This window comes from Nuphar pumila, chromosome 5 (assembly GCF_984573655.1).
Source record: "Nuphar pumila chromosome 5, dmNupPumi1.hap1.1, whole genome shotgun sequence".
Taxonomy (NCBI): Eukaryota; Viridiplantae; Streptophyta; class Magnoliopsida; order Nymphaeales; family Nymphaeaceae; genus Nuphar; species Nuphar pumila.
Window position 1 is genome coordinate 134,511,148 of NC_143253.1, and position 57,926 is coordinate 134,569,073.

The 57,926-nt window shown below is 37.0% G+C and overlaps 2 protein-coding genes across 2 annotated transcripts; one reads left to right on the forward strand and one right to left on the reverse strand.

The window, feature by feature from the left end:
• Positions 1–493: 493 nt before the first annotated feature.
• Positions 494–36,058, reverse strand: LOC149838858 (dynamin-related protein 3A-like). Its single transcript, XM_090006846.1, has 20 exons — positions 35,534–36,058; positions 22,372–22,654; positions 22,246–22,274; positions 22,033–22,134; positions 11,167–11,235; positions 11,025–11,084; positions 10,608–10,721; positions 9,541–9,589; positions 8,877–8,986; positions 8,490–8,582; positions 8,309–8,401; positions 8,048–8,185; positions 5,821–5,934; positions 5,609–5,701; positions 5,458–5,509; positions 4,833–4,981; positions 4,601–4,747; positions 2,223–2,275; positions 1,409–1,508; positions 494–1,290 (listed from the first exon to the last, which is right to left on the reverse strand). Exons 1-20 carry the CDS (start codon positions 35,909–35,911, stop codon positions 1,159–1,161), a joined length of 2,358 nt encoding a protein of 785 aa, XP_089862972.1. The 5' UTR covers positions 35,912–36,058; the 3' UTR covers positions 494–1,158.
• A 17,171-nt stretch (positions 36,059–53,229) lies between these two features.
• On the forward strand, positions 53,230–55,962 carry LOC149838859 (uncharacterized). The gene is made up of 5 exons (XM_090006847.1): positions 53,230–53,425; positions 54,728–54,787; positions 55,239–55,319; positions 55,441–55,607; positions 55,702–55,962. Exons 1-5 carry the CDS (start codon positions 53,404–53,406, stop codon positions 55,795–55,797), a joined length of 426 nt encoding a protein of 141 aa, XP_089862973.1. The 5' UTR covers positions 53,230–53,403; the 3' UTR covers positions 55,798–55,962.
• Positions 55,963–57,926: the final 1,964 nt, after the last annotated feature.

Genomic DNA, 57,926 nt, shown 5'->3' on the forward strand with positions numbered 1-57,926 from the left:
AAATTGTGGAGATTGATATGTATTTGCATATCTCTTGAAAGGAAATTAGCATATTTGAGAAAAAATTGAGTAACTTCACATATTTGTTAAAAATTTTGCATATTTGAAAAATTTTCACATGTTAAGAGAATATATGTGAACTTAGGTATTTATGAAGTTTCAAGGTTTGGGTTTAAAAGGATGTTAATAACTATTATTATGCAAACCTCTCCGCAAAAAAAAATGTGTGAAACTCTTTTTAAGTAGGAGCTTGAGATACTCAATGAGTGGAGTGATATATCGCATAAACATTGTGAGTTTCACACATGAAAAGAATACAAAAGTCCTAATGAAGTTGGTTATTTGCAGTTTTGGTCATCAGGCCGTTTTTGCAATTGTGGATTTTAGGGAAACACGTTATTTTTACCACAGTACAGTCATTTTCCGTAAAAAAAATTTGTATTATACCAAAACTGAATCTAAATAACAAAAAATACAAGATGATTCAATAATTTAGAAACTCAGTGCCCCAAATTTTTATATGATAATAATGGTTGTTCCATGCCAAGACTGACATGAATTATACATATTTTCTTACATGAGTTACTATAAGAAAAAGGGAAAACTCAGATTCGCTGTACACAAGGGTTCATGCATCCCATGAATTCTCCGGACTTTGGCTCCGTGAAATATTATATACGGGACTTAATTCATTTAATCAAATGATAAATGATAAGTTTAAGACCAACTTCAGGGAAGCCAAAAACTGCTTCGGAGAACAGAAGAGGCCATCTCAGGACATGGAAGAATCCTGGAATCAATGTCAAACTTGCAGTTCCACGGTCAGGTTTCCGCAGAAGACAACTCAAAGGATAGATCATGAACTGGAAAACATAGTGCCCTGGATAACATCACCCCCGATGTCCAAGGCTAGGAAAGTAGAGACCGTGAAGAATATTTGGTTAGTACACGGTCTTGCACATCATCTAAAATGGGGAACCTAAAGTCATCACAAATACAACCACAAACAATGCGTGAATGGTGATAAATTCTCAATTTCCTGTCTAGCAATTGCAGATCCGTCACAATGGAGGTGGCTCCAAGCTGAGAATTCACAACCTCTCAAGCTCCAAATTCAAAGTCAGCAACAGGATGTTGGATCCTCAGGAAAGCTGTATATTATGCATCACCATTTGATGTTGAATAAAAAGATTGAGGAAGCCCATGGACCCTTGGCAAACCAGTGGAATCGGAAACCAGAGTAGAACCCACCATAGTTACTTCAGAATTAAGTGGTAGTTCATCCAAAGTCTAGTAAAAAAATGAAAGTCATCTTAGGTAAAAATGCTTATCCCAAGGAAAATGGTCGAATAGTTCAAAATGGGTTTTTATGATAAGACCAATAAACTTTGGCTGGAGGAATACTTACTCGGAAAGCTTGCTGCAAAACCCGGAACATCTCTCGACTTTGTTTTCTTTTTGTAGCAATTTCTTCAGGCTCCTGTAACATCTCTTCAAAAAGATTTTCTCTGCAAACAAAGAAAAAGAAAAACCTTCTCACATATAAAGCAATGTTCATACAACGTGTGAAACTGCCCTTTCTCCAGCCCTTATTGCCCAACCAAGGAGAGTACAGGTAATGTGTTCCGCTTGTTGAGCAGGACATATGGTCGGTCTATGACCCCTGGAAGCTTAAGGCATCCTTGAGGTGATCTCGTAGTTCATATGGGGTTGGTGAACGGATCTTCCTTTCTTTTGCGGCATTTAGCTCAAGGGTTGAAGGAATATAATGAATCAAGTTGTTTGCAAGAGCCAACTTGATCCTTTTCCACATCAATCCCGAATGAGGTAATCTTAGGAGAGCCACAGCTGTAACTATTATCCATGTACAATACATAATGCATTTGGCCTCCTCCAATTCACTCAAATAACTGATGGAATAAAAGGGTACTAAAAATTCCATGAAATCAGATTTGTGGCCAAGGAATATTTGAAACTAATAAACAAGCATGTCTAATTAGATTTGCTACCAAGGTGGCCTCCTCAACTGTCAATGCCTATGCATGCAGTTTTTGCACCTAGACAACCTTCATTCCTTTTTGTTCCCCAGACTTTCCACTTGTACATAAAGCATGTGCCAACACAATCTACTCAAGGTAAACTGCAGCGTAGTCCAGTATATGCTTCTCACTTGAACACCTAAGATTGGCTAAACATGTTTGCAAGTCTATTAGCCACATTACCTGTATAATTTTCTAATAAAGACATTGTGCAGCTCTCGTTTAGCATAGTTAACCTGCATGAGAACAAAATGGAATTATTACCCTTTGACGAAATCAATGGAACTTGAAAAGCACATAAAAAACAAAAATCCACAAAAATTAAGCATCTTAATTGTGTCAGGTCGGCCCTAAGGTTCTTTGCCAGATTATTCAGAAGTTGCAGTTGTTTGTACTTTGTACAACTCATTGGTTGTCTAAAAAGTTACTACAATGTGATGTTTTCATGCTCTAACAGTGCAACATGCAACCTGATGGGTTCAACCTGTGATTGTATCATGTCCAACCCATGTTACCTAGAACTCCTAGAAGTCCAACTTATTACTCTCCAGCCATGTCTGACACAATACCAACATTCCTAAACATAGCTTGGACACTACCATTTTCAGAATTCAAAGTGTCCAAAAATGTGATGACAGTTTGGACATGGCATGTCAACTATTGGACACTTCCTGTATGGTATATGGACACTTCAAAATAGTGAAGTGCCAAACGTTATAAGCAACCTTTTGATGTTCTAGTATTGACTAAATAGTGAACAATAATAACCACGAACACCAAATAGCCTCTTGAGTGTTATTTTCCAAAAGAGCCTCATAACTTTTCCACTTAACTTCAAGAATTTTACAATTGATCTATTTCCTTCTCTCTCACTCTCTTTTATATATATATATATATATATATATATATATATATATATATATATATATATATATATATATGTGCTGAATTATAGGTATAACTGAATGTGCTTGTCATAATTTTTTTAATATTTTGTTATTTGGTAAATCCAACCCTAGATATGTGATCTACAGGGTCCCTTTTACTGAGGGATAGACATTTGGATCACTGAACTCCAACCTTGTGAGCAGGATTTCTGACAATTCAAAAATCAATGGTCGTAAAGGCACCAAAAATCTTGATTTAAAAAACATACTTTTTGTTGAAAACACCATACAAAGGGTCAACCCCTAGCAAATCGACCATGTTAATGTTATACATGTGTGTGTGTGTGTATATACATATATATATATATATATATATATATATATATATATATATGTCACACAGACTCTTCTTAGAGGCTGCCGCACTCGCATCGACGCGATGCGACACAGGTGCAGCAACCGGTGCGGTCAACCTATACTCAGGATTACATTTGTCCAAAATGGACTCTGTCAATTTTGACCGAGTCCATTTTGGTCCAAAAAAAAAGAAAAAGTGTGGGGGTATTAGGGCACGACTACGCCCCCCCCCCCCCCGACTCCTCCTCCCCTCTCTGACTCCTCTCCATCCTCGACTCCTCCTCCCGTCTTTCAACGACCACGACGATAACCAGAGGTACCTCTCTCTCTCTCTCTCTCTCTCTCTCTCTCTCTCTCTCTCTCTCTCTCTCTCTCTCTCTCTCTCTTCTTCCTTTTCCTTCTCCTCCTCCCTCTATCGTCGCTGCCTCCTCCTCCTCTCTTTGTTCCTCTTCCTTCTCCTCCTTCCTCCTCTCCTCGTTGACACAAGGGTCGAACCTTCAGAACCGAACCCAAGCGTGTTGGGTTCGGCTCTGATGAACTCTGACCTGTTGGATTCGGTTCTGGTGAATCCAGAGGTCCAGAGCCAAACCCAGGCATACTGGTGAACTCAGGCATGGGTTCACCAAAACCGAACCCAGGTATAACATTGTGTATGATATATTTTTGGCATGCAATTATGCATTCTTTGTTTGTTTTTATTAGTATAATTTACTTCTTTTCTGCTTGACTTGTTTGATTGTTTCTTGTTTTCTTAATTCACTTACCGTAGTCATAACATATTTAGGTTGATTTAATTGTGGTGTTATTTTTTATTAATGAGGAATAACAATTGTAAATTGTTAAATTGATTTATTGCATGAATTTATGCATGATGAATGAATTGATGATAAGATAATTGTTTTTATTTCATTAGTAATAACTTAAAATGTCAAAATTTATATATATACCCTCCCCATACCTAAGTTTTTTTAAAGTGCTGCATCGTCGCACCTGCACCCGTATCCGCACCCGCACCTATATGACACACACATATATATATATATATATATATATATATATATATATATATATATAATAGGTTTTTCCTTCTAGGGGCACTTTGGTCTTTTTGTATGGTTGTAATAGGTTATGCCCATTAGGGGCAGATTTGTCATTTTTTTAGAAACACCATTTTAAATGTTCTATAATTCCGAAGAAAATCAACTTATGAACAATTAGATTTGGCTTTATTTTTATTTTGAGTCTTCAACATGCCTTATGAAAGGAGTGTAAGCATGTGGCAATTAACTTTGTCCACCTTATAACTAAACAACTTACCAAGAAGTGCATAATTGTTTTAGGCACATAGTCTTCAATATTTTTTCTGACAATGTTGAAATATGACCTCAAAAGCAATTTTGTGACTTCTATTTCAACAGTCTCTTGCTCTGTGGGGGTTGCTGATGGCCTCAGTATGGCGAGTGGCTGAAATGATGAATATGTAAAAGTACAAAAAAAGCAAAAGTAAACAATTATGAAAGCAGAAAATATATTACAGATGTGCAGCTACCTCTTTCAATTGGATTATAGAGGGAGTATGCTCAGTATTGTAAAGGGAATCACTATTTGAATTGTAGATTGAGCTTTCGCTCATAGATGAACGGGAATCACTGCCTCCAAATATTGATGATATACGCCAGCTTCCTCCATGGGCGCCCCCTGTTTAGTTCTTTCAATCAGTAGATAAACTGACATGAGTTTGTTCAGAACTTGGGACTTGACTCAGGGTTGAAGGCACCTTAGGTCAAGTTGCTTAAGTTGATCTGGTGTGAAATTTAAACAAAAATTAAAACAAAATAGCCTCGGACTATGAAGGCCACGTTGGATTCAGTCCAAGTGCACTACTGCAAATATGGTCTTGAGGTGGGCCATTGACCCTCAGACCGGGTCGACAGAGTCCTGAGGCAGAGCACAAGCTAGCCCTGGATAACTTGTTTTACACTGTTTTACAGAATCATGAGTCAATTCACCGCATCACAAATTTCCAACTTTCAAAAGCAGATCCGTTCACCGTTAGAAGCATTATGAGACATGATAATGACTTTCAAAATAGTCAAATCTTCAAATATCCAACCATAATAAAACATGAGTGGTTTTGCGTCTATATCACAGAGATGCTTTAAGAATCACATTACCAGATGACCTGGGTCGTTCATTGTTTATGACTGGTTGAACATCCTGGGATGCCTATAAGAAAAGTAAAGGGAAACTTAAAATTACTGACCACAAAAATATTTGACAAAATCCCTTTGACGGTACGAAACATGACATAAACATCTCAAGTACCTGGTCAGCTATAATTCCATTAGAACCCGATCTAGCAAAAAATGATCGAGGCTTCTTATTCTTATCTACTAGTTTCTCTGAATCTACAGCATCCTGTACCCGTCACGCACAAATGCCAATTGCAAGGATCAATAACCATCTACATACTCATGGGTGAATGCACTAAAATGGAATAACATCAAATGATTGTTCACAAAAAATGGGAAGAATACCTTTGGTTTTGGCACTGAAGAAGGCAATGCAGAAGACTTCAACTGCTGTACTGCAATTTCTACTGCTTTACTACCACCAATAAAATTTGGGTGTGAAGTATTTATGTAATCCATCTGTACCAGTAAATCAACCATTCAGTGGCTATCCACAATTTTCATGTGTGGAAAACTTTGGCAAAGCCAATCAAGCTAATGTTCACTTGGCTAATAGAGTAACTAAAAACATGAAACCTCAAAATGATGAATAATCCTTATATTTCCATTAAAATTGGCCTGTGGAATTTTATATAATCGGAGTACAAATAATAATAAATGATATAAATTAGTTCACCAATTACACAGGCCATTCCAAGGTATCCATAAAATCAAAGGGAAACGTGGATGTTAACAAATTCCTTTTTGTTGCATGTAGGGCTGACAAACAAGATGAGACTGAGCACCCCTTTTTTCCAAGCTCAGCTTATGTAACCTTCACGAGCAGCTCCTGGCTTCACTCACCAAGCTTCATTTAAGAGCCTCAACGAGCTTTTGATTGGAGTCATGAGCTGCTCATCTCAGTTCCCAGCCCTAGTAGAATGACACTAAGCAGACAGAGCTTAGAGGTTGATCAACAAATACCAACTCTGATTTTCAAGAAAAATCCATATTCTCTTTGACAAATTATTTCATGACAGGGAAAGTTTGAATGGTGAGCAGATCTAATCTAGAATTTCCATTCGAGAGAAAAGAAAACCCAGTGTGACAAATTACCAATGGCCAACATACAGACCATTGGATAAATTTCTATAAACATCATGGACAATTTTAAGCCACACTGACCAGAAGAAAACCATTGGTAAACTGATAATTGCAGCTTCCCAATGTCATATTACCATAACAGAAGGGCAGTCTCACCAATCTTTGTTATGCGTTATGTGATGTTGCCAGTAAAATAGGCATCACTAGCAGAAACATCGGACAATATACAGACCATTAGATGCATTGATATAAACATCATGGATGATTTTGAATGCCACCTACCATAAGAAACCATGATTAAAAATAACAATTTATAGATTCCCACTGTCATATGACCTAACAGAAGGGTGGTTCATAAATTACCAATGGCCAACATACAGACCATTGGATAAATTTCTATAAACATCATGGACAATTTTAAGCCACACTGACCAGAAGAAAACCATTGGTAAACTGATAATTGCAGCTTCCCAATGTCATATTACCATAACAGAAGGGCAGTCTCACCAATCTTTGTTATGTGTTATGTGATGTTGCCAGTAAAATAGGCATCACTAGCAGAAACATCGGACAATATACAGACCATTAGATGCATTGATATAAACATCATGGATGATTTTGAATGCCACCTACCATAAGAAACCATGATTAAAAATAACAATTTATAGATTCCCACTGTCATATGACCTAACAGAAGGGTGGTTCATAAATCTTTTGTTACATCTTATGTGATATTACCAGCAGATAATGGGGTATCCTGGCAGACACATTGGAGTTCATGAACTTGTTAATGCCTCATTGATCATAAATGCACTTTAGGTCTATTAGACTGAGTAACTTTTAAGCAACCAGTCATTGATTGTACAATCCAAGGAATATTTCTCATTGTACTAGAAATGTACAAGTTAATGAACTTGATCGCACCACTAATCTGATGGTAAAGCCAACCTTCATGTTTATTAATTATTAAGTCGGTAGAATTTTACAACCAGTTTTCAGACTATTGTACTAAAAAAGAGAAATACTAAATGGTAAATATTTTCCATCATAAATATTCACAGGCCCTTTTTCCTTTTTTAGTGGATCTTGATCACCTACTTGCACCAAAGATTAGGATATGCATACAAGAAAAACTGTTATGTACTACAATCTATGCAGCCCCCTAGCCAGTGCCTCTCTTTCTAACTAGGCAGACATTCAGTTGAATCAATCCACTGGTTAAGATTAGAATTGCAAATTGTACATTTGTGTCAAAGACACAAACACAAGGACCATCCTAAGCTGATTTTTGTCAAAATTTTGATGGTTGCTATAAAGGTGAACACCAAGAATCTATGAGCAATAATGAAATTCTGCTAGGGCCAGATCGTCTATAGTTGAACCTAGAAAGAGCTAAATATTGAATATCCATACACCATTAAACTGTAAAATATCGAGACTAACAGCCTTGAAAATGATAGCATATGGAAACAGTTTGCATCATATCCACCTCCATCTCTATGATGTGTCCAATCATCATTTCTGCAGGCCCCAAACCTTCCCGTAAAAAGTTTCCAACAACTTCATAGAGCCGTTTCCGAAGAACTGGGAAACGCTGTAACTTACAAGTTTGGCAAAGGTGGCTAATCTGCAGAAGCAGAGAGTTTTTTCATGACAAGCAAAAGTCAAAATGAGGGATCATTGGATAGTTTATAGTCTGAAAAAGCATCCAGAAATACAAATTAATATAGGATACAAGAGATTACCATACCTTAATCAACTCATCATAAATGAACCGAGCACATTGAAGGCTGGGGTCTAAGAGCCGAGATATTTGCCTCCTAACCAACACTTCGAATGGTACCTGTGCATGATGAAGTTAAGATCATGCTCACAACAAGGGAGCATGTCATGTGCTCCAGACCATAAACATTAATAATCAAAGTACACACCTCAGGTACAAACAATGCATTCTTAGGACCAGTGGCATTTTGGATAGCTGTTCTAATGTCTTCATCACTCAAATCATCACAAGGGTCTACTTCCTGAGAAAGGTTTCAAGCATATCAGAATCAAGAATCACCTACATTACTAAAGTTTCTACATGGTGTGCCTTCTTGTATGGATTCCTAAGATGATCATGAAATCAGTTAACAAATGTTCTTAACATTTACTCACTCCCACCAAAAACAAGGTGAGGTTGATTCAAATATATTAAAAGGACCGATCCATCAAAATAAGAACATGTATTATGTAACAGAACATTATTGCCACAAATTGATTTTATCAATCACTAAATGCCATGTGACAACAAATCACACGAGATAAAATATTAGCACCTCTAGGCTCCTGACGAAGATTGACTGAAAAATATAATGAATGCGAGCTCCACCAGAGAGTTCAGTTGTAGATAATTCTTCATGCTTTCCCTCCACCATAGAAGAAAAGGCTGCAAGGATGGTCCATGTATCAGGAATGATACTATTATTATTAGCAGTTAGTATCATGTGACAAAAGTTAGTGCCATCATCCAACCAACTTTTGGGAACACCATTCAGAGCTGATACTCATACAAATTGATTACATGGTCATAGTAACTTGTTACATCAAGAAAGCAACAAAAAAAAATCCAGTCAAGCCACACTCAAAGCTTGAAGGCCACTTAATGAGCCAAAAAAATCTATTTCTGTTAATAGTTTCATAACCTTCACAGTGTAGAAAATCTAGATAGGACCAACTAAAATGGACTCCATTTAACACCGAAACTACCATATGGAAATTTTCTGTTAGTTGATTCCATGTACATATATCAGGAATATGGTATAACTGTAGGCATAACAGACTTCCTATCTGAAACAAGGGGCATATTCTTTCTAGCACTTTTCGCATGAGACACTGAGCCTGAACACTATATTGTATTCATTTCCAGTTGGTTCTCATGGAATACTTGACAGAAGAAGAGAAATGTGAAAATACTAAACTAAAGTAGCAAGGAGAACCCACCTTCAGAGTATTTTGTGAGGATGCTCAGTACAAGAGCTCCCTGACCAGCCTGCCACATATAAAAAAAATATACAAACAGATAAAAGAAAGGATGAGTCAATGCTGGAATTAAATGCCACTGGCACTGATAAAGAAACACCACCAGTTTAGTGTAAAAACCAACACAAAAGAAAAAAAAAAGGAAAACTACATAGAAATAGAGGCACTAATTTGTTGAACAATACATTGGCTCAATTAGTTCATAGAACCTTTAACAGCATCTGTAATTAGGCGTGTTACTTGAAAGCATGCAATTCCCGGTAGATATTTTGCTTAGGTAAAATCTTGGTCATTCTTCATGCTCTCTTCTCTCTTTTCTAGTTTCTTTTCCACTTCTTCTGTTCTTCACTACTTTCTTTCTCTTACTGTCTGCTTGACTTCCCTAACTCTTCTATTGCCGTCTCCTTTATTTCAGTCCTATGTTCATTTTTCTCCCTCCAATTTACTCAGCTTTTTAGGGAAAATTGCTCATAGAAATTTTAATTTCTACTAAGTGGTGAATTGAATTAAATCACATACACTAGAAGCAAGCGTACATAAAAATATGACATAGTAATGGTTATAAAAATATCTTTTGATTTCTTGAAAATTTCATTTTAGCACAAGAAATCAGGGCTTTCAATAAGTACAGAAACATCTAAATGAATATTGGAAATGCTTGTCTCTTTGGCAGAAGGAAAGCACAGTAGAGCCCACAAGAGTGAACTTTGGCAGCAGTAGACAAGCTTATGCCATGCACCCCTTCATAGAAGAGGATATGCTGTGACACTGTGTTCTCCATTAGTGCAAGATTACAATCTATCCCTCATCTAAATAAAAAAGAATGTCTATAGCACCTGAAATATAATCATTATGATAAACTTTTGGTAGACTAAGTACCTTTAAAATTTTATGGAAATACTAGGATAATGTAAAAAACAGAAAAAAATTTGATACAATCACATATTTAAACAAAGAAAGTGGGCGAAGAACCACTTTGAGTCATGATTGCAAACTTAAGACATCAACAAAATACTCATTAAACTTACTTTAGATTCCGTAATTTCACCATAGGAAGCTAGCTCCTTTGCCAAAGCAACCATTTGAACATTTATGCGGGCCTTCAGTCCAGGAAGAACCCTTCTGATATGCTGTACTAGAATCTAAAAAAAAAATTTAATGTAAGAAAAGTATGATTAAGAACATACCAACACATTCATCCACAAAACCTTACAGGAGACCACCCCCCCCCCAAAAAAAAAAAAGATGTAAATGAAAATAATGTGAAGACTCTTAACATCACTAAAAAGAGATAAGGCAAGAAGGAAAAGAAAAGATATTGGCATCCCTCACATGAAACACATATCAATGAGACAAACTGAAACCAGATCTTGACAAAAAATAGACCATTATCTTTGCCTCACACATCAGCAATATCTGACATAAGACATTAAGGTATTGATTACCTGATTCAGCTTCTTGGCCAACTGAGCAATACCACAGCGATCAGAGAGACCATGATAGACCTGCAACAAATAGTAAAATTCAATTAATATATCATTTACAAGCAAGAAATTATTTGCAGCAAGTTTATAGGATAGACAGTACAGGTCGGCTACGGAAAAAGTTCTCTTCATTTGCCAGTGCCTCCTTAATGCTCCGGTTATATATAATATCCTGTTTTAAAAAGGCATGGGAAAAAGGTCACTGTAAGTTTTACTTTATTGATGCAAGAATGAATGGTGATAACTGTTAAAATATATATAATTTTTTTTCAGTTATAGACAGTTTTGTAATATGTAAATCCCTATAGGGGCATTTTAGTTTTTTTACATGTAATAAGGAATTGGCATTAGGAATAGTATTTATTCCATTTTTTTTGTCTTTTAGGTATTAGAGCATGAGCGCTACGGTCTTTTGACCATAGAGCCATTGGGAGCTCCCAAGTGGCCTCCCTCTCCCTCATGTATTTTGTATAAATAGGGGTGTCCCCTCCCCCCCACACCCCGCCCCTTCATTCTTCAATGCTTGGAACTCAAGCATATGTTCAATAAAGTTATATTCTTTATCTTTTTGTGTTATTATTGGCTCTTGTATTGTCCCATTGTGGACTTGTGCTTGTGCACTTTGTGATTGTGTTCTTGTAAGCCCTTAAAGGCCTTTGTTTATATTTTTCGCATATTTCATTACATCGTAACAGAGTCATAGTGCCTTTGGCCTTGTGAAAAGTGGCCATCGAGTGTTCGTGGTGCTTACGGTGAATCAAGTGAACGTGTTCTTCCACATTCTTTTCTCTCTCTATCTCTTCTTTCATTCAAAATGAAGTATGAACAAAAAATTGATCTTTCCTTTAAGCTAAATGGTTTCAACTACATGCTCTGGGCATCAAATATGAACAATAACCTCAACGGAAAGAAGCTTTGGGGATATGTGATGGGCACTATTCGGAGCATCAACTCAAGCTCACCTAACTAAAAGGAGATCAAGAGAAGGTCTTAGAAGGAGATGCTCGAATTAAAGCTATTCAAGATCATCAATCTAAGATAGAAAATTGAAAAAGTAACCATGCAAAAATGTTTGCATCGTTTATGAATAATGTTGAGTTCAAAATATGTGCCAACATTGCAAAGTTTCGTAAAGCTAATGAGGCATGATTCTTTATGAAGGGTATGCAAAACCAAAAAGATCTTGCAAGACAATATTACCCGCAAGAAAAGATTAGGACTACCAAGAAAGGAAACTTCAATGTCCGAGATTTCTTTAGTGCTCTATCCCCTTTATGGGGATGAATTGGCATTCTTGGAACCTAAGTGGGTTTCCACTGAAGATGTGGAGCTTAGGTATCAATAAATGAAGAGAGAACATTTTTTCAATTCTTGTATGGACTTCGGCCGGAATTTGAACAAGTTAGATCTTCTCTTCTCCATAGATCCAAACATCTTCCTTTGAAAAATGTGGTAGCCGAGATATGCCAAGGAGAAACTTGTCTTGGTATGATTAAGGAAGGAGATGAAGTGTTGGCGGTTTCTAAACCCGACAACCATGTGAAGTTTTATAAGTCTCCATACTTTGAGAGACAAAATAGCTATAGTGAAAATAATAATCATAGTGGTGGCTATAGAAAAACTATTTGACACTATTGCAATAAGCTGAGACAAGTAAGGCCTAATTGTCCCAAGCTCAATGGTGCCTCCAAGAACGTTGGAGAATCCACACCAAAAAATGAAGAATCAATTAAAAAAGGAAGAGACTCATTTTCTCTCTCTCAACTATCAAAGGCACTTCAACAATTACTCAAATCCTCATCTACTTCGGGTGCCGCAATAGCTTCATCTTCTCCTTCAGGTATGTGCACTTGAATTCTTCTTGATTCGGGAACTTCCTTTCATATGACAACACATGAGAATATTTTATTTGATATATGCACTAATTTAAAACTATCTTGTGTTTCTACCGCGGATGGTACATCTTTGCAAATAAAAAGCATTGGAACCTTAGACTCTAAAAATTTTCAAAAATTTTGTGTTCCAAAGCTTATGGTGGTTCCAAAATTAAATTTAGATCTTTTTTTAATTTCTCAAATATCCAACCATGGATGTGAAATCTCCTTCTCATCTAAGAGTTATTTTGTGCAGGATTTTCGGTTCCGAAAGCAAATTGGGCAAGGTCATAAGAGGGGAGATTTGTGTTAGAAAGTGACTTGAAATACATTGGGTTCAATAATGAACCCATATCTATGCACGTGAAGTGCAAATATACCCATTAAAGGGAAACAACATAAGCACATAATGTGCTAACACATAAAACCCATAAAAAGGGAAAAATATGACATAAAGTCATAAGTTGCATATCATTGAAGAATAATGGAGAAGGGGTAAAAACCCCATTACAATGGAGCATAAGCTCCCTCAAGAAGTAAGAAATACAAAGGGGAGAGCCCCTATTTATAACAACAAAAAGGAGCCTTGGAGGGGCTCCACTCATAGACGTTGGAGCCCCTCCAACGGTCACAAATGTGACCGTTGGAAGGGGCCCAACGTCTATTTGAGTGGGCCCCCCAAGGTACCTTTTGGTACTTGAGAAAAAAGAAATAAAAAATAAAAGAAAAATAAAAATAAAATAAATTACAATCACATTCATAAAGTGAATGTGCGTAAAACAGAGGAAAAGACTAAAATACCCCTACGGCTAAACAAAAGGAAAATATATATTTTATATATATAAATAGGAGGATACATATACATATATACCATATATGTATATGTATCATCTTTTATATATATAAAATATGTCTAATTACAACAATTGATGGGTACATTTTAACACCCCCCCTCAAGCTTTGCAGGGAAACGAAAAGATTGAAAAAAAGGCAAAACTCCACGAGGCTTCGGCAAGGATGCAATGAAACTTGAAATAGCCTTCCTCCAATTGTCTTCAAATGATGAACCCATTTCCCGAACCATCCAGGGTACTTCCCTTTGTCCTATCTCCAAGATCCTGAGAAAAGAAAACAGCAAAGAACAAGTAAACAATATCTTTGCACTTTACTCAAAAAGGAACATTCCTAACAAGGTGCAAAATTTATGCATAATATGATAGTTACTTTAGTATGAAACGAAAAATTTAGAAAACCAAAGTTTCTAAATCATACATTATGTTAAAACAAAATGAGCGGAAGCAAATTATGCAAAAATTGCAAGAATGCATAATGCATTCATAAGGTCCATCATTGGACAAATATAACCCCATAATGGGGAATAACAAAATGATCCACTAAGGGATACCACAAGAAGCCTACGAAGAGGCATAACATACATATGCTTTATTGAATGAGAGCCAAAAAAAAGCCATAAAGAGCATATGCATATACGAATCATAATATGAATTGATACTCAAAGAACTAAAACATGCTTCAAACATGTAGTGAAGTTCCAAAAAAGAGAAACGAAGTCTCCAAGCATACTTTAGGCAAAATAAACCCAAGAGTTCACAAGGTTTTTAAAAACATTTATGAAAGTCACACTTAATAAAAAAAACATTTTACATATAAGGGTGGCAAAAACCATAAGCACTTAATATATAGATTAAATGCTAAGAAATCAACTTGATATGCATATCAAAAAGATGATTTACTTGAAAAAACACAAGTCATGAATGGAATTTTGCAAATTTCAATAATAGTTTATTCATTACAAACAACTTCCTCATTAGTCCTCCAAAACCCATAAATCAAATGTATAAGCTACTAGATCAAGAATATAAAACCATTAAAGGCAAAAGACACACACAAAGGTGTGTAAACGAACCTCTTGTCTACATATAATAATACTTGAAATAAGTGCATCTACGACAAGAGCAAGAGAATACATGCCAACATGGACTAAAAAGTATCTCTTGTCTACGTAAAAATACACTTAAAACCAAGTATGTTCAGCTACTAAAACAAGAGTAATAAGCCAATCATGGGCTAAAACATAATACATCTCTTGTCTACATAAGATGGCACTTGAAATGAGTGAAATAAGCCATCCATGGGCATACATCTAAGCGACTAGAACAAGAACACAAACGCCAACATGGACTAAGATCACACACGATTGTGTGAATCAACGTGTCTTGTCTACATATAAGATCACTCAAGACAAGTGTGTTCAGCTACTAGACCAAGAGAGCAAAAGCTAACAAAGGGCTAAAAACACACGAAGGTGTAATAAAATTCTTGTCTACATATGATGACACTTAGATAATGGGCATAAAAGGAAAGGACTTTTGAGGCAATAAAGCTTGTAATGACAACATATAAATAAAACCTCGAATGAAACAATATTCCTTTTAAAAAAGAATACTCATAACAATAACATTTTGGAATAAATGCATGTAAAAAGTATCTTCAACAAGATACTACAATCGATAAAATAATATTCTTGAGAACAAATGTGTGAACATACACACACCAAGAACACTTGTGAAAAAACACAAGAACACAAGTGCACAACAAGCACAACATACGGAATCACAAATGTGCAAGTGCACTCATAAGATTCTTAAACAAATAAAAGGTTGGGCTATAATCCCCAAACACCTTGATTTTAAATATACCTTAAAACATTTAAGGTTTCAAACACCATATGTCCATCACATTTACATAGAGGCATCCATAATATCAATGGCCACAAGAGAAAAAATGAGTGACACACTCATAATTAGAGATCAAATAACAAATCATTTTAGAGTCCCAAGGTGCCCATAACTCACCTCAACAACCATCTATAATATGGAAGGTGGACAATCTAAAATGATACAACACGAGGTGCCCATAACTCACCTCGACAAACATCTCTAATATAACAAAAAATAAGGCCAAATAAATGATGCATTAAATAACATGTGATGGACAAATATAAGTGCCACAAAAGGGCAGTAACCACATAAGGAATCATTTTCCAAATAAAAGTTTTTACCAAGAGGACCGATTAACAAATTGAATCAAAGGTCCAATATAATCCATCAAAACAATTTTGCATAAACACGAATTATGCTTAATCTTCAAAAGAAGAATTGTACCAAAAAAGACTTATTAAGCAACAAACACAACAACATAAAGAATTCATCAAGACAATCAAGCTTTTAATCAAAGAAATCATAAGAACCGTAATGGTTCAGAAAGAAGGCTTTAACACAATACTCAAGGAAAGAATATTCAAAAAACACTTGAAAATTTATAGATTTGGAATTAAATCCCATACAACAATTTTAAAATATTCTTTGATTGTGATGAGATATGCGGACACATACAAAGTGCTATAAGCACTTACAATGATTTAACAAGAACTCAATATCTAAATTTATTATATTTTTCATAAAAGAAATGTGCATAAAATACAAAAATACACAAAAGTGAGCAAGTATGCACTTTATAAAAAGAGCAATGCTTGAAATTCTCAAATTTTAATTATGTAATTACATGCTTGATAAGTGCAATTGAGGACAAAGAAAACCATATTATGGCCAATGTAGGCATCTTTAAAGATATTATTAAGAGGTTTCGAAACCTTATGAAAAATACAAACCAACAAGTTTATAAGGATGAAAAATGAAATCATTTATACCAAAAAGGATGTAATAGATGAACTATGCACTCTATGTGGGAAATTCCTTTTAAAACAATCTTTCCTAATGGTTTATCATAGATAATTTTTCAAAAAAGAAACATTGAAAAACTTTTTAGGAGTTCTTATAAGTCATCATTAACAAGAACTACTTTAGGATTCAACAAAGATTTTAGATGTGAGAGATTCTCATATAATGATTATATCAAATTTTTCAAAAATGCACTAAAATCCATAATAAAGAGGGGAACTCGAATCAAATTAGGGTTCATATGAGAGTTAAAAAATTTTAAGCAAAGATCATTATTTTAGCAAGAAATCATATATATAATTTTTAAAAGTTAACTTATAGGTCAATCATGAAATATTTATATAAGAACTATAAATCTCACATAATTGAAGGTAATTTTTTAAAAACATAAATTACTATTATATGCGATGAGTAGTTCGAAAAACACGAATTTTATATTTGGACAACAAACGATTTCACCAAATTTAAAAGGAGATATTTTCAAAATATATGAGCACACGAAATGTGAAAAGAAATAATTCAACTATCATGACCATTAAATGAACAAACTATATGCAAGAAACATATTTTCAAATGCATAATACTTTAGGAAAAGGGATACATACCGAATAACTTTAAAAGCATAATACTTTAGGAAGAGCAATGAATACTTCACCATTTCTTGAGCGACACGCTTTCTGTTGCACCAAAGGACAACCCCATCGTGACCTCGCTCTGATACCATGTTAGAAAGTGACTTGAAATACATTGGGTTCAATAATGAACCCATATCTATGCACGTGAAGTGCAAATATACCCATTAAAGGGAAACAACATAAGCACATAATGTGCTAACACATAAAACCCATAAAAAGGGAAAAATATGACATAAAGTCATAAGTTGCATATCATTGAAGAATAATGGAGAAGGGGTAAAAACCCCATTACAATGGAGCATAAGCTCCCTCAAGAAGTAAGAAATACAAAGGGGAGAGCCCCTATTTATAACAACAAAAAGGAGCCTTGGAGGGGCTCCACTCATAGACGTTGGAGCCCCTCCAACGGTCACAAATGTGACCGTTGGAAGGGGCCCAACGTCTATTTGAGTGGGCCCCCCAAGGTACCTTTTGGTACTTGAGAAAAAAGAAATAAAAAATAAAAGAAAAATAAAAATAAAATAAATTACAATCACATTCATAAAGTGAATGTGCGTAAAACAGAGGAAAAGACTAAAATACCCCTACGGCTAAACAAAAGGAAAATATATATTTTATATATATAAATAGGAGGATACATATACATATATACCATATATGTGTATGTATCATCTTTTATATATATAAAATATGTCTAATTACAACAATTGATGGGTGCATTTTAACAATTTGTACTTCATGAATTCTTTAAATCTTTCCTCAAAATCTTTTCGTAATTATGTCCAAGATAAAGACATTGAAACTTGGCATAAAAGGCTTGGACATCTTAGTTATTCAAGATGTATATTTTTCCTTTTGGGAAAAAATTTTGTAATAAAAAAGATGTCATTTGCAAGGATTGTATTCTTGGAAAGATGAAATCTACTCCATTTGCTATGACCACACAAAATCGGCTTCCTGGACTGAAGATCCTGTATCAAACAATCATTAGATGAAAACAAGATTTGGCATCCATGATCCGCAATTTGGGAAACGGATAAGAGGGTTAAATTTAATTTTGGTATTATTCTAATATTGGGTACAAAAAAGGTTTAATGTTTTTGTAAAGTCCAAAACTTTTGATTTTTAAAAAAGTTCTATCAACGGTTGAAACATAAGAATCATTTGGGTTAATATGACATTCAGATAGTGTCAACTTCTTTGGGGTCATACGAAAAGAAGCACCGAAATCAAGAATCCAAGAAGTCTTACCGAGGACAATGCACGTTGATAAGGTCGAGCCCGAGAGAGAAGAAGCTTAACTTTTGAACATTGGTTGTAGTGCCTCTATGAGTTGTGCCAAAGACAATGAGTGTAACGCTCCAAAATTTTAACTTTTAATTTTGAAAACATTTAGAGAAAACCTTTCAAAGTTCAGGATTTTGATATTTCAAATTGTAAGCGGAAGCAATTTTCTTTTAGAGAGGAAAACAAGTTGACAATTATGGGCATGTTAGCTTACAAACGAATCTTACTTATAGAGAATAGCCAGGATGCTAGCAGAAAGAGGGTGATCTCGAGCCATGTTGCATCGCGTCATCGACTATCTGAAAAGTACTACTCCTCACCTCTTTCTGAACTGACTCTGATACCAAGTTGTAACGCCCCAAAATTTCAACTTGTGATTTCGAAAACATTGATGAAAAACCTTTCAAAGATAAGAGTGTTTTACTTTTAAAATCGACAGCGGAAGTAATTTAAAAAGGAGCACAAGTTAACAAATTATGAGCACGTTAGCTATAAAATCATCATAATCCATAAAACTGTTACTCAAAGTAAGTGCAAAACAAAACCATAACTTATTAATAGAATTTTTAGTTTATTACAAAATAAGCATTCTTCCCCACAATCCAAAAATCTAAAGAAAACTCAAAACTCAGAGCCAAGACGCCAACAGAAAGAAGGAAAAATCTTGAGCCATGTTGCATCCCGCCATCGTCTGCCTATAAAGTCTTACTCGTCACCTGCCCATGAAATGGGTTAGTTTCATAACAAACTAGTACGTATACGAATAGACAATGTAAAATAAAATAAATCAAGACATTCATGAGATAAGCAGTTTATTTTATAAAAAACAATAATTAAAATGTATAATCTATTCTAGCAGGTGCAGCATATGCAAAGATCTACTGTCCTGAAACAGATATTCTTTATAAGATACAAACAACATTGTAAGTAATATGAATCTCAATTATCTACAACTATTGTGAAAGGGGATATTCTTTAAGTTCTGATATTATTGTTCAGCATTAGTTCATGCATTAATGCTTATTTGGTTTCGCATGATATTTGTTTCTGCATGATATATGGTTGAATGCTTGAATGGTAAAGTAGTTGTGGTAAGTTGTTGCTTATGATATTCCTCTGAAATTTATGCATTAATTTGTTTATGTTATTTTTTTTACTGTTTTGACTTTTAGAGGAATTCGTACGAGGACTTCAGTTCTTAACCATTTTCTTAAAACTGTTTTACAGGCACGGATGATCAATGATGTCTCATACTGGCTAGCTGGAGGCTATGAGAGTTGTGACCTATGTCACAGGGATTCGGTTAGGAGGGTGCCGCACCCGCGTCGACGCGACTCGACGCGGGTGCGGGTGCCGCACCGGGTGCGGTCAACCCGATCCTGGGTGCGTTGACCGCACCCAGGATCATTAAGGTCCATTTTTTTTAAAAAAAAAATTGCCCAAATGGGCTTCGAAATTTAAAAAAAAAAAAATTATGCAGCTGACAGGATCATTAAGGTCCATTAATGTTGTCAGCTGTCTGTCAGCAGCTGTGCTGACAGCTGCAAAAAAAAAACCCGCCTATTCCCCTGACTCCCTTTATATATATATATATATATATATATATATATATATATATATATATATATATTACATTTTTGCTCCTGCCGCACCCCCGCACCCGGGTTTTTTGGAAGTGCCGAATCCCTGCACCCGCACCCATGTGACATAGGTTGTGACTGGTTTTTGGTTTCTGACATGATGGCTTGATTAGACAGACAATTTTTATTTCTTAGACTATTTGACAGTTTGATTAAATTAATAATGTTTGATTTATTTCTTCAGTTATTTCAATGCACGGTATGGTTTATTTCTATTATTTTTACGAGGGTCAGTTAGGATCGTTACAAATAACACAAATCAGTTACACCAAAAACAAATCAGTTAGGATCACATATCCAATACTTTCCATATCCCATATCACGTTCCAACACGTGGGACAACCAAGCAACAACATTAAGTAAGAGGGCCATCTTCTTCCTACCTTTTGGTTGGGTTCCAAAAACTTGACACTTGGTCTTAGTGGTTTACGTTAGAGATGGAAAATGGAGGTTTCCAAGGCAATGAAATTCTACATGTAGAAGGCGTATACTGGCTTGAGCACAAAAAAAGAATAGTATTCGACTTTCTAGCTTCATTACTGCCTACGGGATGCGAGGCAGAAGGTGAAAGAACAAGTACATAGAATTCATCAAATAGACAAACCATTGGCCCTATGGGTGTAACTGGGACTATACCCGACCCGATGTCCAGTACTGATATTGGTGGACCCATAGTGAAAATGGGTTGGGTCTTGGGTATTGTAAATGAAGATCTGAACCCAAATGGACCTGAGTCGGTTATGTACCCGAATCGACTAGTACCCGACCTGACTATATACCTGAACCAACCTGTACCCGATCCATTTGAAGGTTTCCAATTGGTAAGTATTATATACTCAATTAAAAATTTAAATATATTGATAATCTTAGAATTAATATGCATTGCATTTTAGTAATCTAAACTTTAACTCATTTTTACATATACTTCCTATTGCCCATATCCGGATATCATGGAATTGTCGGATTGCAGTGAATCCCAGAATAGTACTCGAGAACTCATTGAATTTTATACATTGATATATCATTTTTTTGTTTCAACTTAAAATGTTTGTTTGGCGTAGATATATTCTTTTTATATTCAGATCTTGACATGATTTAGAATAGTTATTAAGCTTCTATTTTGTTAGCATATAATCTTCTTAATAAACAGTTGATTTCATTAATTTACATATTTTTTATTTGTGGGTAATTAGATCTAGAATACTGATCATATCAACATCTGAGTTGAAACCCAAACCCGTTAACCTACATGGGTCTACTTTTTCAGTCATACCCAGACCCAAACTCGACCTGAATCAAAACAGGTCTACTAAAAACCCGACCCGGTTATACCTGACCCAATGTATACCCAAACCCATTAACCCATATGGGTCCACAGTTTCTAGCTGTACCCGAACCTGAATTAGATTGTTTCAGGTTTGGGTCTTACTTTTAGACTCAATTCAGAATCAGGTCTGATAAGACCCGACCCAAACCTGACCCGGTTACACCCTTAATTGGCCCTAAGCAAGGGATAGCTGTACATTGCACAGCTGTATTGCCATCCTTTTATTTGGCCAAGGATGGTAATTTTTTAACCATCAGCTTTTCCAAATGGAAACCTTGATTTCATAACTACATAAACTAATTCTCTTTTCCCCTTTACTGAAAGAAAAAGAAAAAAGATTTAGGCATGTGTAAAACAACATAATAAATCCGACAAGTAAAGAGTGGCAGGAAAATTTAAGAATGCATAATAATCTCTTTCCATTAAACTAGAATAAATCTATTACCTCTTGACTGCGATTTACAATGCCCACATAACCAAGTCGAAGGGGAATTACATTCCCAAGCAAAAAATTACGAGCATCAGTACCCCGATCCATTATATCCAGCTGAACAAAAGAGGGGGAAACAACAGTCAAGCTTCCTGGCTTATTTGTGGAAAGGTTATGGTTTAATGGCTAGAGAACATGAAAAAAATGCACAATGTGATGTATTTTGACCTTTGTAATAACTCCAATAGTTCTAGAACCTGCCAAAGGAATAAAAACATTAAGGAATGGTCGTGCATCTATTTAACAGCAGAAGATTAACAAACCCGATTTATGAAATATATTTTCAGAATGTACCATCAGGATCTGCAATTCTTGCCATTTGGAGTGCATCTGAATTTGCTAGATCTGAATTTGCTGGTGTAACTGCCAATATTATACAAGTTTCGTGCTTGATGTATGATAGTATCATAGTCCTGATTTGTGCTTCAATATCAGTTGGCTGATCGCCTACTGGGACCTTTGTTATTCCAGGTAAATCCACTAAAGTGATATTAAGAACATTTGGAGAAAACACCTTTAAGCGAATTTGCTTATCAGAAACACCCTTGTTTGCGCCAACCTCCCTTTCTGTTTCAGCCTACATCAATAAGAATCAATTTATTGTGAACCTTCATAAGCCATCAAAGTAGGCCAATTAAAAGTGGAAAATCAACATAACTGCCATGCTTCATTAAAAGTATACGCAAAATAATATTAATGCATCTTAGAGAAATAACAACTAAAATCATCGTGAGACTGTTTGTTACTAGGAATAAGAAGAATCATTCCTAAATAAATGATTTCACTGAAACATAAACACAAATGGTGGATCTAAATCTTGTGTTTGTTAATAAGAATAAGAAGAATCGTCCAGAAATAAATGATTACACCAAAACATAACCACAAATAAAAGATTTAGATATTCCACATAAAATTGCAGAACTCTTTTTCCAGCATACATAAAGATGATAGTGCCCCATAGTATAATGTAATCTCACTGGCACACGAATTCAACACCAGGAATTGAGCCCATTGTTTTCTGTTGGTCAAAATGGGAATATTTGTAAATAGGAAAAACACTAGACCAGGGAATAGACGAAGTAAATACAAGCATGTCTCTGTACATGCATATGAACAAATGAGAAGTGTGCTTGACATTCTTGCTAAAAGGTAGACATTTTTACCTTAAAACAGATTAAATCTGTTTGATGTAGTAATCAAATCAAATGCATTTACCTGCATGCCATATCTTATGTAAGTTCACCAACACAGTGCTTAATGTTCATTTGGTTATGCTTTTGGTATATATTATTATGCAATTAGATCTGCATGACTATTAAAAAGAATGATCTTTTACCGGGCATCACCCTGCACAACTTCAGTGATAGAATAATACCCCTTACAAAGGATAGGCATAGCCCTGCAGATGTATACACTGTGAGTTTCAAGCAGACATCCACGTAAAGATTTTGTTTTTTATTGCCCATTTGGATGACAATTTTCAAGATTTAGTTTCGTATCAAACTAGTTTAGAGGTTGTAAACACCCCAAAATTTTCAAACCATTCCGGATATCTCATTTCACAGATGCCAATCCCCTGCGGGGCAGTGTCGAGTCTCACCCCTAGGTTTACCCCAGGCTAGAGATCAGTCTACCCTCATTTCATCAATAAAATTACCACTTTACCCCTAAATCATCCTTAGCCTTTCGTCTGTCAAACTTGGCCAAGCACATTCTAAGTTCAGAAAAGTTAGAATGTCAGTCATTTCTAGCTCCACTGAGCTCACGATGAGCTAGTGTCAGTCCATTTCATCTAAAATTAGTTTATTTCTTGCGAAATAAACTCATTTTTATCTTGAATTTTAGCCAGACTGTCCCCGAGTCAGCCAAACCCAGTAGATCCTATCCACAAGAGTCTACCCTAAGTTCATCAAGAATTCGAATAGCTCAGTTTCAGTTCAAAGACACCCAAACCATTGTTTCAGCTCATTTTTAGCTCGTTTGAACTCAATACAGTCCAGATCGAGCTGACTCTAGCTGGTTAAAGCTAGTGTTCTAGCTCCAAATTTAGTTCATATGAGTATAACTGGCTTCGAATTCAGTTCATTTCAATCTAATCCAGTTCAAATTAGTTCGGACCAGTCTAGTACCGTGTTTCTTCCCCTGCAGGGTGAAGACCAAAAAATAAAAAAAATGCCCAGGACACTGTTTCCAACCATTTTTGAATTGAGGCAAGCCCCAGATTCGAACTCAGAACAATTCCTTCATCTGATTTTTCATCAATATTTGAGATTCAATCCATTTCAATTCGGATAGTGGATCCAATACTGAATTTGATGTCCAAATTTCATCTCAAACCTGGATTTCTCATTTGATTCATTCTATGATCCATATCCAGAGTCCAATCTATTCATTCTACCTGAAATATCTCATCAGATATCCAGGATCCAATTAATCATTTTGAATCCATTTCAGTCTGGATTCATCTTCTGATCCAATCAGAAGGTCAATTAATCCAATTTCTGAACTCAGATTCGTCTAACATCTGAGATTCAATTTCACTCCTTAGGGTTCTGATCCAGATCCAAGATCCAAGATCCAATTTCATCCTCTGAGTTGGATCCAAGATCTAAAATCCAAAATCCCAATTTTATTATGAATTTGGGGTTTTCATTTTCAAAATTCTTCATAAATCCATATTTAGGGTTCGATTCCCTTTTTGAACTAATTTTCTTCAAATCGAGATCCAGATCCAATCTTTTTCAAACCTTCAGATCGAGATTTTTTTTTTAAAATTCAATTTTATCCTAATTTCAAAATCAATCTTTGGATTTCAAATTAAAATCCATCATTTTGCAAAAATTCTTTGAAAAATACCCTGGATCCAGTTCAAAATTCAGTTTAGATTTCAAAAAGTCAAAATGGATCGAGATCAGAGTTACCAGTCGAGGAAGCGGGAGCGGGAAGCGAGGCACTTTCAAAAATTTAGAAAGCGGGGAAGCGTGGGACTACTTAGAAGAAAATTCTGAATCGTCTCAGAAGCGACCTAGGAAGCAAACCGGAAGCGAACCGGAAGCAAGGGGGAAGCGAAAAAATGGGGGAAGCGCGTTTCCCATAAAAGGGAAACACGCTTCCCAAAAAAAGGGGACGCTTCCCCTCACGCTTCAGAAGTGCGACGTTTCACGCTTCCGAAGCGCGCTTCCCCTTTTACCTAGGCGCTTTCGGTAACTCTGATCCAGATCCAGTTTCAAACCTCAATTTTTATTCAAAATCAATTTGGGGATTTTAAATTTAAAATCAAAATCCAATTTTTATCCACAAATTCAAAGGTAATCTTTGAATTTCAAAAAAACTTTTTGAAAAATGCCCTGGATCCATTTCAAAATTTAATTTGGATTTCGAATTGTCAAAACAGATCGAGATCCAATTTCAAAATTCAATTTTTATTCAAAATCAATTTGGGAATTTCAAATTTAAAATCAAAATCCAATTTTTATCACTAATTTCAAAAATAATCTTTGAAATTCAGAACTCAAAATCAGTATTTTGCAAAAAAATTCTCAAAATTCAATCTGGATCAGGTTTTTACCCAATTTGAATTTCATAAACCAAGATTGAATTTTTGAAATCCAATTATTTGAAAAATCCTCTTTTCATTATTCATATTTCATTTTCCTTTTGTCTTAAATTCAAAAACCAAAAAGCAAAAAGCATTTTCAAAAGAGGGGCACCACTTGGCATTTTAAATTAAAATCGTTTTTCAAGGTGCCTTTAAAAACCCCTTTACTTTTAAAAGTCATGCATGGGCATCACTTGGCAAGTGATGCCATGTGTCAAATTTTCAATAAAATGCCTTCTCTACCCATTTGATAACTTTTGAAAAGACCCACATGGGCACCCATGTGCAAGAGGGGTGTCATGTGTCAAAGATTTTATGAAATGGCAATTTCGCCCATTTAGAAAAAAAGGAAATGCCCACATGGGCTTGGCACCACCTTTTTGAAGATTTTTTAGTCCCATATCACTCATTTTTGCTTAAACTACCCCCAATCTCAACTATAAATAGACTCCTTGTCTTGACAGTTGTAGTCTAATTCCTATAAATTTATCATTTTTCAGGTGAAGAAGAGTTATCGGTGACTGCGGGATGAGGCTTCGATCGAGACTTTGGATTACTGCTCCCGAGATATTTTGGTTTTCCTTTTTATTTATTAGAACATGTTATTAAACTCTGATGTTATTATTCATTTGAAAATGAAATGAAATAAATGATTTGGTTTGCTCTCCACTGTAATGTTCCAGAATGTTTAACCTCATAGTATTTGTTGTTTCTGCTATTTTAAAAAAAAAATTAAGTTAAAATTTTGGGGCGTTACACCACTACAAAGACAAAGCTACCCACAAGTTTGGCAAACACATGGTGCCATATAACAGTCGCATCACATACATATACAGTCACAGTGTTCACAATATTATTATTATAAAGATGGCTCAGACGCATTTCAATACCACAGATAGACGATCGACTATCTTCTCCAAAGGAACAACCAATTTCTCCCAACTCGGTTCGACATTATTCTCCAATTCAACCAACACATTCTCCTATCCCAGAACAAGAACGAAAAACAATAACCACATGATACAATCACCAACTAAACCTAGATTAAATCAACTCTCAAAACCTTAACCGTCCAAAACAATAATACTAATCAAACCGATAGTCAAAGTCACTATCTAGTACAACCCGTGGCTACCAAAAAAGAAAAAAAGAAAAGGGATAACACACTAAATCAAACTGATCGCATCTCTGAACGATCGTATAGTTCCTCTAAACAAGAAATCCACCAAAACCATGGAATTTATACTAAACTACGCAGAATCTGACCCCAATTCTTTGATTAAAACCAATCGGGACAAAGAAGAACACACCAATTCCTTCAAGAGCGCCCGAATTCCCAGTCGAACGTGTTTCGCTTCGGCGATGTTGAATGGAGGGAAAACGAAGTCCTCTTGTAGAGGATTGTCATAGCTCTCATCGACGATGGACGGAATCGTCAACTCCGACGAAACCAAGGACGTCATGAGCCGAAAACGGGCTCTGGGAGGTGCTTCCAACAGATTCTCCACATGCCCAACATCCAAAATTGGGTTCCCTCCCACCAACCACAAAATCAGACATAACCTCTCTTGGCATCAGCAACATCAATGGAGGAAGAGAAGGGTTCAAATTTTGTGTCAAAACACCCGCATGGAAAAATAAATCTTCGAGTACCTGTTGAATCTTCCAAATGTCGTCGACCGTCTTCTGGCTAAAATCTTGATTGAACACCAAGTCGGGTTGCCTCTGAATGTCGGGAATGGCAGAAGATAAGGAGGCAAGGGGAGCAGGATCCGCACTCTTTCGATGTACATGCTTTTGAGGGTGCTCGGCATGATCATCTCAACGCAAATGGGGAACGAACTCGACGAGGCTGTCGGGCACAAGAAAGGAGAGGGAGGATGAAGATGGGTTTCGGTTGAGCGCAAATGAGGGAAAGAAAGAGAGGCAGGGTCGGGTTGTCAAGTATGTGATGTGGGTGTCGTGTATGATTTCCACCAATACAAGAACAAGTATAAACTCTATACTAAGACAACCGCAGTTATAAAAGTAACTAACAGGTAAAAGCATTAGCAAAAATGTAAATCTCCCGTACCCACATATTTCATTGCATGTTAAAGGTAAATGCCCACATGTCAAAAATAATTGTTTATGTGTACAATTGTAAATCTGACACTACCTACTCAGATGTGATACCTAAGATGCTCTAATTCAAATATTTATCTTTAATTATCTTGCGGGTACACGCGGACCAAGGCAACCATTTCAGAAGAGAACATTCGAGGGTTCATTATTCATTGGTGTTTTATTAACCCGAATATTCTAACTGAAACTGTAAATCCTAAGGGAGCGGCCAGTGACCGAGAGAACCTCCCAAAGGCCCAAAACCAAAATAAGATGCATTCCCTAACTTCTGCAGAAGAACAAAGAGCTATCACCTATGACACATTGGTAGTCCGGGTCCCCGAACTCCGCGGACTAGGGACCAACAAGCCATTTTCGCTCGAAACAAGAAAAACACGTCCCCGGAGTTTCGTACCACCTACCCTCTCCAAGGTAAGCCTCTGAATAGATTGATCTTTTCATTTAATTAAATTTTCCAAAGTACAGGGGTGTTTCCCCAAAATTTACTACCATATTAGTAGATCCCCACATTTTGTGATCTTACAAAGGTATACAAGCCAATTTTTGTCTATTTGATTGCAAAGACCCACTCAGAATGCTCTGGTACCTTTAAACCAGTCAAGCACGGATGCCCTGGTACCTTTAAACCAATTGGGCAGAAATATTATATTTTAATTTACCAGTGTAGTTACTTTATAAACCTTAGCAACTCTTGTGCCAGCCTTGAACCGACTCGTAGGCTCGATTATGGGTTCATTCATTAACCCTTGTAGATGTGTTAGATTCCAAGGTGAGTCACCCAAAGGTAAGTGTAAAGTTATATACTGATATTTCGTTCATCAAGCATGTATCTATGATTACCCACTCTTGAACCCTACACTATATATATATATATACATGAGTGGGGCACATACAGGCATTCCCTTGCATTTTAAATATTTGTATATAACATTTTAGCATAGGTATAGTGTATGGTTATATATGCAGTCTATGGTTATCCGCCCGTAGTACTCTCAAAGAAAAGCAACATGAAATCAACTATCTTTGTCATTGACCTTATTGCAAAGTTAGTTTTTCCTGAAGGGACTCCCTACAGAAGTTAAAGTTTTCTGGGATTAAACTTAAAACAGAAATTTATTTCGGTTATATACTTAAAAGGAAAATCACAGTATCTCTGAGTATATGTACCAGAAATTGATTCTCATCCAATACATTCAGAACATAAAATTGCCAATTGAATAATGAATTTACACCATATGAAATTTTGTATCAACTAACACTGCAGAACAGCAATATATAGTCTCAGTCAAGTTCGCAGATTTGCAACACTTAACATCTTTTAATCACATCTCGTACAAACAATTCCTTAAGGAAACACTTAGAAGCATATTAGATTGTGATCAGTTTACTTGATGCATCTCAATCTTTGAATTTACACCAAAATATCGATTAGTGATTCATCAAGTTTCATCACAGTTCTATTACAGTAGGGTGTGCAGGTTCCAGTTAACATGACTTAAAAATATACAGTTACACGCATACACGCTGCTGTAGAAACATTACATTTGAAGCAAGCCTGAAATAATTTTAGATGGTACAATAGAGATTCCATAGTTGTGACACACTGGCTAAATATTCTGTATTATAATACACACACAAAAGATACAGATTTTTTTTTTGTAACATCTTAGTCGATTTGGTGATTAACAACAATCACATGCCTAATCTGATTAGGGATTCTCTGATTTTTTCTTCATAGAAAACATGTTTACGCCTAAAATAGCCAGATCAAACACGTTATTGAATCTATGAGTCAACCATGCAGCTAATCAAAATTCCTCCCTTGACCTAATACTGAATATTTTCAAAGCCATACATGCATACCACAAACATTTGTTTGTTTGTTTTTTGAACATCTTACAGAAATTCTAAATGCTCTTATCCAATTACAGGTTGAGGTTTGGTCCCCAGACCTCACACCCCATTGTCCGACTCTCCGATCAACATAAGAAAAACCCGAACAGGAATAGGGTGAGACTGTAATGCTAAGTCCTTGTTCGGTTACCGGCCCGAAATCCCCAAATCTATCGATTTGGGGTTTCAGCAACCCTAAAAATCCTCCTCTTTTTTTCTCGAATATAGAATAAAGATTCACGGTATCCGAAACCCCCAAATCGATTGATTTGGGGTTTTCGAACAACCCACACCATAGGCTCAACCCATGACACACACGCAGAGAAAAAGGACAGTTAACCCTACCTTTTTCCGGCGAGGAGGCTACTGTTACCACGAGGGGAAGTTGGCCGGCCCCGACTGCACCACCGCGAAGTTGTTCAAGAGGGGGAGCGAGAAGGCGAGAGAGATAGGGAGATAGAGAGGAGAAGGCAGAGAGAGAAGAGGAGAGTGGGAGGAAGAGGGGTTCGGGACCCCATTAGTAGGAGGGTGGCCTCCCGAAAAGGGAGGAGGTCGTTACCCTCACCCCGATGGCAATGCACCTCCCCTCCTCCTTTCCAATGCATTAGGGTTCCTTCAGAACCCTAACAGGTTCTATCGGGCCTTCGTACGCCCCTACACTTAAAAATCCCTTTCTTTCTTTTTTCTTTCACGGGGCACGGCCCAGGTCCGGGTCCAAGACCCGGGATCCAGACGCGGTCTAGATCCGTGACACCCCATTACGGTGTGGATCCGCAGGTTGGATCCACCGTGGGTCTGCGTATTAACATGTTATATATACATGTATAGATCAGTTATGGATCCTGGATCTGAAATACAGATCCCAGACCCAATTCAATAATTTATGCATTATTTTAAATATTTTTCAAATAATTAACAAGAAAAATTAGGTTATTACACCTAGTGGGCCCCACCCATGGTCGGCTTTCCATTTCGTACTCAAATCCAAAACCGGGTCATTATTTGGATCCAGTTTTGTAACGACCCCAACTCATACCCATGAAAAAGTGACATTTTTTTTAAACAAGTGCGAAAACATTCCCAGAAACCTGGGGCCCTTACAGTTAAACACAACCACCACCACAAGGGATCTTATACTCATCTTTCAAACCAAACCAAACCAAACTATACTTTATTTAATTAAAGTGCATGTAGTCTGATATATAAGTAAATGAAATATAAATAAAGCAAAAAAAAAAGTCATGTTGTCCAAAGGTATCTGTCAAGCAATCATGTGGTCCCCTCGTAGCTCCTCTCAAAGCAAGTCGGCTCACTGGGTAACTGAGGCTGCGAAAAATACAAAAGTATGGGTGTCAGAATCCAAAGAATTTTGTATACGAATCCCTCTAATGAAACAAATAAGTAAAAAGAACATAAATAAGATTCATGCAATATTTTAGAGTGATCAATTATAACAAATTCATAACTCAATTAACTATTTATGTAATCGGGTACAATTATTAAGAATGTGAGACAATTTAATAAACAACAGGGATCACAAATTAAAAAATAAAGACATGTAACATGTATTAGGGAACAAACATCATGCATTCACCAATATACTACAATTAAGAGAACAAGTAAATATACATAATTTAATGCATAGCAGTAATATGTATGATTTTGGTGTAATGCATGAATAAATTATTATCTTTTATCAAAGTTTTTTTTTCATATGCATGTCATTATTAAATACACATAATTTAAGCTCCTCTTTTTAATTATCGTTACCCGCGGATACTCCAAACGGGTAAAAATTTTTGAGGTCAAGTAGGGTTCTCAGGGTAACTTAGCACACAAATTGTATTTTATTACTAGGTTCCAAATTTAGCCCTCGATCAAAACAGTCTTCGGAATATTAGACATTTGAATCTAATGTTGGAACACCAGGGACATCCAAATCCACAACGGTCACTTTCTTGATATACCAAAATAACAATTGTGTCTACACACCACCCCAAGGCAAAGTGGCAGATTCTCCCTAAAACCATGGTCATGAGAAAAACCTCAATATCGGGTGCAGGAACAACAACGCACACAGAGTTTTAGCATCCTCACGGTTCTCCAAAACTGCAATGTCCAAGATTCTCACACTATAAAAAGGACATCAAGGAAACGTAGATTACATTGTTCTTCCATTTCTTTTATCTTGTTATTAATTCATCTCTTATAATTTGCAATTCGACATGTAAAATTAGTAACACAAGTTTGCACATCCAGATGCGAAACTTTTCACAGGACTCCAGCCCATGGCAACATAGAACAGTGCAATAAGAACAATAATATCACATTTGATTTTTGGAATGCATAGAACAACTAAAACAAAGAGCAACTCAAACTCAAGACTCACACAACTCATAATGATCCATTTTGATCATCAATGCATTCATATGCAAAAATCATGAATAACATGCCACCATGCATTTCTTTTTAAATACTTCTAAATGCACATTCATTTATGTAAATTTTGAGATGTGCATGAAACAATAATATTCATATGCATGTGCATGGGTTCACACCTTCGTATCAAATGCAGGTTTTTATTCAAACCATATATTTATGATATATGCATGCTTTCATTCATGAATCAAACATGTGAACACCCATGCATTTATTACATGCAAGAACATATCATTTCAAGTGTACACATATACATGAGACAACTATGCAATAATACTTTGATTATGCATACATAACGAATCTTAAACATGTGCAAACTATTACTCATGTGCATGCATAACCAAATCTAATTCCAATAAAGAAAGATTCTGGAATTTATTCATGCCAAGACTGCATAAACTTTTTATTCGGGCTCAATTGAGCCCAACTAATGTACATGGACAGAAACTTGTTATACACAAAAATAAACCATCCTTTCATAACTGATCTTTCAAGCATAAAATAAAAACTGGATATTCCAACATGCATAAGAACCCTTTTCTTTAAAAATCTTTGTGCTTAAACAAATCTATTTTTTTTGTAGGCATATTGACCCAGCCGAACCAAGTCGGCTGGGTCTGTGTCCTGCTGAACAGGAAACAGCCCAGCCAAACCCAGTTGGCTGCGACTGAACTATCTCAGCTCAGTCCAACCAACTGAGTTGGCTAGAAACACAACCAGAACATTTTTTTTTTGTTAAGGATGACACCTGCCCAGCCAATCGGTTGGCCAGGTAGAGTCTGCCAGCACCTGGCAAGTGCTGCCAGACCTACAGGGACTAGGTATTTCCCAGCCGAGCCCAACTCGGATGGGTTGCCAATCGGTCCAGCACAGGTACGCACATATATGTATAAAAATTTATTTCATCTATCAAACATGTATGCATATACAAGTTTCTATTCAGTTTAGCATGCAAGCACTGGTTCATAATCCCAATATGCACATTCAAAATTCATTGAGCATGCATATGCAAATTAAAAATTTAGGTACTCACGTGTATCCTCCCTCAAGAAACATACATATGTAGATAATTTTTTTTTCTTTTAAATCAAGATTTCTTATGGATCTAAAAGATTAAACTGAACATGAAATCTTAACACGCGATTTCTACACGATTTTTGTTTTAATAGACTTGCACAGAAATTATTTTAAAACACTAACACCCTAAATCAGCTACTCATCCAATATATATATATATATATATATATATATATATCCCTAAAATAAATTTCAAAAAAGAGGAAAATACATAAATCTTAGCCATGGATCTTAGAGTAAATATTCAAGTTTACACTTTCTCATGGATTTCTATTAAAACATCGCATGAAAATCGAATCCATGCTCTTTTTATCATTCGAAACAAAAAAGAAACCCGTACCTTGACCGTGAATCGAAAAGAAAACAAGAACGGTGGTGAAAAACGTCAGACGATCGAAGAAGGAGCCTCCTTCATCTCTTTTCTCTCTTTTTCCTTCTCTTTCTCTTTTTCTCTCTTTCTCTAAGGCTAGACGTTTTTTTTTTCTCTCAGTAGCCTATTTATAGGCATAGGGGGTAACGCCCCCCCCCCCACTCTCTCCAGCCCCTTCTAGAATGGGCTGAAGAGAGAGAGCTTTCTCCTTATGAGACTCCCCTCCCTAGTTTCCGAAATTTTCAAAATTCATCAAGTGTTGACTTTTCCAATTTGAGTGTTTTTAGTTTTTAAAAGTCTTTCGTAAAGCTTCTAAGGCATGAACAAGGGCTCTATAAAGAGTCCTAAACACTCTAAAAAATAAATCTCGGAATTAATTAAAATAAATTATTTATTTATTTATCATTTATTAATGAATAAATACCTAAAAGCTTCCAAAAGTTATTTTATTGAACTAGGACACTTCTTAAGTGATTTTACATGGGTTTAAGGGCTCTACTAGAGTCCTAAACCAAAACTTAAATCAAATTTCGATATTGAAATTAATTGATTAATTAATTAATTGATTATTATTATTAATTAATAAATATCTAAAAATTTCCAAAGGTTATTTTAATAACATAGAAGACTTTTTAACACTAAATAACCCCAATTTAAAGCTATCTAATAAATTTAAAGTTGAAAATATCGTTGGGTATGGATTTGGTATGGATCCAAATCCAAGATCCAAATCCATCTCAAAAATCCAAATGGGTCTTGAGCTGGATCCAATCCAGATTAATATGGGTCTTGGATAGAGTCCAAATCCATATTAATTTGAATCAAATCCATCAGATTTGGTCCAATCCAAATCTAGATCTGAACCGACAAACTGTTCAATTTTTGAAAAAAATTGATTTTCGAGCCAACCGTAGCCCGAATCAAGAAAAATAAAATATCTTTACACTCAAAATTTAGAGACGCATCCAACGATATATAACTCAAATTTCGCTTTCAAAATTCACCCAAAAATAACCTCAATTTTGTTTGAATTTAAAGGTTGAAAATAAAACTTTCTCTCACGTTTCGATTGACTCATTTAAGCCTTGACAATGAGACCTCGGCCAAGCCCAGACTCCAAAGTATCGGCCTAAAATCGAGAATCTGCCATTTTTTTTCTATACTTAATCAAATTTTCGAAAATCTCAAATTTAACTAGGTGTGAAAATACACGATATTACAGGTTTGGATCCAATACAATAAAAACCGTACTCTATTCTAAAAATACACATTAATGTCCCATATTATACATATATATTTCGTTTTATATTTCAAAATAGCATAACTAGAAATAGTTGGAAACCTCTTTACTTATCTTAAAATCCATCAAAATTCTAAATTGGGTCGACCCATTTGGGTCTAAACCGTATCGACCTTGAGTCCATTCTAAAATCCGTAATCTTTTTTCTAAATTTCATTTTTTCTTGTCTCATTAACACCAAAATAGCTATAATAATTCTAAATAGTTCATGGTTTTGGCATTTCCTAAAATAATAATTTATTCAATTAAAATATTTCTCATATTTTATTTTATAACCAAAATACCCTTCATTAGAATTTCTTTCTAAAAACACCAAAAATGCAGCTAGTTAGGCTTAAAACACTTGAAGACACCTTGATGAGTTTGTGACTCACTAAAACAATTAATTTTCATGATAATTTAAATGTTTAACAATATTTTGTATGAAATAATTGTTAAAATGACTACGATACCCTTATTGGTAAAAAATGAGCAAATGCCCACAAAATTCATCCCGAAATGAGATTTAAGCTAGAAACAAATTTTTAACTTGAGGATAGGGATGTTCTTTCTTTATTTATTTATAACATCCAAAATTTACAAGTTTTACAAGAATCATAGGAACAACAAATCAAGGCACGAGATAATCAAAGTAACGAGGGGGTGGGTGGCGGACCTGAATTTCCTGACGAATCGCAGAGAAATCGAAGAATCGCTTCGCGGGCAAATGAAGGAACTCCCCCCATTCCGACCCCTCAGCCCGGTCATCCCGTTTAGGGGTGTGCACGAGCTGCAGGACCAGCGGCCGCCGAGTGCAGATGTCCGTGCCCCTGGGAAGGAAATCCCTCCCGACGAGCGCCTCGAGCACGCTCGATTTACCGCTGCTCTGGCTCCCAACTACGGCGACCTGCGGCAGGTCGATCGTCGACGAGTTCCCGAGCTGTGCGAAGATGTCCTGGAGCTTGTTGACGATCGGGATCACTGAATGTCCGATCGAACTGACCGCTATCGACGCCGACGGAGCCGGGCTGTCGGCTTCTTCAAGATCCGCCATCGATGTGCGAGATCGGACGGGCGTTCGGGAATTCGGCGAAGAAGACGGACGCCGACGGCTTGTACGGCGCGCCCTTTGGAGATATCGAGCTCTCAGAAACCCTAATTTTTTTAGGCTTTTGCAGTGAAGGAGAAGATGGGAGAGGGCTGTCTCTTTATTTTCCCACTTGTGCTGCTTCTTGGTCGCCAAGGGAAAGAGGAGAGAAAGAAGACGACGTCGGTTGCGTGATTTAAAATTTTAGGTTCGGAGTTTGGTTCGGAAGTGGGGCTTTCTTACTAAACAAGATTCTTGCTTTGAGTTCCTGAGCACCCCCTCAAAAGGGTGGAGAAAAAGGGTCCGACTCTCGTTGGACTCATTTGGGCCCTGAACTAATTGATCCGGGTCCGACTCTTGCCGAGCTCAATTATGCGGACCAAAACTTATGTCACAAAGATACGGGTAGGACGTGACACGTGATACTTTCCAAATAACATGAGAAGGCAGACTTGGTACTTTTTTTTTTAGTCTGCAAAAAGCTTTTTTATATTTTAATGCATAAAAATTCATTTTTAGTAAATAACGTGGGTCCGTGTCATGGAATCAATGACGAGAGAATGCTCTTCTGCCTTTGTTGTAGGATATGGATGCCATATGGAATCAATCACCTTGGAATCATGCGGAAGAATATGCCCCAGTAGCCTCCACGGCCCAGTATATATAGCAAGAAAAAATAAATTAGCCATAGCAAATCAATGTCCTTGTTACTTATAGACCTCAAAATAATAATGTGTGAAGCATCAGGAAAAGTTTTAAAAAACGGGCCTACCTTTTGGCCTATTTACCAATACATGCCTAAGTTTTGAGATATTAGGAATATACACCTATTTAACTAGGGGTGGGCAACGGGCCGGGCGGCTCTATGGGCAGGGGCGTAGCTAGGATTCAACGCCCTCAATTTTTTTTTTTAGATAAAATAAAAAATGGCTACAATTATTAATAAAAATCTATTTCATATGAACAAGTCAAACTATCTATCGTCATCACAACGAGACCCTCCAATCCACAAAACGAATAGTCACAATTAAATAGAAATAGAGGCATCAATTCCCAATCAATCAACATTTTAACCGGATCAAACTCTCGATTACACGGAAAAAACATATTATTCTTCAAAAAAAAAGAAGCAAAATCAAATATGACCAATATCATAAATCCCATAAGAAATGCAGAGGCGACACCAAAACTTCTAAATAGGTGAAAAAAATCCAACACCAACAAGAAATAAATATACGAAACACGCAACCGACTCAATAACTCGCATACCCAATAAGGAACCTAGACAGAATCAAGAGAAAACAACTCAAAAAAATGAAAACTCAATCAAGAATTCCACAAAAATCGAATCACAAAGGCATTGAAATAAGAAAGCGAGAAAAATGAAAGGGGAACAATCGGTAGAAGCATTACCCGCCAACGAGGGCAATCATAAATCGGTATCAACGAAATTCGAGGCTCCGGAGAACGAAGAGATCTTCATATTGGCAACAAGATTTTGGGGCACTCGATCGATGGGAATCACATTGTGGCACTGAGGCATTGATGGTCATACTGCATAAGAGCAAAAAATGATTGAAAAAATAATTGCATAAAAAGAAAATAACCATATAGAGGAATATAATCAACGTAACTCAGTGCAAAAAGATACAGGTAAGTTGTACCTTGTAAGACAATAAGACTAGGTAAAAAATATGCAAAGCATGTAGCCATCATTGAAGGCAGACTCAAATACCATCTCATCATTTAGGTTATATGATACCATCAAGCTTCTATTGACGGCCATGAAAACACCAACTCATGATTAAAAAAGTTCAAATGTGACTGATAACAATTCCTCGCCACAAAATATTAACAACAATCAAGTTGTTGGGTATGCATATTATATAAGTTATCATGTTGCATCTCAAGTATCCATTGGAACATTTACAAAACCTGATGGTGAAGTATTGAAAAGTTTACAGGCCACTATTACAAAGTTTACAGTTACTAAGATTCTTTAACATAACCACCACCACTATCGCTAACATCATTTCTCAAATCAAGTGGATACGCAAACAAAACAACATATCACAAAATATAGTGTTTTGGCAACGTAGCTGAGCAAAAGCACAAGAACTCTCAGAAAGTCGCAAGCAATTGGGAAAATAAGCAAAAAAAAACAACTTTGCTAGCTAAATCAATTATCGTAACCAATGTCATCGTCGATAACAAGTGACAATCATCAAGAAGTAGAAGCGAATAAAACATGCACATATATTGGTAGCAAGGCTTGTGTGTGGGTGATGCCATGATGGCGTCGGTGAGGGAGGTTAGAAGAGAGAGAGAGAGAGAGAGAGAGAGAGAGAGAGAGTACCTGGGGGTTGAGGTTCCACCGGGGTCGAGCAGGGCCTCCGACGAAGGGGGCTCAGGTCCTGCATTACACAGAGGAGTTATGCATTTCTTAAAAAGAACCCCTCATTTAAAACCCTATCGGGTTTCGGATCCGGGTCGGGTCCGACCCAGCTTTCGAGGAAGGACTGGGCTACAACCCAGTCCTGTCCCCCCCCCCCCCCAGCTCCGCCCCTGTCTATGGGCCAAGCCGACCCGGCCTGCCATGGGCCGGGTTTGGGCCATGATTTTAGGCCTGAGTCCGTTAGGTATCGGGCCAAAACCCAGCCCGTTACATATACGTGGGCTAGCCCAATGGGCATGAGTTATTTTAATAATATAAAATTTTAAAAATTAACTATGTATATGTGTTTTTGTAATATTTCAACGTTAAAATATGAACAAATGTGCTAAGGTGCATGCTTTCTTAATTGTTTAGTCCTATTTTTTTATTAACTACACTTTGAAATGTGATCTACATGGTTAGTTTAGCGAGGATCAGCAGTTCGATTTCGACAAGCAAGTAACTTTTTGGTTTTTTTATGATTTAGAGTCAGGATTGTCGCAAATGTATTGAGCGAACTTGCCGAGTTTGAATATTTAAATTTTAGAAGGTTCACATGGGGCTTACGAATCTCATAACATTTGTGCATTTCATATTTGAATCTCTTGTGTGGGATTCAAGTTGGTCATGTTTGCAATACTTTAATTGAATTTTATCAGGTCTCTAAAATGTTCATGTGAATATGTTTTTTATTGAAATATTGTGGCTTCCAGATGGCATGTGTATTCATTGCACTAACATCAACATGTTCGCTTGTGCGAAGGCTAAAGATCTCCTAAAAAAGTCCTGAATGAAAAGTTTGAAACATTAAGATGATTTCAACAAATTATAAGACATTTTTAAAACCGTGTCATTTTATAAGGACAGTATGCTAATTTTCTGTAGTGTATTGGTGTTAAGTTGAGTGAAAGCAACTTGTATGTGATTATGAGATTCTAAGTCACATGTACTTACAAAAAAAACTAACATTTTTTTAGCCAATCATGCTCGTAGGGACACCATGGGCCACTATCTAGTGATATTACATGCACTTGTCAGGTTCTTGCATATTGATAATGATAAAACTTTAGTGTACACTAAAGGAAAACAACTAGGGGAATCAGCCTGATACAGTTGAGCCAGGATCAGGTTCGACACTTTGTGTGTGCCCAGGGCTGCCCTTCATCTGCTTCTGACAGTCTGTCAGTTGTGGGAACCAAAAGCAGATGGAGGGCAACCAGGTGCACACTCAGAGTGTGCCATGTGATGGCACCTGGAGGAGTCTCGGCAGGAGAGAGAAGGATTCTCGGATGGACACCCTGCTATGGAAGACCCTCGTGGTGCCGAGGGTAGGCCGAATCATGGGTCGGAGTAGAGGCCACCCTCCATGAGAACCTGGTCTGAAGTAGCAGGAAAAGATAGTCATTCTGCTAGTGGGATGTCTATTTTTCGCGAAGCCAGCTCATTCTTGAAAAGTTCATTGAAAATGAGGGAAACATTCGAATGAGAAGCTCCATTTATTGACGATAGGCAATCTTAGACACTAGAATATGATTTCGGACCAACCATGTTGGATCAACACAAAAAATTTGTGCAGCTCTACAATGAAATATATCAATGAGAGCAAATAACCACATTCGATATTCCAAGTAAACTCATAAAATCAAATTATCCATCTAGCATGGAGTCAACAATCTAAAATAAACCAATACACAAATGCAACTCTAAAGGCAAAACCAGCACCACATTACATCAAAATGAAAGATACACTAATACCCACGTTCATTAATTAGGAAAAAGAGGAGAAATAGCATAGGAAAGGGAAAAGAAAAAGGAAACCTCAGACCTTGATGATATTAGCTGCAATCGTGTATCTGTCGCCGGTGCGGCACCAGAATCCGGTCAACCCCAGCTTCTGGTGGCAGGTAAATGCAATAGGAGAAGGTGAAGACGCAAGTGCCGACGCAAGTGCCGACGCCCATGGTAAATGCTTAGCAGACTGCGAGAGACGAAGAGAGCTCGAGAGAGGGGAAGTGGGGAGTGGTGGGATGGGAGGAAAGGAAGGGAGAGAGAGAGAGAGAGAGAGATGGGGTGGAGGGAAAAGGAAAAAAGGAGGAGGATTTTGGGGAGGGAACGAAAAAGGAAAAGGGAGCCCGCGCGAAAATAAGACTTTCGCTGACGCAGTTCAGTTTTGGCAAGGAAAGGGTTCTTTCTGGTGGCGCAATCTGGAGCTGTGCCAGATAAACCGATTTGTTTAACGCAAAGTTGCTGCTCCAGCAAAAGCTCCTTTACCGTGACGCAGTCCATTTCTGCGTCAGCAAAAACCCGTTTATCGTGGCGCTACAGTTCAAGTGCGTCAGAAAACCCCACATTTCATGTAGTGCCGCTCTTACAATCTGTCGAGTGAGCCGATTTGATCTATGCAGGTGGATAATAGAAAGGTTGTCTTTGTGCCTGATGGTAGGCATGAAGATTGGTTGAAGGCCTTTTTCATGGACGCTCGTTGCAGGTTTTGCAGGGGACCAAGAGAAGAAAAGGAGGATGGAATTCAAATTTATTTTCGAGAACTTGAGAAAAATGTGGGTTGGCATTAGCCAACTGAACTTCACCTCAGGTTGTGATGGGTTATTCCTTATCAGAGTAGCTAGAGAGGAGGACATGCAAGTTATCATGAGGAAAGGTGCATGGAAAGCTGGCTGGGCGCACGTTGATTGCCCACAAATGGGATCCCAACATGCAATGGTAGCATATGGGGGCGAAGTTGCTCGAGATAGACGAGTGCACCAAAAATCTGAGGATGCACTATGCTCGTATTTTTTTTAAATTCCCCGTGAGATTGGAGCCAGTGAGGGAGATCGATATCATGTTGGGCCATAATCGTTCTTTTAAGCAGATTGTGGAATATGAAAACTGAATCTCGTTCTGTTCGTATGTGGTTCATCATACCATGGTGATGGGCGTTGCAGGACACAACAAACGACAACTGCAACTGTACCTAAAGAGTGAGACGATGGGTGGCATCATGTTAAGGCCAAAAAAATATGGAGGAAGAAGCATCCTGCTCACACGATGGACAGGAATCCATTTGAATCCCTGAGTGAGGACGCGACAAAGGAGAGGACTGCGGTCGAGGAGCATGCTGGTAATGCTAATGAACTCAGTATGGAGGACAGGCCGGAACCTTGCACGCCGACACCAAAGTCCGGCCAGATAATGGACGTGGAGACGGTGGGGCCCCAGCCTCCTACTTGTGCGTCGATCTCTAAGGAAGGTTCCAAAACGAGATCACCAAATGAAGCATTTGCTAGTTCGTTGCCTATTGGGATGTCCAATGGGAGTTCACCCAATGGAGGAACGGATATGGCAATGCCTACATCCAAGGAAGCATCGGATTTAATCATAGAGGAAAGGTAGTGGGTCAGCATCGGCAGTTACCATAGGTGAAACTGTATTATTGACCTCTCATCAATAAAGGTCTCTAAGGAAGTCGTTTTGTGTGGGCGATCTTATAGGTAGTCATGGCAAAGAGCCAACGATTATGAGTTCAAAGGTTTCAAGGGCTAAACGGGGTAGGAGGACGTCCACAGAGGGTCCTGGATCCAATTTGGCATTGGTGATCTATGACCGCAATCGAGATATGAATAAGGAGGATTTTGGATCTTCTTATTCTTGTGTTGAAATATAATGATATGCATAATTAAACGAATAATTGTTTGGATCATTGCGTGAGTTTATTTAAAAATATGATAATGGGCATTGCTTTTGATATACCTCAGACAGATGTTTACCTGCTTGAATGCACAATGTCATGTCTTTTGTATATTGGTTTCGGTTTACTTGTATTGGTAAACCCTATCATGCTTTCACAAGCCTGACTCATTTTATGGGTTTCAGGTGAAGTATAATATGCAACTACGGAGAGGATGCAGAATGCTTGGGCGATGTCAAGAGCCAGTATTTTCCTTTTTTGAGGATAGTTTTACAAAAATAATTTTATTATTTTAGATTGAGAAGACTCTGATGTAAATTTCTAATTATTGAAACTGAGTTAAATTTTATTAGTGAACGCTATTCACATTTTAATTCAGTCATGATGATGGATTGTACTGTAACTTGCCCAAAATGTTTAACCCAAAGAAAAGTTTGTTTCCGTTGATTTAAAAAGAAAAAAAAATCATCTTGAAATTTTGGGTTAAAATTTTGGAGTGTTACACCTTTCCCTCTCCCCCCTTTTACGAGTTTTTTTTTTTAAGTGAGTTACACTTTTAACATGTTTTAACACACACCCTTTTTTATTTTTTTTAACTTTAACGTGTTTTTGGTTTTTAATGCGATCCATTTTTTTCTTCAAGTTTGGATCGACCCTCGACCCAATTACGTTATAGATCCAAACTTATGCTATTCGGATTGAAAGATCTGAATTTTTTTCTTCTTGTTTGGACCTTGTAAAGTAGATGCCAGTATGATATGGGTCCATGATCCAGTACAATTATGGATCCACCCAAAGTTATCCAGATTTGTACATTTGATCCAAAAAATTTCTTTTAATCTTAACTTACTAGTATTAAAAAATTTGGATTTGGACCCAGTTAAGTCACTATGGATCCAAATATATTATCCTGGATTTCAAGTAATTTATTATGGATCCAAAAAAATTTACTTTGACCCTTACGCTTCTGATGCACAAATCCACATCAATATTGAAGTTTCGATGTCCAAGATTCTAATAAAGTAATTTGGATCCAGACCTTTTGGGTATAAATTTTGGGATCCAAACCTTCGATACATTAATATGGATCCAAAATAAACCATTATGGATCCTTTATAAGGTTTTTCTCATTTAAGATCTGATTATAATTTTGCAGATCCACATAATACGTTTTGGATCTAGTATCAAACTGAACCCATGATATTGAGGATCCAATATCAAGGATCGGAGCCAAAAATTAAAATATACTATTAGATATTCATCTGTATCCAATATCAAAGATTTAAATAGTATATTAGGGATCTAACATCGAAGATCCAAACAGGATATCCGAGATCCAAATAAGAATAAAAAATAAAACAATGAAACTATCCTTGTACCAGCTTACGAACATGAAATTCAACTTTATTTAATCGATAAAATTCACAAGTGTTACATCCTTTCTCACTAAAAAGAATTTCGTCCTCGAAATTCTAATTTAAGGACTACTTGAAAATACTAGGTTACTTTTCTCTTATACTGGCCTCAGGTTCCCATATACTTTCGTCAATACTATGATGTTGCCATCTAACCTTGACAATAGCGATAGTCTTGGATCTCAACACTTGTTCACTTTGCTATAAAATTTTTACCAGCTTTTCCTCAACAACTGGGTCTTCCTGTATATCCACATCCTCATACTGAATCACATAGGACGGATCATGAATATACTTTCTCAGCATAAACACGTGAAATACATTATGAATCTGTGCATATTGAGAAGGTAGATCTATTCGATAGGTTGTTTCACCAACATGCTCCAAAATCTTGAATGGTCCCACATATCTGGGACTCAAATTTCCTTTCTTGCCAAATCAAAAAACACTTTTGGTTGGTGACACCTTCCCAAAGACTTGATCTCCCACTTCAAAAGTGAGTTCCCTGCTTTAAGTCATCCGTAATCTATCGGCTTATCATCTGAACCTATTAGGTATAGTGTTGTAGTACGATTGGTGATTCCATAGATCTTTCACCAACTTTGTCCCAATACACGGGTGATTTGCAGGGTCTTCTGTACAGGACCTTGAAAGAAGCCATGTAATGCCCCAAATATTTAACTCAAAAATTTTGGAATAAATTTTTTTTTCTAAAACCACAGCAGAAATATTTTATTTATGTCTCAGTCAAATAATTTGGGTGGGTTACAAGTGATAGCATAAACTTAATAACATTAGGCGAATTAAAATCTTGCCTTAAAATTTTATAAGTCATAAATGACAAATTTAATGAATTTATTACAGTCAGAGTTCCTGAGGACATCCAAAGAAGATAAGGTCTCATGACCCATCCACACGACGACTGCAATTGCCCATCTTTATTTATTTCCTGAAAAATATTAATTTAGAAGGGGTCAGACTACCACATCTGAGTAAGAAGCATAATATCTATATGAATGTACTCAGTGTCATGTATACAAGTATATGTGCAACACATGGATATAAGAAATGACAAACATTTAAACAAGTTTTGAATGTACAATTCACTAAATTCAAGTATTTCATGATTCACTATATAAAGGAAAGGCATCCATGAATAACATATTATATGAATGAATCACATTTAGATTATCACGTTTGAATGTAAAGGAAAACATTGCTAAGTTATGCATCATATGAGTGAACCACAAACCTATTATAACAAATGCAACATCAAGCATTGTGTGTATACTTGAAGACTTTAAAAAATGTACTGACTTTATGTTTCTCTTGTTAATTACCCTATGGGTACGCACATGCATAGACATCGTAGCAGACTGAGACCACACGAGGGTTTATTATGCCTTTTTAAATTAATACCTCATGTGACTAGCTGTACAGAGGTCCAAAGGGGACGGTCCGTGATAGAGAGAATACTCCCCAATGGCTACAACTAGAATTAGGATGTACCCTGGAAACTTCTGTAGAAGACTTAGATCTACCACCTAGGATACATTGGTAGTCCTGACCCCCTAACTCCATGGACTGAGGACCGGGTGAGACGCCTAGCTCTCACGAAAAACTCAAATGTCCCACGGAGCTTGTACCACATACCCTCTCTAAGGTAGACCATGGGTCCGATAACATACACAGCCTTTCAGATGTACCCAGAGCCCGAGAAAACCAATTACATATACCGTTTTCAGGTATACCCAGTATCCCGGGAAATCGGTAACATATACCATCTTTCAGGTATACCCAGAATCCCACATTTTGGTTATGTCTGTATATTTTTTATTCTTTTTTTTTGTGTGTGCAAGTTATTACACCACAGAGGATTTCCAAAATCTCAACCCACACTCGGGGTGATCTCAGTGTATGCACATTACCCATCAAATGCCCCATAGGCACCAACCATAATTTCTCAGAATTTTGACTCAACTCTGAGTCGAGTACTTATACTTACAACATTTTAAGGTTTCATTTCTTAGCTCGGGTGTACGTTTCGTACCCCACTGACCATGCACTCATAAGGCATGTCTCAAGTACAACTTTTCATAAGTGTTTGTATGGCACTAGAATGGTCTCGCAAGACCGCAAGCTTAGTTTTGAGCCTTCACAAGATCATGGTATGGAAAATATCCTTTATTATGCGAATTTGGCAGAATAAGCATAAATCAACTAGCACAAGGATGTGTTTGTTGAAACACATAAACGTAAGACCACGGGGGAGTTCATATCAGAGAAGGCGAGAGCGACAATGGTATGTATTTATTTTATTAATAAACATTATAATAGACAAGTTACTACGAATTAAGTTATCATAAACATTATAATTCTTAATTATTAATTCATATTCTAATCATTACATTATAAGAGTCATACGAGCAACAAATGGTACAACGATATGGCGATGACTGAACTCAGCATCTGCCTTTTGATCCTGCAGCATGGGTGACTGTAACCGGTGAACTTAAAAAGGGTCATGTGTTCGGGTTTGTGAGTAACATGAACATCACACCAGTCGTTGCCTCCTGCAACCCGAGCCCACAAAGTTCTCCCGCCAGCATCAACTCTCAACGTCCTAATGACCCTGGTATGTCTTGAGATGGTGTCTGTCAACGTCTTGAGGACAAAATACAGTACTTTTTAAATGAAGTCATTCCCAACATTGTCTGTAATGAGTTGTGCAACCTTTTTTAGGATAGAGGAACTTCGTCTGCATTCAACATGAGCTCCGGTGCCCGTCAGGTATAAAGTTTTTTTACTGCCTTATAACACATATGAGCACAATAGAATCACATATAAAGTTTTTACTGCTTTATAACACATATGAGCATGATAGAATCATGTATACAGTTTTTTTACTGCCTTAGAACACATATGAGCATGACAGAATCACGTATGAAATTTTTTTACTTCCTTATAACACATATGAGCATGATAGAATCACATATAAAGTTTTTTTACTGCCTTAGAACACATATGAGCATGATAGAAACATGTATAAAGTTTTTTTATTATTTTATAACACATATGAGCATGATAGAATCACGTATAAAGGTTTTTTACTGCCTTAGGACACCTATGAGCATGATAGAATCACATATAAAGTTTTTTTACTGCCTTAGAGCACATATGAGCATGATAGAAACACGTATGAAGTTTTTTTATTGCTTTATAACACATATGAGCATGATAGAATCATGTATAAAGTTTTTTTTACTGCTTTATAACTTATATGAGCATGATAGAATCATGTATAAAGTTTTTTTACTGCCTTAGAACACATATGAGCATGATAAAATCACATATAAAGTTTTTTTACTGCTTTATAACACATATGAGCATGATAGAATCATGTATAAAGTTTTTTTACTGCCTTAGAACACATATGAGCATGATATAATCACATATAAAGTTTTTTTATTATCTTATAACACATATAAGCATGATAGAATCACATATACAGTTTTTTTATTGCCTTAGAGCACATGTGAGCATAGTAGAATCACATATACAGTTTTTTGACTGCCTTAGAGCACATATGAGCATGGTAGAATCACATATACAGTTTTTTTACTGCCTTATGAGCATGATAGAATCACATATAATATTTTTTTGATGCCTTAGAATACATATGAGCATGGTAGAATCACATGTACAACTTTTTGACTATCTTAGAGCACATATGAGCATGATAGAATCACATATACAAATTTTTTACTGCCTTTGAACACATATGAGCACGATAGAATCACATATATTTTTTTTTTACTGCTTTATAACATATATGAGCATGATAGAATCATGTATAATATTTTTTTACTGCCTTAGAACACATATGAGCATGATAGAATCACATATAGAGTATAATTTATTTTAGTATATTTTGTTTATCACTACTGACATTTCTTTTCTCGTGTAGGTTGCTGACGATAATCAACGTAGTGGATTTGAAGGGACAGTCCGAGACACTGAACAAGAGGACGCACAAAATCTTGGTGTTGATTAGATTTATGTGTTGAATTTGGTCTACCTTCTTTTTGTTTAAAAACTATAAATGTTGAATTATAAATAATTAGAACTTGCAAATTTTATAGTGGATCAATTAATTGTTTTAGTTTCCTTTTATATGTATTTTGATGTGTACTTTATTTTTTATTCACCGAAAATATAAATTATACAGGAAATATAAATTGTATCACGAGATTTTTTTTCTCGATATTTAATTTTCAAATATTTTATTTTTATTTTTTATTTTTACAACGGATTGACGATGAATATATCCGTCGCTACAGGCATTGAATTTAGCGACGGATTAGCAACAGCTAGAAATCCATCGCAAAACCAGACCTCCGCAGAGTAACGACGACCTTGAGACAGATTTTGACATTTGTTAATCCATCGCAAGTTAGCGCCGAAAAAGGCGACAAATATATTCCGTCGCTAATTAGCGTCAAAAAATTCGCAATGAAAGCTAACCGTCGCGAATCTCACGCTAATCCGTCTTTAAACTATTTAGCTACGGATTAACAACGGATTTAGGTTGTCGCTAATCCACATATTTCTTGTAGTGTTGTACCTGAAATTCAAGTTTATTTAATCGATAAAATTCACAAGTGCTCTAAGAATTGTGTTATTCAATCAAGAAAAGATGTTTGAGGACAAGCTGGTTGCAAAAATTCTTAATGGTGTCTGAATTCATGCTGCTCATTTTTTTTAAAAATCTGATCATCCAGCTAAAGGTAACTGGGTCTTCACGAATAGATGAGTTGAAGAGCATATTATTTTTTTTGCAGACAAACAACTCTTTAAGTAGATCCCTAAAGAGTGTAATATTGTCCTATTCAATCTTGCAAAGTTAGGGGTCCTAGATTGTGATACGGTGTGGAAGGATATATAAATCTCCAAAATGGTTTCCTTCCTATCAGGACCTAACTTGAATTACTGATAAAGGTCTGCCTAACCCTAGCTTGATAATAAAAAAAGTCACTTGTACTTGCAAAAGATGTCTAGGAGTTGTTTAATGGAACCAAAAGAGAGTACTTGAGTCCTCTAAATAACTAAAAAGAGTACCATGCCTAACACTTGTTTTATCCAAAATGGCAGATGATGATATATAAAATTGTGCCATTACTTACATACCACCCATCCACGAGGAAATTATATTGAATTAAATCACGTGCTATTAGCATTCGAAACGTGAAAATTAGTACGGTCACCACCAAATTTAACTCCTCAACAAATATAAAAGATGACACGAGCACTTGAATAAGTTTATGGGATGATATAATAAAATGTATTGTTAAGAGAAGGCCAAAAGTGCACTCATGAAGCTCACATTAGACATCAAATCAGGGATGTACAATCGGGTCAGTAGTCAAGTACCCAACCAAAGATGTGCCGAGTTTTAACTGCCTTAAGTGTTATGTCTGAACTGGGTTCCTTAGTCTTCCCCTTCTTCCAACCTTGATTTATATTTTTCATGTAGAAATCTCTAATCAACAATAGAATAAAATCCATTTTGCATCATACCCAACTGATTCCTTGATTCAGACCGAGTTGCCTGTGAGTATCCTACCAGAAATATTTCTGACAGGCCACGAACTATATCAAAATCATTCTCAATGAGTGCATAAGTAAACGGGTCAGGTCCATTTAAAATAATGGGTTTGACCTGACCCACCTGGAACCCAGCTCAATAAAATCTAGGCTCGGCTGGGGCCTGACAATAGCTGGTCAGGCTTTTGGTTGGTTTGAGTCAGAGGCCTGGCCCTAAGAAGCCCTAGCAGGCCCCACTTTGAGCCTGGCTAACCTGGACCTATGTCCACCCCTACATCCAACATAGGATGAGTTGAAAAAAAAAAAAATTAATCCATATTTAGCTTGAAATGAATTAATGCTTAGTGTGATCTAAACCTAGATCTAAGTCTCAACCCACAACGGCATATATTTTCTGCAAACTAAAGAGCATATATTGTTAAAGGGTGCATTTGAATATCCATGGGAGGAATTAATTGTCATAAAAAAGAAAAAATTGAACTCAACCAACCCCTTGATTCTGAGCCTACCAAGGCTACGCATTATTGGTTAGGGGCAACTATGGTTTGTTATTTAACATGGGACGACTACTGTTCAAAACCCACGGGACATCCCTTGCCACAAGGTTGATTCAGGGTGTATTTCACAGTGGACAGGGAGGACGACAAGAGTTTGACCAACCAGAGGCTGGACAATGTGTGGTCGGTATAATGGTGAGTTTTTTCCTTCTCCTAGCTGAAAAAACACTCATTTTGTTACTCCAAAATTAGATGTTTCAGCCCACAAGGGCTCCGCCCATCTGGTAGGATCTACTTGTGAATGTCACTAAGTTGACCAGACGTCATAAGATAGAAACCCATGGGTGGCATCCATGTTGCAAGGTCGAAACTAGGTGTACTCCTTGGTGGGCGAGGGGGACCTCAAGGGTTTTACCAACCGGAGGCCAGTCAATGTGTGGTCGGTGATGGGGGGTTTCCCTTGGACTATTAAAAAAAATGGATGTTTTCCAGTGTGCTTTTATTTTTGATTTTTTTTTTTGGGGGTTAGAGAAATAACGTGGCCCAGTATGGACCAGGCTTAGGTTTATTCCATCCTTTAGACAGATTAGGTTTGACCGGACCACAGCTCATCCAAATAACTGGTGGGGCTTAAGAGATATCTGGTAAGGGTCTGCCTAACCCAAGCTTGCCATTCAAAAATAAAATAAAAAAATTAACTGGTGAGGCTTGGCTGGGCTGGCCCATCTGTATAGGTGATAACGATAATTATATTAAAAAAAAAGGTGTCATTGAGAAAAAAATATATATTTAAAGAACATGATAGGCTTTCAAGATTAAGGAATTGTGACAAAGTTGATTTATGAGACCTCATTAACAGAATAAATTTTTTATTCCCATTTACATTTTACCTGAACTTATGGTTGCTAAGTTATTCATAATTTGTGGTAATATATTATTCGAATTGCAACTTCTACAATAAATACTGCAATGTTTTTCTAAAATATCTCAAAAATAAGATGATGGCCCTCCAAATGTATCGGCCCTGAATCGTTGGGCCACCGATTCAGCTGCATCGGTCAAAAAATAAAAAAAAAATATTACTTATCAATCATAACAGGACACATGTTAAAACCATTAAAATAAATAAAAAATAATATTAAAAAGTATTTTTGGTATTTTTTACAATTATTAAAATATAGCTGATTAAGGCCTGCAGCGTATCTATTTCTTGCCGATACAATACGAAATCGGCCCATACAGGCCGATACGCCAAATGATAAAAAATGCCAATACTTCTAAAACTTATTTAAAAAATCTAATATTGGTGTAAAATTATACATCAGAAATTTTTATTGCAATACGTTGTACTTAAGGACAAATCATTAAAAAAAAGGACAAATTATCGGAAAAGCGAAACACGCATTAAAGTTATACCCTATTGTTATCTTTCTTCTGCTATAAATTTTATTTTATTTTTTTTTCTAAATAGTTTATATTGGCAAGGATCTTTTCGATAAAACACGAGAAGGGAGAAAAAAAGAGAAAATTATAGTCAGTAAAATAATTTTTAATTTATCTTATTCCACTGTGTGATACCATATTGTTATCTTACTTCTGTTAAAAATTTTATTTTTTTAAAAATATTTTATATTGATAAGACTCTTTTAGATAAAACATAAGAGGGGAGAGAAAAAGGAAAAATTATAGTTAGTAAAAATAACGTTTTATTTTATCGGATTTTACTGTGTAATAAGGTCTTGATTCTTGAAGAACCACGAAAATCATTGAAACAAAAAGGCAACAAATGGCATGAAAGTATCATTCTGCCAAGGCTATGATGAGCATAGAGGTGAGAATGGAGGTTAGAATCAAAACCCGTGCAAGGATGGAGGAAGGGGTGAACTTATGCTTTCCTCTGCCCTTCCCCATCCAGATCCCCACCTTGTCCTGTCCTGCCCCGTCCCCAATCCTTCTTTAAAGATGGCAATAGACCCAAGAGAAACAGAGTCTCGTCCCGCCTCGCCCCGTTTGGACTGGGGATGGAGGACATGAAATGGGGATGGAGGTTAAAATCAAAACCCGTGCAGGGATGGAGGGCAGAATTTTAAGACGGGGTGGAGGTGAAGACTTTGTCCCCCACCCTCACCCTAGTCGACTCGCATCCCTATTTGTAGGGGTGACAATCGGGTCGGGTTGGCGTGTCAGCATACCTCAACCCGAACCCGACCCGTTTATTAAACAGGTCGGCTGTGGCAAACACGAACCCGACCCGTTTAATAAACGGGTAACCCGACACGACCCGCCAACCCATTTAATAAATGGGTTGGGTCGGGTAAACGGGTTTTCAGGTTGGCGGGTTGACGGATCGGGTTGGCAGGTAGGCATGTTGGCGGGTCGGGTTGACGGGTTGATGGGTCGGGTTGACGGGTCGGTTGGCGGGTTGACGGGTTGACCCACCCGCCTAACCCATTTATTAAACGGGTCAGCCGGGTTGGCGGGTTGGCATACCCCCAACCCGAACCCGACCTGTTTAATAAACAGGTTACGCGGGTCGACCCGTTTATTAAACGGGTTGGCTTAAGCCCAATCCGGGTTGGCGGGTCGTGTCAGAAATTGCCACCCCTACCTATTTGTGACTCTCTATATCATTTTTTTTTCTTTCAAAAAATGACATAACAAGTAAGATGATATTTAAAATTTTTCAAATTTGATTTGTCCTTTTTATTGCTTTATAAAACCGTAAAATGGTAGCTCTCTATCTCCTTTTTTTTTCATTTATTAGTTACCCTTTATTATTTATTTATAGTACTACCAACAAGTTTTTTTTTTTTATGAAGAACATATAATCCGACTGAAAACAAGGGTCGCTTAATGGACTCCATTCGTAGATTTTAATAAAAAAAATTTCTACATAAAAAAATTTGATTTTGAGGGCAACCCTTTGTCCTCTCCTCACCCTAATCAAAATACTCTCAAGATTTTTTTTCAATCTGGTTTTCTCATAGCACACAAATAAAAGAATTTTTTCCATAAAAGTTTTCATAGAAAAACTTCTAATAGCTATTTTTTTTCATGCGATTTTTCTCTTCCAAAATAAACTAATTGAAACTCTTGACCAACAAATGAAGGTTATTATATTTTTTTTCATGAAAGACTAAAAAACCTCCATCAAGATCATAAACCTAGTCACACTTACAATCTCTTTTTTCGGCCATGTAAACCCACAGTACACCCCTTGCTTTGGTTTGAGACTTGTGAGAATGGAACCCTCGGTCGGTCTAGTGCAATGTTATCAGTATCGGTGGTATCGGCTGATACTTATTGTATCTCTAGAAAATTGATACGATACTGAGCTAAATTAGCTATTTTTAATCAATGTAAAAAAATAACTTAAAATTAATCTTTAATATTATTTTAATAGTTTTAACATGTATTATATTTTGATTGACATATAATATTTTTTAATTATTTTTTTACCAATTCAGAACGCTAAACTCGAGTATCCGATTCCGATTCCGATTCCGATTCCGATACTAACAACATTGGTCTAGTGGCTAAGGACCCTCCAATGAGAGCAGATCAGGTGACATCTTGGCCGTCCATTGCTTCTTAAGTGAAAGTTATTATATTAAAAAACAAAAAACTGCCCTTTTCTAGAATATTCCAAAAAAGAGAGGAAACCCTATTTCTCTCTCTCTTTCTTTGCTCGAAATCGGGAGCCGGCCACCCACGTCTATAAATACCTCCAAGAGTCACCTCTTTTTTCTTGTTCCCTAAGTTTGGAGTTGTGTTTTTTTTTTCCTTCTCTTCGTTCGGTTTCGTTCTTCTTCGTTTCCATCATGGCTCGCCGAAGCTCCGGAGGTACGACTCCGATCCTCTTCTTCCTTCCTCTCTTGCGTTTCTTAGATCGTGTCTGCAGTTTTTTTTTGTTTTTTGTTTTTTGTTTTATCTTGATCCGTGATTTTAGGGTTCGATGAGATCCTTTTGGGATTTACTTTATTTCTCTGATGAAATCATTAGGTTTATGGTCAAGGTTTCGTGGTTCTTTGTCTCGTTTTTTCCCCTTTTCTTCCGTCTTTTGTTTGGTGGATGAGATATTATTGCGATTAACGCTGAAATTATTGTGGCCTAGTTTGGGTTTTCCATGCGTGTTTTGATCGCTGTGGTTAGGGTTACGTGGTTATATTTTTTTCACGTTTTTGTTATTTTCTTTTGTTTGGGATGATTTTTGTTACCCGAGGCGGAAGGGAACGTGTTTTCCCTTTTTTTGTGGTTTTCAGTATTGTATAGTGTTGATGGAGAAAATCAATTTATATCCCGGGATTCTTGTGGATTAGAAAATCTAGTTGTAGGAGGAATTCTACATGGATCTCGCGTCATTTGAAAGTGTTGCCGGAGATGGGCAAGTTGATTGATATAGCTCGGTTTAGGTTTTGAACTTTGGGCAAGTTGATTGATACAACCGTGGTTCGATCTTTCGTAATGAATATTACCAAATTATGGCAGAAAGCGAGTTGCAAAACGGAATTGGCATCGAGTGATCGGGTAGGAGAATGGTCATGGGCACGCAGTTTTTATTGTCTTGGATGATGAGTTGATTTTGGTAATGCATAGTTTCAGCCTGAGTTGGTGCCAGGCTACCTGCGTGTTCAATTTGATTGGGATATGCAAAGAGGCATTTGCTTATAGCAAAATCTAGTTTTGTCTTGGCGTAGCAAAACTCTCAGGCCATTGTGGTGAGTGAGTCTATGCGATTTAGTTAAGCCTTTCAGAAGAAAGCAATCAGGTTGCAGGATTCAGAGAGCGCATTCCCAAAATGAATAATATGGTAGCTGAAAGGTGAAGAATTGCATTTGGAGTCCAGCATTATTCATTTGAACATCTTCTACGGTAGCTGAAATTGCATATTAGTATGAGTCTATGAGATGCATCATTGGCTAGCTATACATTGCTCCGGGAATGATACCTCCTTTTCTTCTTATTCTCTTGGCATTACTGTTGTATTTCCGCATTGCTACTATCAATGCAAACATGTTATTCGATGTTTGTTTTTTGCAGTCATGGATTTATTTGGTATGGTCGAAGTTTAGCTAATTTATTGCTGAAACTATACCCATTTTGTAAATTAACGGGTATTGACTGTTTGAATGTTGAACTTTGCAGGAAGACCAGCACCTCGTGCTGCTCCACGGCGTGCTCCAGTGCGCAATCCTCCTCAGCCAGGTAGGATGTCCATATTGGGGTTGTGCACATCACGAATTTTGTTCAACCATTTGCAAAATTGAAATTTATTTGTTATATATTTGCTTCTTGTTTGTTTCTTTTTTTGTCCTCTTTCGCCAACCTTTATCATTTTGTTGCTACTTTTCTTTTCATGCCTGTTATTACATAGTTATTTAGTTTTTACTCCAACCTCATCCTGGATCATTATCAATGAAGCATGCGAATCTTAGCACATTCTATGTAGTTAAATTTGCGTGGTGCCAAATGTAGGCACATGTTATGTAACTTTTTAATCAATCCATGATTGCTCTTGACTGGGATATAGCCCCACCATCAATTAGATCTATAAAAAAAGCCGAAGTAGACTATTGTCTCCAGTATGGGTGTGGATAACGCATCATGAATTTGATGTCCATGGTCATGCTATTTATTTTCACTCTTTGTATTGCAGCAAGTCATGCTCCTCCTCCTGCACCTGTCCAGAGTAGCGGTGGAGGAATGCTTAGTGGCATTGGTTCTACGATAGCCCAAGGTAAAAACACAGACGCATGGAAATTTTACGTTTCTTTTAGATTTTAAACTTGCTATTTAGTGAACCTCAGATAAACTTCTTGTGCTTATTTCTTGGTAACTTTTGCTTGTTTCTTCCATAGGCATGGCCTTTGGCACCGGGAGTGCTGTTGCACATAGAGCTGTTGATGCTGTGATTGGTCCTCGTACCATTCAGCATGAGACCGTTGTTTCAGAAGCTCCTGCTGCTCCAGTGAACAGTGCGAGTGGATCCGATGCCTGCAGTGTCCACTCAAATGCTTTTCAGAATGTAAGTACCTCTCCTCTCACTTTAAGTCTCAAGTCCTTTGAACGTTTTGGTTTGGATGACTGAGCTGAAAGGGCGTGTTTTGTCATCGTGGCAGTGCCTGAACAACAACGGGACTGATATCAGCAAGTGCCAGTTCTACCTGGACATGTTGTCTGAGTGCCGCCGGAACAACGGCATGATGAGCGCTTAATTTGTAGGGATTTCCTGCAAAATGATGGACGTAACCGAATGAAGAGAAAAAGAGTTCCCTAGGTCCTTCGGAATCCATCTTTCATGTTGAAATAATGATACTTTTCATGAATCTGGTTACCGAACGATGAACTACTTTCTTTATCTTTGATGCTGGTGTTGTGGTTTCCATTTGTCACAACTTACGTAGCCGATGCCCACAAAATATGGGTCTTACATGTTTATCTCCCTGTTGTGCCCTTTATGTTTTTTCACTCCAGACACTTTGAACAAGACGATGCCTAGTGCGCGGGGCGCCAAGAAAATCAAACTGTGGAGGCGTGGAACATGCGTGTTTGCCTTGTCCATGGAATGGTGATACACGGTCCTACCCTCCCTCCTGTTAGGTTGGGAACGGGACGGGGGAACACCACTCTCTCTCTATCTCTCTCTCTCTCTCCAGTGCAGCTGCCGAACTCAGGTGTGATCCTGGTATCATATTTATGGTTCTTGTAGTTTAGAGTTGAGTACCAAATGCATATAGAATATTGGGTTGGACCCAGGTGTGATCCTGGTATCAGCGGGTCCTAGTCGGAACTGGGTTTTTACCCACCCACTTCTGCTGAAGGTCCAACCCATTGAAACTCGCACAATCTAGGCATTATTAAGTCCGATCTAATTGGCCCCTGGTTGGGAGAAGGCATTCCAACTCATCATCTGCGCGGTGTGGCTGCTACGGAATAATCAAATCTTCGGTGATCAGCGTAGAAATCCTGGAACGGGAAGGTATGCTTTTGGTGAGAGAGCACATTCTTCGCTCTTTCTCCAACTCAGAGGAAGCAGTTGCCAATCGGTGGACACGACTCTGCTTTTTGTGCAACTATGTTGACAAAACTATACAAAAATGTGTCTCACTTGTAGGGGAATGTTAAGAGACGTACCTCTTCCAAAATCTTTACCGAGATGGCCACCAGGTCGGTCCTTCCCGCTTCCAAAACCAGCTTGGAATTTCGCTCCAGCTTCGAGAGAATCCCAGGCCACCTGCGCCATATCGTATTATGAAGAAAAGCATCCTGCTTCGATGAATCTCCCCTATTGGTTCCCTGGAAGGGACGATATATGATTCACTGTAATTTCTGATTAGCATTAATTCAATCTAGTAGGGGTCCGCCTAAGCCCAGCTTAACTTTCAGAAAAAAAAAGGTCTGATCTAATCGGATCCAACATAAACGGATGCAAATCTGATTCGAAGTCAAATTAAGATCAACTAAAACTTAACTTGGATTCGGCTAGGTTAAAATCCGACAATTTACTTGTATTTGAAACCATAATCGTTCAAAGGGTGGGCAAAAAAGTTAATGAAGTACTCCACGAGAAAAATCACTGCATACAATAGCCAAAAACATGGCGCACAATGTGCAGCCCCTTGGCACAGGGGAGAGGATCACTTCATCAAAAAATTGAACAGACACTCATCAAAACAGTGAACAAGCTCATTGTGAGCCATTCATTTTAAACTATTCCAATCCCGTCCATCCAAAACACAGACGATATCAAAAGAAAAAACAGTGAACATTCGTAATAGGTTTTGTATGGCATTAGCCTTGAGATCAAGAGCATCCAGAAGTGCTCTGACAGAATACGGTCAGAGCACACTCTGACTTTAGCATAACGTTTTTTGCTATTTCACACAATGATTTTGTGTCTTTTGCTTTGTTAAGTACTTAGGTCCGATCATTGGAGACCCACACTTCAAGCAGGAACAGTTTCCATGGACCCCCAAAAAGTGATAAGCCAAGAACAACAATCTATATAATAGCCACATATAATGTACATTTGCATGCCCCCCAAGTAATCACATTCTATGGGCACGCTTGAAAGTGAGAAAGATGCAAGAACAGTGAAGGTAGGAAAAAAAATGTAAGGATTTTTTGACCATTTTGAACAAGAGAGAGTTTTTTCTAAGACATACAAATTTTTATAAGTTAAAGAATGTTTCCTACCAAAAGAAAATGTTGATTTATACTCCCACAACACATCTCACCACCACCCATTTCACCATCACCACCACCCACCATCTCACCACCACTGGGTTCAGCAACAACATTGACAAGAACACCTCGCAAATCGGATTAGGCGACAATCAGCCAG

Coding starts and splice junctions, on each gene's coding strand:
- LOC149838858 (XM_090006846.1), bottom strand. CDS start 35,911: ATGGCGGATCTTGAAGAAGCCGACAGCCCGGCTCCGTCGGCGTCGATA. Junction 11,085..11,166: donor ACTTTTTCCGTAGCCGACCT/GTACTGTCTATC, acceptor TATTTGTTGCAG/GTCTATCATGGTCTCTCTGA. Junction 5,935..8,047: donor GACACATCATAGAGATGGAG/GTGGATATGATG, acceptor TTACTGGTACAG/ATGGATTACATAAATACTTC.
- LOC149838859 (XM_090006847.1), top strand. CDS start 53,404: ATGGCTCGCCGAAGCTCCGGAG. Junction 53,426..54,727: donor GGCTCGCCGAAGCTCCGGAG/GTACGACTCCGA, acceptor TGAACTTTGCAG/GAAGACCAGCACCTCGTGCT. Junction 55,320..55,440: donor TGGTTCTACGATAGCCCAAG/GTAAAAACACAG, acceptor TTTCTTCCATAG/GCATGGCCTTTGGCACCGGG.